At 42.9% G+C, this 66,176-nt stretch overlaps 4 protein-coding genes and 1 pseudogene across 7 annotated transcripts in view; 3 read left to right on the top strand and 2 right to left on the bottom strand.

The window, feature by feature from the left end:
• Positions 1-2,801, bottom strand: part of pter (phosphotriesterase related) — a 7,688-nt gene extending 4,887 nt beyond the window's left edge. The window contains exons 1-2 of one of the 2 annotated variants that reach the window (XM_083781864.1): positions 2,732-2,801; positions 355-699 (exon numbers count right to left, since the gene is read on the bottom strand). In XM_083781864.1, coding sequence (XP_083637990.1) covers positions 355-658 — 304 coding nt within the window. In that variant the 5' untranslated portion in view covers positions 659-699; positions 2,732-2,801. Of the gene's footprint in view, positions 1-354; positions 700-2,682 lie in introns of both variants that reach the window. The other variant, XM_083781865.1, reaches the window with a different exon arrangement.
• Positions 2,802-12,482: 9,681 nt separating this feature from the next.
• On the top strand, positions 12,483-15,353 carry LOC310870614 (glycosylphosphatidylinositol anchor attachment 1 protein-like). 2 transcript variants are annotated; one of them, XM_083781868.1, is made up of 3 exons: positions 12,483-12,619; positions 13,274-13,423; positions 15,021-15,353. In XM_083781868.1, exons 2-3 carry the CDS (start codon positions 13,323-13,325, stop codon positions 15,262-15,264), a joined length of 345 nt encoding a protein of 114 aa, XP_083637994.1. In that variant the 5' UTR covers positions 12,483-12,619; positions 13,274-13,322; the 3' UTR covers positions 15,265-15,353. The 2 variants fall into 2 exon arrangements, with proteins under 2 accessions (XP_083637994.1, XP_083637995.1); XM_083781869.1 differs by lacking the exons at positions 12,483-12,619; positions 13,274-13,423 and adding an exon at positions 13,987-14,061.
• A 6,674-nt stretch (positions 15,354-22,027) lies between these two features.
• Positions 22,028-25,180, top strand: LOC310870520 (semaphorin-4E-like; the record flags this gene model as incomplete). The annotated part of the gene is made up of 3 exons (XM_083781757.1): positions 22,028-22,068; positions 22,887-24,735; positions 25,172-25,180. 3 exons carry the CDS (start codon positions 22,028-22,030, stop codon positions 25,178-25,180), a joined length of 1,899 nt encoding a protein of 632 aa, XP_083637883.1.
• Positions 25,181-39,363: 14,183 nt separating this feature from the next.
• Positions 39,364-46,326, bottom strand: LOC310870518 (putative oxidoreductase ZK1290.5; annotated as a pseudogene). The gene is made up of 6 exons (XR_014571082.1): positions 46,240-46,326; positions 42,135-42,426; positions 41,283-41,374; positions 40,840-41,022; positions 40,617-40,676; positions 39,364-40,158 (listed from the first exon to the last, which is right to left on the bottom strand). The product of XR_014571082.1 is annotated as a putative oxidoreductase ZK1290.5 (transcript).
• A 1,358-nt stretch (positions 46,327-47,684) lies between these two features.
• LOC310870612 (exostosin-like 2) lies at positions 47,685-53,514 on the top strand. The gene is made up of 5 exons (XM_083781866.1): positions 47,685-47,781; positions 48,536-48,966; positions 49,077-49,147; positions 49,656-49,771; positions 52,211-53,514. Exons 1-5 carry the CDS (start codon positions 47,777-47,779, stop codon positions 52,611-52,613), a joined length of 1,026 nt encoding a protein of 341 aa, XP_083637992.1. The 5' UTR covers positions 47,685-47,776; the 3' UTR covers positions 52,614-53,514.
• The last annotated feature ends 12,662 nt before the right edge of the window (positions 53,515-66,176 follow it).

Here is a 66,176-nt window from a genome sequence, read left to right as displayed (position 1 = left end):
TCAGAAACACCGCCATATCTCCTCACTGCTTGCACCAATCGCTCCCACTTTTCACACAGGCATTGACCATAATAATATGGAGGTCTTAACGAAGCCCTTTTTCCAATTTAACAAATTATGAATTAATAATGAATATTTGTGAATTAAAAAAGCGAAAACGCACCCAGGCGCAGTACCCCCCGCGGCCACAAGGGGGGGGGGGGGGGTACTGCGCCCGTCTCACAACGGGTAAGGGCTAGTATAGTAAATGCTGCATTCATGGTCTGGAGAGGGCAATGCCGTGCGGTGCGGGCAGGGCAGGGGCTCAAGCCCCCCCCCTTTGATGGTCTATGTGTGCACGCGCCGTGGTGATACCTGTGGTGGTGTTCTCCACAATAGTGCCCCCTCCGGCCTCCCTGTACGCCAGCAGCTCCTCGCGGACGGCGGCGGTCTCCTGCTGCAGCAGCAGGTTCTCGTGGCTGCAGTAGGGGTTCTGCCTCAGCCAGTGCATGTGCTTCATCTGGAAGGGGCTCTCGGACACGGCTTCCTCGCCCGACGGCGGCGGGAAGAAGCAGCACTCGAAGGTCATGGTCAGGTGCTCGTGGGTCATGGTGCGGCCCAGCTGCTCAGGATCCATCGGACCCAGGACCGTCTGGACCTTCCCACTCAGATCTGACATGACGGTAGTATAATCAATGGGCTCTTGGGATTATTTGCAGCCTGGGAAAAAAAGACAGTACAAAGGAGTTAAACCATTTAGACCCGAGGACGCATCTGTGTCCCCTTAACTTTTTAACCACTTTAGCCATTATTTTAAACTTTATAACTACAGCAGATGCACAAGCTACAAATCTACGAGCATGTAGATCTGCTAAAGAAAATTAAATCGAATGTGTGCAAATCTTTGAATATATATTTTTTCACAGCGAATGTGTTTAACTCAAATATTTGCGTCTGAGGGGTCCCTGGAACAACATATTTTCAGATGGGGGTCCGCGGCCAAATAGCCTTTATCATTTTGGGCATCCTTGACATGATGCCGTGAGTCAACAGTCTGTCTTGAGAGAGTCTCATATGTCAGTGGTGATTAATATGTTACGTTTATTGGAACCAGCCCTAATGAGCAGATAATGTATTCACTTATTGGAAATAACACTTTTGAAGTTTTAACAAAAAGAAATTAAAAAACAATTTAATTAACCACTTTAACCCTAGCTTCTCTATTTTGGGCATGATTTCTGTAAACATTTTCAAAACATTTCGGAAATCTACAAGCTCACAATTGCGTCACATCGCGATACGTTTTGTGTGACCTTGTAGACTGGCTTATCTTAATAGGCCTGGCTAAAATGGTCAATGGTGCATGTTAATTTGGTGTTTTTGCTACCTTATTTGCTACTTTTATACACACACACAAACACACACACTTTTTTAAACTTTGCATAGGCCTATGCTACCAAATAAATGGAAATTAACTGAGTAAAATAAGACCGAAATGTACCTTCTAGTTCAGCACTAGGACCTAACTGAAAAGAACAGGCTAGTTCCTGCAGAGGGAACTTTGGACTGTATAATAACTCATGATCATTCTGAATCTGACAACATTTACTATACATTTGTTTACCTGTCGTCCACTTGTCTTTTTTGAGTGTACTACAACTCATTTATATATAGTGATTTCCTGTCTAGTAACTCGATCCAGCACATTCCACCATGACCTATTGATGAATGAAGACTTGAAAAGGAATATTCAATCAAGCAGCTACTATGCAGGCCTACTGCAACGTCTGTTAATTTCCAATCTGGGTACCCCATTGCCACATTGGTAGTCAATTTCAGACAGTGGCCATTTCGTTAGCTTTTCATTATTAAAGACATGTTTGTAGTTGTATAGGTAGATGGCTGTCATGATTATTATGACAGTCAGTCATGTTTCAGGGCTACTCTATAGGTTCAACTTCAGCCTGTTTTTTTGTAACTGCTACATTTACAAAGCAAACGTGTACTGTACGTACACGTTCAGATTTCAAATATAAAGTGCTCGCCCAAGGTGCCACGGATGTTAGAATTTTCTTGGTTCAGCTATTAGCACCCGTGTAATCCGCGTTGTTTAATGAAAGCAATAAAAGCATTTGTATCCGAGCGCCCCGGCTATTTTTCTCCAAATGGGTGCGTTCGGATATTCACCGTTGCACACCGGGAGAGCACTCGCCTATCAGTTTGTATCGGCAGTGCGGTCGGTGTGCATACATCGAACGCACCCAGTGTATCAGAGTGCAATACACCTCCTAGCCGACAGGGGCGCGTAGTTGAAAGCCTAATGGCGACATTGGCGAAAAAAAATGATAAACTGGCGCTGGGACCAAAATGCTTTTTTATTAAACAATGCGGAATGCACCGGTCCGGTACTAACACCCGTGGCGAGCACTTTATATTTGAAATCTGAACGTTTATGTACACGTTTGCTCTGTAAATGTGGCAGAGCAGTCACAAAAACAGGCTGATGTTGAACCATGACGCTCGCGTACATGTAAACCTGAACCATGGCTATAGTTTGTACTAGGCTACCGCTACTACATTATCATAGCATGCAGTTACAGTAGTCTATGTATGCATAACGGCTGCAGTACAGACGTAGCCACTGGTACACAATTAGCATGCATGTGAGACCCGAAGGAATGCACTACAAAATAATAACCTTACATAACAGTAGTGTAGTGTAGCATCTGAAAATGCTACAAGACTTGCTGACCTGATCGTTATGCACTATGCAGCAGCAGCCCACTTCTTCCAGACTTCCACTACACTACACTCAATGGGAATGTACTGAACAAAAGACAACACAGTACAGTAGGCCTATTAGCAGAGCAACAAGTGGCGGCTGTAGGCAGGAATTATCGCGAGAACAACGATGTAACATTATTTTCATTCAACTGATTCAATCAAGTGTATAATTATAACTTAATTTTCTTTTGATATTCTCAAATGTGATGCTTTGTATGGTCCTGTCAATGTGAACCTCTCTAATATTTTTAAAACATACAACACACACACACACACACACACACACACACACACACACACACACACACACACACACACACACACACACACACAATTAATGTTAATACACCACAGTCAGAAAGGGAAGCAAGGCAATTCTCCCAAATGTAAGTGAGTGCAGAGTCATAATTATGGCTCTGGGTGTAGCTATCCCAGGCCCAGCTATGGGAATTTGTCACATTTTATTTTATTGCTTTTTCGAAAATTGTGTGAATATTATTGTGTACTGTATGTATTTTTGTATTGGATAACATTCTATTTGTATTTTGTATGGTGTAGTCTGTAGTGCCATCTACTGCTCAGTTTATTATGACCTGTTGTAGCAGAGTGGCTCACTCAGAGCCTCTGACTGATGGCCACAAAAGTCTAATATCTCCCCCGGTCCAGAGCGATATCCTAGTCTAGTGGTTAAGATGTTGGACTTTCACGAGGGAGACCTGAGTTCGAATCCTGGCCTTCCTGGGTGTTACTTTGGGGCCGTGACCCGGATCGGGTTTCCCTGTGGAAGGAGGTCAAAAGGGAGGTGAGTGTAGCAGAGTGGCTCAGAGCCTTTGCCTGATCCAGAGGGATATCCCTTTGGTCTAGTGGTTAAGATGTTGGACTTTCCCATGGGAGGCCCGAGTTCGAATCCCGGGCGTTACATAAGGGCATGCGGGTGCAGGTTTTTTGATTGATTGAAATATTTATTAACAGTTTGTAGAATTTACAGTACATTTTAAGCACAAACTCAATACAAAGACTGTTAACTGTGAGTGGACGACCCAATTAAGCATTACACTTGTTTACAACAGGGTCCACATTGTTCAATTCATCAAAACATTTAGAGACATACAAATAGACACTTCTATGTAGCTAAAGAACAGAACAGGAATTCATCATAATAAGGTCTCATGTGATTAGTGTGAGGCAGCATTGATTGCACCTGGGTGAGCTAGGCTCATTCAGAACAAACCGCTCTTTCCATGTCAAAAAGAGTGTCCTTTAAATAAAGAAATATAAGGTAAAAGATTAAGAACGTAACTCCTAAAATAATCGGCAGAAGGCCCACACGGTACGTTACTGTCATTTGGTTTGTTGTAAACAGTCGGTGTTATTGTCATTCCATCATTTGTGAACATGTGAATATGGACATTTCATTGCGTTTATGTAGGCTATGGTGAATGTGGATAATATGGACATTTCATGATTATGGACACTGTCACACTTTAAAAGGACAGCATTCACATTTCATGTTTAATTAATTGTGTTAAAAAATATGATTTATTTTGTGTTACAGTTTTTCATGTTGTCTTGGCCTAAATAAATTGCCTTGAGAGCGTTGTCTTTTCTGCTAGATGAAGAAACTATAGACATACGTTATTGTTTATTGCTGCTGCCCTGGAACCCATCAAGGACATCTGTGGGTTCGTAGATCCTAGCCAAATGCTTTGTACACTGTACAGTCAACAGCATTTGGTGTTTTGGTCTGGACTACTTACTTACACTTTGTGACAAATGCACATTAATGGTTTTCCTTTCTAAACAAAAGGCCGATTGTTACAACTGTGACCGTCATAGTGACCATTGCTCACAATTGTTGAAGAAATTACAGTAGCCTACATCGCTGTCATGTCATATCAGTGGGCAAGCTGATCTCTGTGGTGGTCTTTGCAGGAAGTACTCAGATTTTTTAATTAAGTAAAATAGTAAACTCAAGTAAATGTATTGGCATCAAAATATAGTTAAAGTACCATTTTCTAAATTTGTCAAAATCTTTCGAAAACCTGAATACTAGCCAAAGGACAACTAGGATTATTATTAATGTATTTTTGTAATAATAGGCCAGGCCTACATCTAAATCTGCATTATGAACATACTCAAATCCATACTTAAGTACAGTGCTTGAGTAAATGTACTTCATTACTGTCCAGTGGGACTGCGGGGAGTTTAGTGTATAAACGTCCTATGCCCATAAAAAATCTCCATTTCCTTATTACTTTGACTCAGGGAAAGCTCACACCTGTCACGTGAGGTCATGGGGTCATTATATGAATGCCATTCGCTCCAGGACTCCTCATTAGTGACAGGTTTAGGGGTGTCAGTGTCATTCATCAGCGTGGCTCTGGGCAGATACAACCACGACGGGGCTACTGTGTTGAGAGTGATGACTCAGATAAGCCCTCTCACCCACAAAGACCTGCAGAGAGAACACCTCATCAGCCCATTAAAGAGAAAATCTCAAGACAGGTCAAAGTGACAAGCAGGAGGAAATAAGGCAATATTTTGTAATTTTGACATCTGACCCACTGACATCAACATATCAAAGGGTCTGTCACAGAGCGTTATTCTCAGCCAGGCCAGCCAGGCCATAACCCCTAAAACAATGCCTGAAGAAAAAACTGACAGACAGCTACTATGGTTTGATTGAAATTTGTATTCACAGCTTGTAGAATGGGTACAGACAGTTCAAACGATAGTACAGGTCATTACAAAAACTGCTATGAGGGTAAAACTGTACTAGAACCAACATTTAAAGATGTACAAATTAAAAATCACACCTGTGTGAAGTGAGGGGAGCTAATATATTAACCCATTTTAGGCGGGAACCCCTTTTGGTGTTAGCATGTTATGCTTTAACTATTGAAAAATAGCAGATCTACAAGCTCGTAGCGCGCCACTCGGTGGCGCGCTATGAGCTTGTAGGTCTGCTATTTTTGAAAAATCGAAGAACGACTGACACGGAAACATAGCTTTTTCAGAAAACTGTCAGGATGTAGAAGACATTTTTTGAATCTGATCAAAACAAAATTTATTGTTAATGGGATTTAATGTTTGTGTTAGGGACAAGAATGATGACGTAAATTTTCCCTTCATTGTCAATGGCGTTTGAACTAAAAAAAACAAACATATAAAACCTGTGTATATAGGAGCTAGCGCCCCTCCAAAAAAGGAAATCATCATATACACAGTTAAAGAAAGTTAAATGGGGAAAAGCCTCGAACAAAGCCAACTCGGATCGTGACAACAAACACAATATTTTGGTCCGAACATATAATTACAAAGAAGAAAAACAAAAAAAGTGTTGTAAACTGCCCTTTTTTTCTTCTAATTATTTATTCGGCCCAAAGAATTGTTTGTTGTCATGATTTGTCACGATCCAAGTTGGCTTTGTCCACGGCTTACAGACTTTAAATAAATACTTTTTGAAATGTCTATGGGGAAAAATAATTGGAAATGTTCTTCCGGGCCGACGTTCTTGAGAGATCAGTCTAATCCACATCCTGAAGAATGTTCCCACAAACAGTTAATGGCTCTCTTCTATACTATATTCACCACAGGTAATATAATAACATATACAATAACAATAACCATCACCAGCAGTAATAATATACAATAAAACTATTCATAATCATCACAGGTAATAATATATTATCAAATAAAATATATAGGCTACAGTAATAATAATTCATTCAGTGTCATTGTCAATTCTGCATGTCTCTACTGTGGTCCACCAACTGCTCCCTGTTGACAGGCATTGGCTTAATAAAGGGTTAGTTAATTTTTTTTTGACTTAAAGCTGTAGGAAATACTTTAACATAGTGGTTACAAAGGTATTAATTGATTGCCCGAGTCCTGTGGTGGGAGTTTTGGTCTGGTTCTGGTGAATATTAAGTATTGGTCAGGGCATTTGGGGGCCACAATCTAGCAATTTGTTTTGCATTGTCGACCTATTTCTACCATATAGTGCAACTTTCATTGAACTTTGACCCCTCTGTCACAGGGAAGTGATGGAAGTGTTTTTGTGCTGCTGTCGTAGTGATACTGGACACACAAAACAATGTTCCATGTGACAGAGCCAAGTTGAACCAAAGTCGAGCTAGAAATAGGTCAATAATAGACTACAAAACTATTTGTTTTTAACAACTCACAGTTGGGGGCTCCATCATGGTCCACGGAACTGCGGAGTGGAAGACAAAAGAACTCCGGGGAGTGGCCCCCCCGGATGTTGAGTTAGTGGCAGGCCTTACTGGATGTTGTACAGTGTTGATTACAATAATTCACCACACACACACACACACACACACACACACACACACACACACACACACACACACACACACACACACACTCTAATGTACTCATGGCTTGTTCAGTAACAGGGGTCTCGATGTCTCTCCAGCTTTCTATTAAACATAAAATGCATTTTCAGGTTGCAGGTCAGGATACTCATTTTATCCAATTAGGATAGAGAATGCAGTCAGAATACAGATTAAACAAGAACTGGAACACAAAAAATTAAGCTGATAAATGGCTACTCTCTAAAGAGCTGGAGAGACAGGGAGACCTGAACAAACACTCTATAGTCTATAGCAATGATTACGGCCACTATCAGAATATTCATGAGTTTCAAATGTAGTCCTACGCCTGCCATGTTGGGACCAACACAGATGTTTCAAATTTGTCTGATTGGCATGATAAAACTATGTTCTACAATCAGACAAAAATGATACACCTGTGTTGGTCGCCAACATGGCAGGTGTAAAACTACATTTGAAACCCATGAATAGTGATTTAACCTTTTAACAAAACACTTTTTGTTTTAACCAAAAAAATCACGTACCGTAGGAGTAGCCCTAGGAGTGACCAGAGTCAGGACCAGGTCTGGCAGTGCTCCATAACAGTCTTGTCCCAACCAAGCCTCAATCAACGGTCGACCACCAAGGGCTGGCAGTGCTCCAGCTAACAGACTTGTCCCAACCTATAGTCCCAAGACTCCCAACCAAGCCTCAATCGACGGTCGACCACCAAGGGCTGGCAGTGCTCCAGCTAACAGTCTTGTCCCAACCAAGCCTCAGGTTGACCACCAAGGGCTGGCAGTGCTCCAGCTAACAGTCTTGTCACAACCTAGTCCCAAGACTCCCAACCAAGCCTCAATCGACGGTCGACCACCAAGGGCTGGCAGTGCTCCAGCTAACAGTCTTGTCCCAACCAAGCCTCATCCCGACGGTTGACCACCAAGGGCTGGCAGTGCTCCAGCTAACAGACTTGTCCCAACCAAGCCTCAATCCGACGGTTGACCACCAAGGGCTGGCAGTGCTCCAGCTAACAGACTTGTCCCAACCAAGCCTCATCCTCGACGTCTCTGGCTGGGTGTTTGAATGCTGGTCAGCCATGTCCACACCCTGCTTCCAGAACGTGCCAGACTTGAAGACCTGAACCGCAGCAAGCTGAACGATGCCCTCGGCTGCATGCTGTTCGAAGCCGTGGCGATGTTCATTGCATCGTTCGCTTTCTTTGGAACTCCTTGCATCACCTCCAAAGCTTCCTTAATCTCAACTCCCTCTCCCTCCTCACAGCAGGTCTTTAACAAGTCTTTAAGCAGGAGCTGGTACTTGGTGATCCTCTGTATGGGTTTGATGAGACAGGAGTCCAGAGAACTGGCCCAGCTCAGACCATATTTCTCCTGGATGAGTTTAAAGTAGGCTCCGTGTTCCACTACAAGTTGACTGGAAGCAGGTTTGTTCTTGCAGTAGTCCACGTACAAACCGTCGAACTGATCCGCCCACGCCACAAAGCAACGTCCCACATCCGATGGTAGACGGCAGTTGACCAACTCCTTTAGCCAAACATGGCTGTGGAAGTGGTATATGTCCTGGATGTTACCGAAGATGACGGCTTCCTTGTTGCGGATGCCCGCAGGCTTCTCGTCCACTCCACCGGTCATCTCCCACAGGTAGGTCTCCAGGCATGTACGCAGGTCTCGGATGTAGTCGTGCTCTGTGTTCAACAGCTCATCCATGATGAACTGCATCTTACGGGCAGACTTGGTGCGGTCGTCTGTCGGAGGCTGCTGCAGCAACGGTCCCTTGGTAGCCACTGCAACGGCGTCCTCCTCTGGCTGCTGCTGGAACAAGCTCTCCGTGTCCAAGTTGAAGTCCAACTCGGAATTCCCCAAACCGAACATTGTAAACAACGTCGACTCGAAGTCCTCCATGTGTAACGTGAAGAATGACTCCTGGTTGAAAAACTCAGTCGTTGTAAGTTTAACGTCCTCACAGACGAGCTGACTGATGCGTGTATCCTCCATCATTGCCATCGATCAACTGACTAAAACTGGCTGCGAGCGGGCTTTTATGAGCTGTATTTTTGAAATCATAACTGGCCTGTGATTGGTTTGCCACTCAAGTTCACGTCGCGTCGACTGAGACTCGTTGTGGACACGCTGTGGACACGCTACCGCGCCGCATCCATCCAACGAGATTATCGTTTATGTTCAAAACATCGACAACACTTGTTGTGACGTCGTCGGCGTTTCATACCAGACAGGTAGCCTACAGTCCGTTTAAAAATGATGCCGTTACTGTATTCTGAATTTCTGATGGACATTTATTGAACATGTCCTCTAGCCTGATATGTTGTTTAAATGAACTATTCATTCATTGAGGTGAACGCACAAAGTTTGCTTAGCTAGCTTGTACGTTAGCTAACGTATGTTCTTGTTCATAATGTTGGCCTGGTTTGTACACTGTTGAAAAGGGTCACACACTAACACTAACAATTGTGTTCAGTACGTGCGTTCGTGTCACGCCGTTTAAAAGCAGGGTTCTATAGTTGCAGGGGTTTGGCTGTTTGAAAATAAAACGACAGTTTGTACTAATTTGAGAACCACTGCAGTGCACTATCTACTATAAAGCTGAAGTTTGTCCATGGGTCACTTTGGAGTCTGGAAGTAAATCGCCTTGTTGTTATTGTTTATTTGCAAACCGTTTGTGGTGTGACATCAGACCACCAGAAGGTCGGTCAGCTTATGGCTCTGTTGGGAATGGCACTGACTTCTGTGGTTTTCAAACGTTTTGTGCCCAATGCAACAATTAAGGTGTGTGTGTGTGTGTGTGTGTGTGTGTGTGTGTGTGTGTGTGTGTGTGTGTGTGTGTGTGTGTGTTGAGTTGATTCTACCTGAGAGTAAGCCTTTATGCCCAAAGTCATTAAATACCAGCCGCTCCTCCAGTCCATCATAGAGCTAGGCTACAGGTGCAATCTACTTGTGTTTATCTTTGGCAGTCTAGGACATGTACATACCGGTAGTTTGGTTGTAAGAGGCTTCCAACAACTTGGGATGCCAAAAAAAGCAGCCAAACGGCTTGCAAAATTCTGTGCAATCTCTTCTATCGGTAGCCACCAAATATGGCGACGATGCTACTTGTACCCCTGAGGGGTGTGTGGGTATTTGTCCGGGATTTGCTGATTGCATTCTGTACAGCACCTTGTAAATATTTGTGTTGTATTGTATCCTTATGTGGACATAAATATATGATTAAAGTGTGTGTGTGTGTGTGTGTGTGTGTGTGTGTGTGTGTGTGTGTGGTACCCTGCCTCTTTTCGCTTAACACAGTACTTTAGGAGTGAGTACCTTATCCTAGTACCCTGCCTCTTTTCGCTTAACACAGTACTTTAGGAGTGAGTACCCTATCCTAGTACCCTGCCTCTTTTCGCTTAACACAGTACTTAAGGAGTGATTACCCTATCCTAGTACCCTGCCTCTTTTCGCTTAACACAGTACTTTAGGAGTGAGTACCCTACCCTAGTACCCTGCCTCTTTTCGCTTGACACATTTCTTTAGGAGTGAGTACCCTATCCTAGACTAGTACCCTGCCTCTTTTCGCTTAACACAGTACTTTAGGAGTGAGTACCTACCCTAGTACCCTGCCTCTTTTCGCTTGACACAGTACTTTAGGAGTGAGTACCTACCCTAGTACCCTGCCTCTTTTCGCTTGACACAGTACTTGGGAAGGGCATTCCAGAGGGTAGGGGCGGCCACAGAGAAGGCCCTGTCGCCCCAGGTTTTGAGACTGATCTTCTTGGGGATCACAAGGAGGCCGGCGTCGCCGGTATAGCTCCAGCGAATATGTTGAGCAGAGAGATAGTTCTGGTATTTGTTGTAATGATGGCTGTTGTGCTGTTTTATAGGTCAGGTTTACTTTAGCTATTGAAAAATAGCAGATCTACAAGCTCATAGCGCGGCACTGAGTGCCGCGCTACGAGCTTGTAGGTCTGCTATTTTTGAAAAATTGTGAAAATGTAGTGCAAATCTTTGAATATATATTCTTTAACATTTTGAACTCAAATCTTTGCTTCTGGAGGGGTCCCTGGAACAACATATTTTCAGATGGGGGGTCGGCAGCCAATTACATATAATCTTGGGGGTCCTTGACATGAAAATGTTTGAAAACGACTGACATACGTAGAAACATGGGTTTTTCTGAAAACTGTCAGGATTTAGAAGACATTTGTAGAATCGTTCTCAGGTCTTTGATATGATTGCAGATATTCAGTATTAATGACTTGGATCTGGGATCTGGACTAGTGCTGCACGATTCTTGCTCAAATGTGACTCTCAGTCTCGATCAAGATTCTCACTCGATTCTCATGTTTTCGTCTTTAGTCTGTAGTTGCTGAACATTACTACATTCAAAATGTGGCACCTGGAGTCAACTACTGTGGCTTTAAACAAATCATCAATCAACATCAAATGCTTGACCTAAACCTCTCTTGGCCTAAACCTCTCTGTTGTGTCTGAATGTAGATCGCGACCTTTTTTTTCCGATTAGTTGTGCAGCACTAATCTGGACTGGACCGTGTTTTGTTTTCCACAGGCTCAATAATCTCTTGGAACGCCTCCACCAGTCGCCTCCACCAGTCGGTTACTACATGCCTACTACATGCCTTCGGCCTGCTTGCTCTGATCCTGTTGCTTTGTGTATCCTTTTGGTTAATGTCAATGGTACAATATTTGTACAGCGTCTTGCGTTTTACAACACGCACATCACCCACGCACACACATACAGTACTACTCACTCACCGACAGATGCAATGTACTACCAACCTCATCATTGGGAGGGTGTTTTACTTCACCTTAATTTAAATTGCATTGAATTGAGAGAGAGAGAGGATAGTTGTTTAGAGTTAACACTAGAGAAAGTAGGAATGCTAAAAGTACCAAAACAATGTAATTCATTAGTAAACAATTTCTGAAATGGTAGGCCTACTTTTCATTGGTATTCACATACTCACCTTTTTATCATCATCTAGCATTCTAGCTGACCATTTCATTTCACAACATAATTTGATCACTTTGGAAATTAACTATAAAATATGTGAGTTTGACACACTACACTGATGAAGACAGCATGTTAGCTTAACGATGAAGACATTGATGAAGAATGTTCGCCATGGCGACTCGGTAAACTAGCGAGTATCCGGTATTCATTGGGAGCAGTTAGGTGAGTGTATATCGCTCAAAACTTTGAGATTCAGCCAGACAACCAAACCAGGAACACTCCCAAGCATCTTTTGGTGATATTTGACGTCAATTGGATTGGATGGATTGGATGGATGAATATAGACTTGCACACATTCAGTATAAGCTTGGAAGACTTTGATGCTATTTGTGTTAACATTTGATTTGATAGGTCAAAATAAACAATGATAAAAGTGTGTCAAATCTAAATGTGGGCGCCCTTGACCAATGATACAGGCCTTGGATTTATGGGTTCAACTTGTATCTCCTCCACCAAGAGAAGAAGACGACATCGAGCAGGTTAGACAGACTCCTTTCTCTATCTATCTCTTTGCCTTCTCCTTTTATTTCATGACAAAATAACAAACAAAAGAAGATAATAGATAAGTGTGTGTAAGTGACACAACCTTATTCCAGTGGGGAAAAAAACAGTGTTGATTTTGTCGACAAAAGAATGTTCGCCGACTACCTTTTTTCACAGACAAACTAAATGTAACTAAATGAAAACTAAGCTATGATGACTAAATCTAAGTCTATGTTGACGATTGCATCAACAAATAAAAACTAGGCTAAAATGTTAGGAAGGGACTAGTGGACGAGATCCAGACCAGTATACGTCAAAATATCAGATCTATCTATCATATCTGAGCTTGCAAATTGGCTATTTTCAGCAAGTGTCATTACGACGGCATCAAGACCTGCCAAATACATTTTAGTCGACTAAATCAACTGTAGATTTAGTCAACTAAAATCGTATGATATTTACTCTACTAAACTAAAACACTAAAACATTCCGGGTGACTAAAACTAAATGAAAACTATTCAAGAGACTAAAACAAAAAATCTAAATTTGCTGTCAAAATCTAACAGTCTCTTCTTCTTCCTTTTCTGCCCACTGTGTCACTAGCCCTCCAGTCCGGGGGTGCTGTCTGTGTTGACTCCACTGGTGATCAGCCACCTCACAGGTGCAGCTGTGTACACGCTGCCCATCCATTCTCAGGAGATGGCCGTGGAGCACTTCCCCGTGTCTGAGACGGAGGCTGTGGTGCTGACGTTCATTGCCATCTACACGGCAGGCCTTGCTCTTCCTCACAACACAAACAGGTAGACGCTGATGTTAGCTAACATAGTTTACTCATTCCCCGCCTATTGGGCGAGATTACTTTGTTTTTATTTTTTATTTTTTTCTGTCATCAAAGTTTTCAAATGATGATGATGACTTACACAAAAGAAAAAGACAAGAAAATACAAACAAAAAACAAAACACAACTAGCAGTCAAAAAACTACCCCAAATGGACAACACCCCTCCACATTCTGTTGTTGACAATAGTGATTATATCATCTGTAATGTATTAGAAATACAAATTGTTAATGCAACCATCCTTTAATATACAAATAAAAGTAGTCCCATATTTCATGGAACTTTCCTTTGGGCGAGATGAATTAATGATCACACATCGCCTAGGGAGAGATTGGACGAGATAAGGGTTTATTATAACGTTTAATAAGGATTTTCCATGGCTCTTGGCATCATCGTCGCTATGCAACGCTTCGCTTCCGCGTCGGTGACCTCATGGATCATTTTCCATTCTCCTGTCCCGGGCTAGACGTGATCCAAAAAAACTCTTTGTGTTGGAATTGAGCTCAGATTGAGGTGATCATACAAAACATCCATGTTTTTGGGAGGTCAATAAAACATGATGGCGACCTCTCGAGACCGTTTCAGCTGTTGTGATCTAACGTACGGCCCCTGATAAGCTTCTGTGTTCCTGGAAGTAGGTCAATACTGGTGGTGTCGCTTCAATTACGGACAGTAGGTCAATACTGGTGGTGAAATACGATCAAATACGAACAGTGCAGGCTGAAAAGCGTGGCAGTGCCAAGTTGGCACTGCCAACTAGGCCTTTAAGCAACTAGTCGACTATTCAACTAGTCAACTAGTAAATCCACTAGTCGACCTTGTTGGTACTAGTTGACTAGTTGATAAGAAAATATATATTTTTGTAGGCCTCAAGATCAGCTAGATTATAGTTATAGTCACCAATGTACACCGTTTTTAAATGTACAACTATTATGTAAAACTATATGTAATAAAAGAATATATATTTTTTACATAATAGGTAGGCCTAGTTAAACCACTAGTCGACTAGTAAACTAGGCAACTAGTCAACTAGTAAAAATCACTAGAAGTGACAGCCCTAGCGCCAACCACTAGATGGTGCTGTTGGCTTGGAAACAGTTGAGGTCTTTGAATGGCCTTCTTTGCATTTGCACTTTTTGGTCACACTAAGTTATGCTCCGTTGTACAATGTAATGTAATGTGGCACACTGAAAACATTAATACTCCAGCTTTGCGTCCGCCATGTGTCGCAAGCCAGTAGAACAGCTATTTTAGGCAAGTGAAAAAGGTGTCAATGACTTTTTCCTTTTGTTTGTTTGTGCTGTTGTAACCCTCCACCACCAGGCTCCTGACAGGGCAGGGTACCGAGCAGGGTTGGAAGGTTCCTTTTGGAACCTAAACGATTTGGGACTTTACAAGTTGCCCCACGAGTTGTACATACTATTGAAAACAACCAAGCAGCACTAACAACATGATATAGTACTGTACTACTATATCATGTTGTTAATGCAACTACTAGTACATTATTAGTACATACTAACATGCTTCTTCTTTTCCTCCTGCCTCCTCCCCCCATGCAGGGCTCTGTCAGCCTTCATCATGATCGCCCTCAGCCCCGCCTGCACGCTCCTCTTCTGCGTGTTCTTCTTCCAGGAGTTGCAGGAGACGCCCGTCAGCTTCATGGAGGGCTGGATGCTCTTCCTGTCCGTCATCTCGCAGGGCATCCTGGACAACTGCCTGTACGGCTCTCTGGTCTACCCTCTGGTGTCCTTGATGGTTTACCCCTGCTGGCTGCTCTTCTGGAACATTCTCTTCTGGAAGTAGCTCTAGTAGATTCTTTCTACTCGTACAACATGTGGGGACGATTGTGGACACACAGGCAATGACAGTGTGGGGGGAGGGGGGGGTCTGAATGTCAGTGGACACTACTACTTTGTAGATATTGATTATTACTACACAACATACATTACCCACCCAAAACGTGTGAAACGGGACAGGCATAATGACTACTTTCTACTTTAAGTACATTTTGATCCCAAATACTTTTGAACTTTCACTCAAGTATAATTATGAACCTTTTTGTTTTTGACTTGAGTGCTACCCACAGAGGAGCGTGGAGGATGGAGCAGTGCCTTGCTCAGGGACACGTTGAACCATATGGGACCTTCGGCTTCCCAGGCAGGCTCTCGAACCATTCAGCTATGGCCGCCGAACGTGCTTCGAGGAATGACCAACAGACCCAGGTCAGTGAAGGGTCCTGGACATCACTATATGCTTCAAAGTGAGGCTCTACTAAGTACTCAACCCAGTACTTTAGTCAAAGTATAGATAGGCCTACTCCCGTTGTATGAATGTTGCTCAGTCAAATTTGAAGTGGTGCTTTTAAAAATGCTATTATTGTTTTTATTTTTTCCCCCATCAAACATAAGAATAGTCTATTGTTTGTCTTTAAATGTCTTGATGAATTGAATACACAGGACCTTGATGGGAACAAGCCCTGGGGGATTATTTGGTTTATCCTTTTAGCAATAAAGTATTCAATCAATCAAAACAAGTCACACCAGGGGCCACATATCAGGGCTCACAGAGCAGGAGTGATGTCTGTCATGTGACTTGTGTATTGATCTAAGGTTAAATCACCAGTTCTAGCACTGCATGTTCTAAGACAATGGTAACGGTCTCATCAGCTTCTTATCCGAGTTAATCACACGTTTTACCATTAACTATATGTCGTGTGAATTACTCAGGTGGCTTCAGACCTGTGCAACTCACAGCTGTAGTATGCAGGGCAGGAATTTCAAGGAGGCCACGAAGGCCATGGCTGTCGTTGCCCCTCAGTTTGACCTTGTGCCCATCCATCAAACAGAATGGCATGCCCTGAGGCCACAGTGTCCATACTGCCCCAGCTGACTGCACCACTTTCTCCTCTATGTAGGCACCAGTGTCTCTTTCTTGTCAATATGTATTTCTTGTCGATTCTTATACCCGTCTTTAAACCAATCCAGCAACTGTGACTGGTGCAGGGCTGAGCATTGATCAGACTGTAAATACATAATTTCGTCGCTGTCGAGGATACCTCACAACTCCAATTCTAAGGTTTTAGATTTGTTTTCTCCATAAATCGATGATACTGAACACCCTTTACGTCTCTGTGTTGTTGTGAATATATTTAACCATTAGAAAGTATTAAAAAGCGCTCCTGAAAGAAGCTTGCAACTCCATTTGATCCTCAAACTGTCGGTAGAAACACTTAACTCCACTGCTCTGGAGTAGCAGTTTCTGTGTGTGTGTGTGTGTGTGTGTATCATGAGGACATATCCAATCCATGAGTTTGTGAATGTAACCAAAAATATATGTGTGTGCGTGCGTAGTGTTCCTCTGTCCAGACGAAGCCCACGGGGTCCTGGTCAGAACCAGGAGGAATATCCGGGTCCGGGACTTGTTCGAGCGTCGGGCAGAAAATCTGGAGGCAGAGTGTCAGGAGGAGAGGTGCTCCAATGAGCAGGTCCAGGAGGTGAATGAAGAATACACAGAATCTATGGTACAATGCTGTACAACTAATTAACACTACATAAATATGTAAATCTTGACCCCCAAAGATGCAGCATGTCAATATTTGTTTCCATTATAGGACGAGATGAGATGAGATGATATACTTTATTAATCCCCAAAGGGAAATTGAAGTACAACTGAAGGACAGACCGATTTATTTTTTAATAATCATGTACGACAATGTTTATGAAGTATTATAAGTTGTTATGCTTGATTATAAACGTTTAAAACGGGCGTTATGAAACCTTATGTAAGTGCATTGTAATGCATTAGACTAGAGTCCCAATCTTCTATTATATAAAGTGTCACCAGACTCATGTTTAATCTGTGTCCTATTTCAGAATGTCAGGAGACAAGGATTTTCCTCCAGACATACAGTCGTAGGTAGGAACACACAACACAACACACCTTCAAACAGCATTAATATTATTGTACCATTATTGTTACCTTACTATTATGATGCAGGAAAATAACTAACTTCTGGGGGGATGTGCGTGGTGTGTGCGTGCTTGTGTGACCGTGACCATACATGCACACACACACGCGCATGCGCGCACGCGTGCACACACACAACAATTATTTTAGATAATCACAATGATTTTGCATAATCGTCAATATTTCCATCCATCTTCAACCGCTTATCTGTAGTTTGGTCGTGGGGGCAACAGCTCCACCAGAGTGTTCCAGACTTCCCTCTCCAGAGCAACATTAGTGACTTCCTCCTGGGGGATCCCGAGACTTTCCAAGGCCAATGAGTCGATGTGTTTCCTCCAACTGCGCCTTGGTCTGCCCCGGGGTCTCCCCCCAGTGGGACGTGCCTCGAGGACCTCCCTAGGGAGACACCCGACAGGCATTCGAACCAGATTAATTTAGATTCATATCAAAGTTCCAATGTGCAATGCCAAAAACACAATTCAATCGTTAAATGCAATTATTTGTGCGACAATTATTCGTCAACCTAAATTAGTCATCGTGACAGCCCTATAACTAGAAGTAAGCACAAGAGTCGTAACCTAAAAGGGGACTTCAACTTTGAACTCCAGCAACCTTCTATTCTGTCCCTATAGATTCATCATGCCTCTGACGATACTGGACCTCATGACACTGGCCCTGCTGCTCTTAGTGGCCCTGACCCTGCTGGACATAGTGACCCTAGTGACCCTGCTGGTGAAGGGTCCGTGTAATGTGCCAAAATGTGCTGACCTCATCACATTTATGCTGACCTCATGATCCTCATCACATTTGTGATGACGGCTATGGCCGTTTAAAGCCCAAGGAGTGTTTGTTGTGCAAAACTAATGCTTGGAATGGATTCAGAATCATGAAAACATACTAGTTTGACACGTCACATGCTACTTAAAAGCATAATGAAATTTAGAACATTTTGCCTGTTGTATGGTACCCCAACTTTCAGCAGCTGTCAAAAATTCCCCTAGGGTGGTTGAGTAGAAACCAATGTGGGATATGTTAGTAGATACCTTTACAAACACATTGGTGAAGAAAAGTCTTGGTACGAAATGTATTCCCAGATTTTATTAATATCCCCTGACTATTAGCTTATGTGCTACTTGTGTTTAAGCCTTGAACATCAGACTCTCGACCCTGCTCTTAAAGCAGTATTGAATAAATAGGACAGAATGTGTATTTTATCCCCTTTTTTCTCTCGGGTAATATTTTCATGATATAAAAATAAAACACATTTCAGACATGAAAATACCTTGTAGATGTGTTTATTGTATAGCAGTCGACATTTCTACCACATTAAGAACATGGTTTATGTACAGTATGCACCTGAAATGATCAATGCTATAGACTGGGAAAACTTAGATGCCTAATTTGACATATTAATATTATGAATCAAGTTCAAGACCTGCAGTAGAATACTATGTTGCATTGTATTTTGTATAGCATGTATATTTTGTGAACATTCTACGTACGTGTATGTACCATTATTAATCACATTATATTTCACCTTTTCATTCATATTGTGTCACATTTCCTGACTAAATTGACTACTGACAGCATTGCAAAGAAATACTGTACAGTGGAGCTGTGACTTGGTTGGTGAAACACCAAATACAGAAAGGGATATTGCTGTTGTTAGTTTGGACTCTCTCCTGTGACCAATCCGGTGCTGGTTAAACCACAGGTCAACCGCCACCACGATAGGTTCCAGGGTCACTGAATCACTAAGCCACTCCACCACGGCAAGGTCACAGCAAAAGGAGTGGATGGGCCCTTAAAAGGGCCGGGGGGTACAGGGTCTTGAGCTCTCAGTTTAAATGGGCTAGCCAATGGTCTAGCATCTTTCTCCCTGTCTCAGCTGTCCAGTGGATGTTGTCTCTCCCGGTTTTGAAGTCCCGCTCTTGGAGTTTGGGGAGGTGGTTCTGGGCTGTAATGGTGGCGTTCAGGTCCCACATGATCCTCTTCTCACTCTGCTCCAGGCGCTCAGAGAAGGTGACCAGGGGGACAATGATTTTTGCTGCCGGGAAAGCTGTTTGGGCCGTTGCCACTGCCAATTCCATGGCCTTTTGTGCTGTGGTCATTGTACGCCGGGAACGCTCGTTGATCCCGAACGATAGAACAACTGTTTGGACCTGGGTGTTGGGTTTCACTTTCTTGAGTAGCTCCACAGCATGCTGGAACTTTGCTCCTGGATAACATTCGATCTGCAAGTCGGTCTTTGTGAAAGGTGGGATGTTACTCAAGTTCGAGTCCCCAATGATGAGAGTCTTTTTCTTTGCGTCCAGGTTCCACTTCTCGTTCTTTTGGTTGGTGTTGGGGTGTCTGGTGGGCTTCCATGTACGAGGTGGGATCGGAGTCAGGCACAACCATGGGACTGTTGTTCGGCTCCCATCACCTCCCTCACTCGGTGTGATCTGTGGGGTGGTCCGCTCTGGGTCCCCCTGGTGCCGTCTCCGTCGAGGGGCCCTTTGCGGTAGTGGCAGTAGTCCTGTGAGGTTCTGCGTCAAAGCCGTGGTCCTCTGCGGTGAAGGGGTTTGCAGGTGAGGCCCGCCACAGTATCTCTGAACGGTTTTGGCCAGCCACTCATCCTCCTTGATCCTCCATCTCTCCTCCCTGCACTCCTCCGAGTGGTCGACCACAGCATTGAAACTACCAGAGTAATAACTTTGTGTCACCGCCATCATAATGGATAGGTCTTCTCCTGCTAATGTTGCAGCAACATGCGGTCTTTTTTGGAGCATGATGTAAATTAGCTTGATTTCGTTATTTAAAATATCATAGGCCCAGGCCGTAGCGTAACGGTCTGGGCACCGGACTGGTAATCCAGTCGCAGTGTGCCGCGGGTTCGACTCCCGGACCCGACACGGCCTTTACTGCATGTCATCCCCCCATCTCTCTCCCGTTTCCTGTCAGCCTACTGTCTGTCCCTTCAAAAATCAATAAAAGGCGTAAGCCGCAAAAAAAAAAAATCAAAAAAAAAAAAAAAAAAAAAAATATATCATAGAATTAAAACATACCCAGTTCAAATGTATCAACCGAAGTATGGTATTTATTTTAATGTACCACTGCAAGCACCATGCCGCAACCAAGTTCAACGCCAGTGACAGAAGCAGAACCACAATAAAAAAAAAAACGATAATTATGCACAGCCCTCGGGGCATAGCTTGTATTCCGTTTACAAATTGAATTACACTGTAGGCCTATACCTTTTTGCATACTGTTAGTGTTAATAAAGTATTAAATCAACCAAACAATCGGAGGTAGAACATATCACTTTATTCACTGCCAGGGCATAAGACAGATACAAAATTACGAATATGACATTCTTTAAAAGATGTCGGAGCCTCTGAGGAGGCCGTAATAGCCTATAGGCCTATAAGGCCTATAGGCTATTAGCCTTGGCTTAAAGCCACTGAAGAAAATTAACACACACAACAGGCTTGTTATCAAACGAACTCAGGAAATCACATGGCTATAATAATAATATAAAAATATAACTCGACATAACTGCAGTCTACAAAGTGTCTCACAGTAAAATACAAACGAAATACTGTCTCAATGTGCACATTGTGCAGTTTGTGCACGTTTCTTAGCCTTTGAAAAGCTCGAATACAATCAAGTGAATCAAAATATAAAAGTGCTGTTGGATAGGCTACATTTACAGTCAGAAATGTTTAAATCTAAAACAGAATGCTACATAGTTATGTATGAAATAAAAAATAATAATAGTATCGCTGCAATGCTGCTAACTTTGGGACATTAACTTTAGGCAGGCCTATTATTGCATTTTGCAATAAAAGGCTATAGGCTATTCGTTTTGTCACTTGCATTTTAAACAAAATAAAACAATGCTCATGTCTTGTGCCTATATCTGCCATGCAGTGCCACGGCAGTATCTTTGAGTTCACTTTCAAGAACACGAGTTTAGCCAATGTCTGAGGCTTCAAACTCATGCGGTGATTTCTTGACATCAAACCGGCAGCTGAAAACACCCGTTCTGCGCTCGCAGAGCCACTGGGAATACTGAACACTACTGAAAACTTTAGTCAGGCGTGGAAAGGACTTGGCGTTTGTTTTCCAAAATGCAATGACATCTGTGACATCGTTGGGGTTCGATATTGGGGATGAGAGGTAGCTTTCAACTTCATTTTTCGCATCGCCTCCTCCCGTGTGCTGCGTCTTTGAAAAGAATGATCCAAACATGCGAGGCCTCTTGATGACTTCGGGCGCGTCAGGTGTGGTGGTTGATTCTCCGCCGTCGGGTTGACCTGCTGCCTCTCCTGCAGCGTTTGCTGCGGGCATTTCTTTGGTCATTTCCTCTACTTCTTTGACGAGGAGTTCACGTATTTCTCCAACTTTGTTGCAAACCAACTCATCACGGATTATCCACTCTGTTTTGAAACGAGGATCTAACACTGACGCGAAGAGGAGGTGTTTATCATCGTAGTACATTCTGAAGCGAGTGGACACGTTATTGGACAGTGTTTCCGCGAAAGAAGCTATTCCTAATGGAAGGGCAGCGTTGTTGTTGACGAGAAGGGATTTAAGCTCTCCTACAGAAGGGAGAATCATGCCCAAATTCCCAAGCTCTCGTTGCATGTTGTCTGTGAGGTCAGCCAGCGGTGACAATACTCAAGGTGAGTGAGCCGACGCACGTCATTTAGGGTGAGATTTGCTGCGGTTGTTTTAAGTTTGGTCTGCCACAATGGATCTTTATGGAACAACTTTAGAACAGATTCCACCATGCGCGTCTTTCTTCATGGCAAATTTAGTCACTACACTTCAAAGACACGGTCTGATCTAGCCATGGTTCATGAACGAACGATAAAAACGAACGGCAAGTAAATTAAGAATATAAACACAGACTTGTACAAAAAAAAGAGTACAACAAAAACGAACAATTTCAAGTAGTTTTAAGTATCGGAATAAAGCGTGGGTTTGTTACGACCGCAGCATTGCGCCAACTGTTTACATAATAGACGCGGAAGTAAAGGGGAAGTGACCGCATGTTAAGAGGAATGCTCGACTCCGCCCCTTTCCAGACATTGAGCAACAGTGCTGCCTAGCAACGGTTTGCGCGAAAGCTCTGACGTCAGCCGAATCAACAAACGGGTTGCCAGGCGACATCTCCACTGTCTGTGTCCCTTAATGCCCATATATGGAGATCTATGATGACATTGCTAGGCAACGGTTTGTGTACTGTTGATGCCAGACCAGGTGTGCTGAGTCAGCGTGATGTCAGACAAACCTGCCTGTGTAAAAGGGGAATACATTTTATTATGAATCACTCTGAGAGATACAGCAAGTGAGATACTTATACATACAAAGCCAACGTGAGAGACATCATTTTACACTATGTCTCCCCGGTATGCCTTGAGCATTCTCTATGCCTTGTGCGTTCTTTGTGGATTTCTTCTCCCGTCCTGTAGCGCATTCACCAGTCATGACAGCATTCCACGAAAGACTCTGGCCTACCACCACGGGCTGAAGACGTTCAGAGAGGATGGCGTTTGGAACTACACCACTATGCTCATGAGAGAGGATTTGGGTCTGCTGCTTCTTGGGGCCAGAGATGCCATCTACGCCCTGGATATCGACGACATCACTGACAAGAAGGCTGCAGAATATTGGCCAGTTACCGAAGATGAACGGAAGGTCTGTGCCGACAAGGGACGAGATCGTGAGGTGGAATGCCGTAACTACATTCGGACCCTGCACACACGGGATGACAACAGAATGTATGTGTGCGGGACAAATGCTTTCAATCCCAAATGCGATACCATGACATATTCTGATGGAACGTTGAGTCTGGAGAAAGAGCTGGAGGACGGTAAAGAGAAGTGTCCCTACAATCCTTTCCATACATCATCCTCCCTCATGGATGGAGACGTCCTGTATTCTGCTACATCAACCAACTTCTTGGGCACTGAACAAAGGTTCAGCAGGTTCAGCGGGCCTGCGTTGAAGACTGAGGTCAAGTACTCTTGGCTCAAGGATCCCAAATTCATCTACATGGACCAAAGTGACGGTGAAGGTGACGATGATAAGGTCTACTTGTTCTTCACAGAGGAGGCCGTGGAATATGACAGCAAACCTGTGATATCAAGAGTGGCTCGTGTCTGCAAGGGGGACATGGGAGGAGACAGGATACTGCAGAAGAAATGGACTACGTTCCTGAAGGCTCCTCTGGACTGCTCCGTAGAGGCTGGCAGCCTGCCCTCCCTCGTCCAGGATGTGTTCCTGCTTCGACACCACGACTGGAAGGAGAGCGTCTTCTATGCCGTCTTCACACCTCAGGCGAGATCGTCGCACACGTCTGCGGTGTGTGCATTCAGCACGTCTGATGTCGAAAAGGTGTTCAACGAAGGACGTTTTAAGAAGCCCGTCACTGTGGAAACATCGTGGGAAAGGTGGGTGACGGTGCCGGAGGGTGAGGTGCCCAAACACAGACCAGGAACTTGCACCAAACAATCATTGGACCAGGGAGACCAATCCCAGATGTTCATCAGGGAAAGGCCCATCATGGATGAAACTGTTCGGCCACTCACAGGGGGCCCGCTGGTGGTGAAAGAGGGGCCCTTGATGACACGGATTGTAGTGGATACTGTGTTGGCACTAGACGGAGAGAGATACCCAGTTATGTTCATCGGCACTGAAAACGGCTACATTCAGAAGGCTGTGAACTACGCTGGGGAGATGTTCATTATTGAAGAGATTCAGCTGTATGAGGATCCTAATCCTGTCCGGACTCTACGCCTCTCTTCCAGGAGGGGCCAGCTGTACGCAGGGTCAGAGTTTGGTGCTGTTCAGATGCCACTCAGTGACTGCAGTCGCTATGAGTCCTGTGTGGACTGTGTCCTGGCCAGAGACCCTTACTGTGCTTGGGACACCTCCTCCGACCAGTGCCGCCACGTCTCCAGCTTATCTTCGTCTGACATTGCCATTCAGAGTCTAAAGAAGGGGGACATTTCACAATGTCCTCGCCCAGAAGAGCCAGTCGTGGCAGCTGAAGACATCGCCCTGGTTACAGGGAGCAATATTCTTCTGCCTTGCCAGCCAGACTCCAACTTGGCGCAGGTCCACTGGCATTTGTCGGACCAACCACTGCACTCCGACAGCAAATACGACATCTACAATGGACACCTCGTCATTCTACACGCCTCAGAATCAGATGCTGGCTTGTACACCTGTGACTCCATAGAGCAGGTCAACGAGAGAGTCTACAAGAGGACCATGGCAGTGTATCGACTACAGCCCCACACTGATGGTCGTGCTGCAGTGGGTCTTATAGTTGCCGTGGTTCTGCTGTCTTTGCTGGTTCTATGCCTCGTTGGCATGTTAATGTGGAACCGCTGCAGAGGATATATTGGGAAGCTCCTGAATCCCACTACTCCCACTACAATTTACAATTTACAATGTAGGCATTTAGGCATAACCACTACTCCCTACACATGCAACATTTAATGACACTGCTGTGAAACTGAAGGGAATGAGACTAAGGATGCTTTCCTTTCCTCATGTTTGATTCATGACCTGTTGTGAGCCTTGCAGAACTGTTGTACGACGCAGCACAAATAAGGCATTATGTCAGGACCCATTTTTGATTGCTGACAGCATTGATTTAATTGTATTGTGTTTGTTTTTATTTGTCTTTTGAGTGCTGTACAGGAATCTTATGATAATGTGTAGATTATCCTGTATATCCTGTATATAGCTGGACTGAAAAAAGAAATAAGGATTTGTGTCTGAGCCCATGTTTTTTATGTAGCCTACTGTACATGGTAATTATTTTGTTTATTTTTATAATAAAAATGCTTGTGAGCTGAATTGTTGTGATCTGACTACTTTTACTTTTTAAGAAGCAGAATAGGGAAAAATGGTTGGTGCCTTATGAATTTAGGCTAGTAAGAAATAAGAATTATTGTCTCACTACAATACAATACACTGGGAAAACGCCCTCCTGGCATAGTATTAGCTCTGTTACTTTTTGCCAAATTTAGAACTTCCGATATAGCCTATACTTCCGCATTAGGAGCTGGCAAATATAAGAAATCTGGTTGCCTTCAGAATAAGGTAATAATGTTTTTTAAAACACATACATTTATTTAAAAAATGCATTTATGATATATGTATTTTAAAATGGCTTATACTGGAGTACTTATATGTGCCCTAAAAGGTTGTTACCGATTTAAAATGGCTATTGATTCCCATTAAATTGGGCACTTGGCACATTTTCCTACCCTTGGCTTGCACTGCAGGGCGTCATTTAATAGTCTCTCGACTCGAGACAGACTCTGTTGACTTGCATCAACTAAAGCAAAAGAGGGAGCTGGTGATGGATGATGGATTCTCAGATTGCCTATAAGGCAATTATTATTACAGTGGCTTTATTATAGTGGTTTTCAACCAGTGGTCCATCAGTGGTCCTTGAGGGGGTGCCAGGTCAACTCAAGTCAAGTCAATTTTATTTATAGAGCACATTTAAAAACAGCCAAGGCTGACCAAACTGCTGTACACCAAGAGAAAAACAAGTACCGGTAATTATACACATTGCACAATATAAAATCTCAGTTCACAAAAATATCACATATTGCTCAATACATCATGGTTATAAAAACATCAGAAAACCCAAAGAGTAATGGCAGCAAATACAATTAAGTAAGTGCATCAAATATGATAAAAGTGAGTGCATCAGGTATATAAGGCAGTAAAAAAGGGTCCAGCAAATTTCCAAAGAAGGATTAAAAGTCCTGTGAGGACAGGTGAGTTTTTAGTCTGCTTTTAAAGGTGTCTAGGGAGGGTGCAGATCTGATAATTAGCGGTAGGTTGTTCCACAGATTTGGAGCGGCGACCGAAAAGGCTCGGTCACCTTTTGATTTGAGCTTAGTCTGTGGAACCTTAATGTAGGGTGGTGCCAGCCCATGGTGGGCTTTATAAACAAATTGTAGGATTTTAAAGTTAATTCTAAAGTTAACTGGGAGCCAGTGGAGGGAGGCCAGGACGGGAGTGATGTGCTCCCACCTTCGGGTTCCAGTCAGGAGTCTAGCTGCAGCGTTCTGGACAAGCTGCAGTCTAGAGACACTTTAGAGGCACTTTAGATTCCGGTGTATAATGAATTGCAATAGTCTAAACTGGAGGAAAATGAGGGCATGAATTACTTTCTCCAGGTTGTGGGTGGAGAGGAAGCATTTTATTTTACTGACTTGCCGTAATTGGAAGAAGGCTCCTTTGACAACAGCATTTATTTGTTTATCAAATTTGAGGGCAGAGTCCAGGATTACGCCTACGTTTTTTACTTGAGGTTTATTTGTCAGCGGGGCGAGGGAGGTGGTGATATTATGTGTTGTGTGTGGGAAGCCAAAGAGTATGATTTTTATTGTCGTTTAGCACAAGGAAATTATCTGACATCCAGGATTTAATGTCAGTGAGGCAGTGTAACATGGGATCCAGTGAGTGAGTGAATGAGGTGGTACCCAGCTAAGTGATGGAGAGTTTTGCATTTTGGCCTCCTAAACGGAACAAAACATTAACAGAGTTTGCTTTCAAGCTGCGTTTAAAAACAAAAGACACCGTTTTGGAGGTTCGTCATTGGCATCCAGTGAGTATGTGCACAGTTTTGACCGGGCAAACGGTGCCGGAGATTAGCTGTTGTATCAGAGCCTGTCATGTCGGCCACAGTTACTGATTTACATAATGAACAAAATACCCCATTCATTAGTAAATGATAGTAAACTCATCTGTTCAATACACAGCAACACCCCCTGTTGTTGTGTATTGAAGAGTAGTTAACCTTTCGACTTTTGTGTGAAGTTCAAGGCCTTCTGTCTTGAACCCATTCACATTGTACACACACATTCATTCATACACCGATGGCGGAGAAAAGCATGCAACCTGCTCATTGGGAGCAATTAGGGGTTCAGAGTCTTGCTCAAGGACACTTCGACACTTACTCTGGGGGAGCCCGGGACAGAAATGGGAACGTTCTGGTTCCCAACTGGCAACTCTAGTAGGCCTACCCCTGATATACATATACACGTCTCTCTCTCTCTCACACACACACACACACACACACACACCCCCTTTAAACCATATAACAATATGAATGTACATCTGATGCACAAGCTTGCATATCAGATGCCATCAGATGCCAATATGACATATGACCTCTTCCCCCATCATTCAACCTCTGTTATTTATTAGTCTGACATAAAAGTTAACGGTAGGCTATATACTACTCACATGCTTTATCCTCAGGATGGCGCAACATACAGCGATCCACTGAAGTGACATGAACTTGAAATAACTGGGCTGAATGAGAACAGCAGTTGATACTGTGTATAGTGTACACTGCTTACAATGAATCTAAAATGTACCTATATACTATACCTATACCTATGTACTGTATATATATTCATATTTTATAGAAACAATGCAGTTTGATAGTGAAAGTTAATTATTCTATTGCAATATTTTGGCTATGAAGAGAAAACACTTTTTTATCTCCTCAAGTGGTCCATGGACCACTGGTTGAAAACCACTGCTCTAGTGAGAACATAAATAGAATATGTTTGCAGCTGATGTGGACATGAAACGAAACATGACATATGATGTATAGGCTACATCAACTAAAAACACAATCCCAATTCCCCATACCTTCTCTTTAAATAGAACATTGTTGCCACCTATTGGACATGTGCAGTTACTGCAGCATGAAACCAGTCTTCATACTTCTGTGTTTTTGGAGTTGAAACTTGACTCTATCTTCTGTAGGTGAATGTAACTCACCGATGTTCTGTTGTAATCTTAGCCTATACATGTAACACTTCCAAGCAGAGTTGGACATAATTTGTTTTAGTTTAGGCCTACTAAAGAGCTGGAGAATACTCATTCCTTTGTCAATGTGAACTTCAAACACTATGTAGGGTCTGAATCATGCCCGGTATGATCTGTTGTTCTTGGATCTGGAAACCTTCTCCTTTACAACTTCAGCAATTCTCCAGTGAACCTTTTTTTAACCACCATAACCTTCACACTTGACATTTTTCTGGATCCCTGGATTTGGTTCTATTGTACATCTCTTTCAGGGTGACTCCAAACTGATGAACTACATTCTTACCGTGTCTCTGCGTTCTCTGCATTCTTCCACCAATAAACATATTGAAAATATGGGGGACCAATATTGAACCAATGGAAAGTAGTAATAAGTGCTTTGGGCTTACATTGACAATACGGTATATAAAGTCACACCAACTTTGACGAAGCAGTATTGCTTTGTTTTCAAAATGAAGGTTCTTCATTTCCTGAAAAATGAACATTTTGGAGTTTCCTCCTGACAGCAGAGATATAGTCCATATAGATGACACCATCAGTGCACGGCTGGCGACATGAAGTCTCAGATGCACGCTGGAGCCACACTGTTCCCATGTTGATCCACATGATTAGAATTATTTTGGCACCCTAGTTTGAGGGGTGCTATTCCCTCCGACATCTGGCTTTCGTCATTACATCATGTGGAGGACAAGTCTATGGACTTAACTTATAGGTTTGAGAAACAAGTTAACTACAGTATAGGGTTGAATAGAATTGACCGTTTAATGTGCCGCATGTGGAATGATCAAAATGGTGAATGGGTAAAGAGGCCGTCTGGGAAACCGAAGGTCTCCAGTGCACCCCCTGGATCTGGTCTATGGGCCCCAAGTGTCTGAGCAATTACTGCTCCCCCACATTCTGTATCATGAAAGATGCCTCATGCTCCTATACAGTGGTGGAAAATGTACTCACATGTTTTACCAAGTAAAAGTACCAACCAGATTGTGGAAATAGTTAAAGTAAGAGTCATCAAAATATACTTCAAGTACCAAAAGTAAAAAGTACTCATTATGCAGAAGGTCCCGTTTCACAGGTTTTCAAATGTCAGAGCTACAAGCTCACTTGGCAATTTGAAAATAGCCGAAGTGAGATTGAAGATCTGATCAGAGCTAATAATCAAAATATACAAAGTAGCTATAACTAAAGTTTTCAAACTCCCTCAGCTCTTGTCCAAAAATGAATCAGTTGTTCTGCATACTGCTGGATTTATTGAAACCAATGTTGAACTGGTAACAAACACAATAAAATACAGCACATAATTATAAATTAAAGAAAATACATAAACATTTGTCAAGTGACAGGTGTGCACCTATGTGCCCATCTACCCAACACCAGACAGCCAGAAAAAGGGTTCCGCATTAGCCAAAACAACAGCACTGACGGCCCAACTTTGACATGCATTGAATAACCATAAGAGTAATAACTGAAATTAAATACAAAACAAATTACAGCAGTTACAATTTGCCTCTGAGATGTAGTGGCTGTGTAGTAGAAGTAAAATGAAAGAATAATCTCAAAGTTCACAGGCCAATGTACAAAAATAGCATAACTCTGGTAAGTGCTGTTGGGGATACAGTAGACTCACGTAGCCAGACAACTATTCCACAATCTCCCAATGCTATAAATTTGACCAAAAAACAGAAACGGCTACTGTTGATTTAAACGATCAGAATATCTGACTTTCAACTGAAGACGGACATTTCAAAGGCAGTACAATGTCCAGTCAAGTGAAACTGCATAACTAACAAGTACTGTAGGTTATGACAATAACCTGGTTACAGGGTTCCGTTTGAGAGATACAGCCGGTTTAGGACACAAACTTGAGTCAGATGATTTGCCTCCTTGTGAATAATGCATTCATACAGGGACATCCAGAAAGAAACACTAAACACACAAACAGTATCAGCAGTCCGTTTCTGATCTCAGCGGCTTCCTGGGTTGAGGACAGTTCAAGGATGTTGTTCAGACCAGACGTTCTTCTGAGATACCGTGACGGTCACCTGACAGACAAAACAGGATATGGAAAGGTCAGCAATAAGGCCTGGATTAAACATAACGATATGATACATTTAAGTAACCCTAAGATTCTATACAAGCAAAACTTTGTTACAATAGTAGTTGTGTCTATCAAGTACATGAATTCAAGACGACAAGAGCCTTTGTAAACCTGTTGCTGAATAACTGGTTCTCAATAGCCATGATAGCAAAAATACAGGACTATTGTTTTTACATGAGGGGCCATTCTAATAAAGCCTAAAAAATATATAAAAATCAGACACCGAACTGTCAATTGATAGGACCGTAATTAATAGTATTCTGCCATTTTGACTGCTATGAGCTTATTGTGTACGGTACTCCTTAAACATAAATATAAGGCAGTCATCACTTTACAATGTTGCAGACTACATGATTGCAGGCTGTTACCACTATAGAGGAGACAGTGAAATAACCTTATGCAACATATAAGATCTGAATGTTCTCCTTGCTTCAAGTACAATTTACATTTTCCAACAAGATAAGCAAACCAATATACAGTAAAATAATCCCGTCTACTTTAGTTTTTATTACTGCATTTTAACCCATTTAGACCCGAGGACGATTCTACAAAAAGCCTACCTTCTAAATCCTGACAGAAACGACTGACATAGAAACATGGGCTTTTCAAGGTCATCCAAAAATATATGTAATTGGCTGCCCACCCCCATCTGAAAATATGTTGTTCCTGGGACCCCCCAGAAGCAAAGATTTGAGTAAAGAATGTTCGCTCTGAAATATCTATTCAAAGATTTGTGCCACATTTCACGATTAAAAACAATTAGCAGATCAGTGATGTAAATAAGTTTTCAATGTAATGGGTCCCGGGACCCAGGGGTGGTCTTTTAGGCAGGCTATTTGCATCCCTGGATCTACAAGCTCGTCACCGCGCTACAAGCTTGTAGATCTGCTATTTTTCAATAGCTAAAGTACAACATAATGCTTAAAACAACAAGGGATTCCCGCCCAAAATGGGTTAATGCCAATACGTTTTTTTCTATTCTAGAGAGCTAGAATAACACGTGACCTTGTATTTTGTTTTTTTTACAATTTTCACATACTGTATGAACTTATGTTATTGAATGTTTACCAGATCTTCCATAAGAAACTGCACTTATTACACCCTCTATTCAGTAAATATGAACAGGGATCTGTTATATTGGGTTTTTTGCATTTTGTCTATTAACCACTTACATAATTTTGTCCCACCGACAATTAGCAAAGATCTACAAAATTAAGACATCACATCAACCTGTTGTAAGCCTGTAGATCTTTTGGAAAAATGTTACCTACAGTATAATGACATGTCCAAACTAGGGATGCCAGGTTGAAAGTTGTTAAGTTCATCCCGGTTGTTGTTCAATGCAGCCTACAGAAGTAATAGTAGTGCGTTTTACCAGATGGTTCCAGCACCAAGAGCTTTAGACATGTAGTGAGTCGTCCATGTCTTTGGTGAAGACAGCAACTGCCAGGCCGTCTCTCCACATCCTCCACCAATGTCTTGAACTTCAGAATCTGCATCACTGGACCAAAGACCTGCAGACAGTAGAAGCCGTCAAATACACTCCAATTCTCTCAGAAGTTTAAGAGCCAGTTGCACCACATGAAGTTCAAACTTAACGTAGTCATAGCGTAACCCATTTAGATCCAAGGCCGTGTCTGTGTCGCCTTTAACCACTATTTTAAACTTTAGCTGTTGAAAAATAGCAGATCTACAAGCTCATAGCACAGCACCGCGCTATGAGCTTGTAGATCTGCTATTTTTGGAAAACGCACAGAGGTTGTGGTTCATATACTGGCTCAATACATTTCACCAGTCATGCCTCAAATCATTCAGTGCATAATCAATACTAGTAGTTCGACCTGACATTTAATTTTAGTTTGATTCTCAACCTTTTAAATTTCCAGTTTGATGAGCATTCAGCCACGGACCCCCCATTTTATACGACCTTTATTGATCAGTTCTCAATCTACACTGACATTTTTAATTGAACTAATTTAGTGTGGCCGGCTCTTTTCATTAACCCAATAGCGCCCGAGCCTGATTCTACAAATCCCTTCTAAATCAGTAGTTCTCAAATTGATATGCATTTGGCCGCAGACCACAAATCAAGATTATTCAAAAATGTTCACAAATAGCAGATATGAGCTTGTACATCTGCTGATATCCAATGCAATAATCTTTTGACAGGTTTTAATGGTTTAACAGTGCACAGGAAGGATAGAGAAAAAGACATGAAACTACTTGAGAAAGGCAGTGTGTGGGTGGGGGTGATTTACCTGGGGTCCCTGCTCAGTGTGCCTGGTCTCCCACCACACCTCCTAGCATGCTCCACGGTGGTATCTCGGACACATGGTGATTTCTGTAACACAGGTTTGTTCTATCTACGGATTGTCCTTAGTTGATCTCTTACCGTTTGAGCTGTCCGGCATGTAACTGCATGACCTCTCTGGGTAAGAAATACATAAGCTCCTCCGCCACGTCAAGGCGTCAATCCATGGAAGGAGACCAATTTAGTCATCGCCAATTCCCAATTGCCCCAAGTGTCCTTGAGTCCCTGTTGCTGGCAGCACCACCCCCACAGCTGGGGAGGTATAAACTACTGTGTGAATCCTCCCATACACACTTGCAAGTAGCTTCTGCAGTGCAGCAAAAGGGACGGTCACTTGATCCATGCCAGATTAAGTTCCCACCCGTAAACACGGCCAATTGTGTTTGATGGAGCACCAGGCCAAGTTGGAGGCACCGCAATTAATGCTGCAGTGGTGGGCGAGTACTTTACCTCTTACCACACCCAGACGCCCCATAGACAGACGTTGCAAGACGCAACCTAGAGCCTGGCCGCGCAAGACGCCAAGGCCAGTGACCATCACAGGGTTGAAGGGCACCTCAAGCTAGCCCGCCAGACACGAGGCCAACTGACTGGTGACGATCAGCACGCAGGACTCCCGTCAGTAGAAACCTGTGGACAAACTAGACATAGTTAGTGCAGAAAACAGACAGGCACGACATTACTTTTTTTTGTTGATGCAATACTGGTCAGAATACTGCTCCATTCTGCTGCTCTGTGGAGAGAGGGGGTTTTATTTATTAGTTTTCTTTGCGACTATTATTACTTGATGTTAAAAGTTAAACCCTATAGAGTAGAGAGACAGTGTCAAGTTTCTCTGTGAGGCCTAGCACATGTGGAGGAACAAGATCTATGCCTCCAAGATCCACTTCCTGCTGAAAGGCACCAAACCAACCTGTACCAGAGGTCCTTAAGAGCCGCTTGTCGTCTAGGAAAGGTCACTTACCTGGTCGATCCTCTCATGAAGTACTACTAAAAGCATTCCGTATTAATCCACACAATTCTATAAGTGTAAGGTATGAAATAAAAATGTCTCAACTTAGCTGCATGTCCAGAGATAGACGGCTCCTTGATCAACTTGATGCACCCCCGTAGGAAAGGAAAGACCCTGTGCATGCAGCTGCTACAATGACCAGCGCACCCCAGGTCTGTCTGAGTTACAGTCTTAGACCCGTCTTGCTTCGAGGAGGGCCTCTGTCGATGCGACCAATACCATCGACATCGGTCTTCCTCTTCACCCCCCCCTCTTCAGTCACTTCTGGCCCGTCACTAAAGACTATACGCCTCCTTACCGTTTCAGGGAAGCTACAGAACACGGACAGCTGCATCTGTCCATCTGACCTATAGACAGTCACTCTCCACTGCCTTTGGACTGGCCTTCCGCCCAGCTCCCATGTGGCGGAGACACCAGAGATGACTCTGCCCAGCTGCTGACCGTTCACCTCCACGAGGTCATAACGGCTGCCACAGCGGGCGTTCCAACACCTGAAGGGGGGCGTTAGGGTTTCAGGGTGGGACGGAGTCACCAGGGAACCAGAGAACTCCTGGAAGAGAACGTTGCTCTGCGTAGTCACCACGGCTTGTGGTGGCGTGGGAGGGCGGACTAGCACCCACGTCTTAGTACTGGGGACATAGCGCTTACAGAGACACCGGGCGACTTTACGGATAAAAGCTGGTCTCCACTGCTTTCTACGACGGTCATACCAAGGAAGCACCGGCCTCCACTCATTAGTACGCTGGTCAAAGTAGCATGCACAGGGTCTCTCCTCAACAACGGGTGTGACATCCTTCGGGGGTCTGAGCAGCTGCTTCTCAACTACTACTAGTGAGGAAACGTCACTTACCTTGTTGAACTGGCGGAACAGTTCAGGGACGCACGCTGTGATGATGGCGAAGTCGTCAGCGGTCAGGGCACGGTTCACCAGGTTGTCCACGCGGACGTCTACCTCCCTTCTGGAAGGAGCCCTGAACTTACCTGCACGTCCAGAGACAGCCGGCTCGTTGATCAACCTGATGCGATACTGCTCCATTCTGTGGAGAGAGAGAGAGAGAGAGGTTCTCCTTTGTGCCTGTGGAGAGAGAGAGAGAACTGAGAGAGGTGTGCAGCTGTGCCTGTGGGGGGAGAGAGACAGAGGTCCTCTGTGCCTGTGGAGAGAGAGTACTGAGACAGAGAGAGTACTGAGAGAGCTGAGAGTTGTACAAGGCTGATACACCTGTGAAATTAATGTCAACTAAAAAAAACAGATCTAACAATGAGTATTATTTATGTTAGGTCTGGTCTTTAAGATGCAGTGACTGATTTGAATGACTGCAGCTATGTCGTTATAGTTTGATTCAAAATGTAATGGCCGAGACACAATTTGAGTTAACTTTTAAATGTAGCTAACTTAAGTTTGAAACACAGTACAACGGAAATAATTAAGACGGGAACCTGACGGTGCAAAAAAACAATTGAAGCTAGGCTACAACGGCTACAGACAGCCTAAATGCTTTCAAACGTTTATGAAAAAATACAGACGTTATCGACGCAACGACGATACAACCCAAATGCTTACAAATGTAACACACAAATACAGACGTTATCGACGACGATACAGACAGACAAAATGCTTACAAACGTATTTGAAAAAACACAACTTACATAAGTTATCTACGTACGCAGCGATACCGACAGGCGGCAACGGTAACAGACCGTTCCCGCTTCCCCGGCCCTTACCCCAAGCACAAAACTCACTGTTGAAGAGAAAACGCAACAATATTAGCACGATGCAAGATAAACACTGGTTCCTTTCGTGGTTGTCGATGTATCCTACTGTGTGATGGTGGTCGGCAAGTGATGTCTGTGGCTGTTGAGCAGGTGGTGGCACTGGTAACTGGTAATGGTGCTGTTAAGCAGGTTGGTAGATGCGACTGTCTCTGTTTAGGATTCAATGCATCTGAGGTTCAGACCGTGGGACTCGGCTTTTTATCTGCAGCCCGCCCCCAACGTGTGCTCGTTCCTGTCATTGATTGGTTGACTGTTGGGCTGTCGCTGCTCATGATTGGTCGGTTTAAATGTCAACTGACTTCTCACCAGGCGTCGGGGGGATTTCCACCAGGGTGCGTTCGGAAATATCGCACGAGTGTGCTCCGGTGCGGTTTTTCCGAACGCGCCCGAAGTAACACATTGGTTTCGTCACTTTCGTGTGTTTATTTTTGGATTTTTGCTATTGTTATTATTTTTGTTTAAATTCAATTGACACATATGTTACGTTTAGAGGAGAAAATATGAGTCGTTGATTGTTGAACTTGAACCACCACTGCATGCCACTGCAGATCAATGAAATTATTTATTTACATCAGCCTCGTAGCGTGGTGTGGTGTGGTGTGTGAGACGTGACATGGCAGTGTTACGGTGAAATTGGTGACCTGACGAAATATGTGATCATCTTGTGGACTTCTTGTCTTTGACACATGGCCTAAATACCACTAGGTTAGACTGCTATAAGTGCTAATAAACAAACAGCAATGATTTACGTATGGAATGGACACTGACGTTATATGATATGATGTGTTATATGACCTATTTCAGCAGGTCACCAATTTCACGGTAACATCGCCATGCTGGAATGACCGAGCGGCGGAGATTTTGGGTATTGTAATTTGTAATACAGCGTTTACATGACATCACGGTGTCAGATCACGTTCAAGACATTTAGCAACCGTTCTGTAACTTCTGTACTATCTGTAGCTACTGTCATGTCGGCCACTCTTACTGATTTACATAATGAACCGAATACCGGATTAATTATGTAAATGTGGCCCACATGACAGCACTCTATTGATAGTAAACTCATCTGTTCAATACACAGTAACACCCCCTGTTGTTGTGTATTGAATAGATTGAATAGAGTAGTTAACCTTTCGACTTTTGTGTCGAAGACTAAAGTTCAAAGCCTTCTGTCTTGAACTTGACCATAGGAAACCTGAGGTGGTTCAGGGGAGTCCCTGCAAAATGTGTTTAGCCAGTACTTTAACCACTTTAACCCTACTCACGTCTATTTGAAAATAATAGATCAATAAGTTATGGGTAAGGATGGGTAAAATGCAGAGGACAAATTTCACCTATGTACCTTAGCACAGAGCCTTAGATATATAGTCTATGCAAACTGCGTTCACTTCATGGGGCCAGTCCAATGGTGGCTCTTCTACATAGACTTCTATTGAGAATGGGGACAACCAACTGGGACAAGTCCTGGACCGGAAGTAGGCAGATATGCATTGGACTCAGCCCAGCTTTAATGATCTTAAATCCCTTTATTTTAGATTGTTTTGTAGTAATAGTACAACATAAACATTAAAGATACTTTAATTGTTACTGTACAATACTTTAAAACAGTTGTCATGTTGCACACATAATGCTTAAAATAGCTCTTATTTGCACCGCCCTCGTTGAAAACAATTGTAACAAACAACAGTTGTATTTCCAACTCCAGCTTGTCTCAGTTCAGGCTGCATGAACAGTGCTCGGTTTCTGCCCCCTCAATATCGTAACTCTTCTATTAGATGGCTCTGCTGTAGCCTATATATAAATCTTAAATGGTGCATTTATATAGAGCCTATATCCAAGGCGCTTTACATAGATTACATTCACCCATTCACACACACATTCATACACCGATGGCGGATGAAAACATGCAAGGCACCAACCTGCTCATTGGGACCAATTAGGGGTTCAGAGTCTTGCTCAAGGACACTTCGACTGTCGAAGCCCGGGATCGAAATGGTTCCCAGTTCGATCCCGGGCTCCCCCAGAGTCTCTGGGGGAGCCCGGGATCGAACTGGGCTCCCCCAGAGTCTCTGGGGGAGCCCGGGATCGAACTGGGAACCATTTCAGTTCCCAACCGGCAACTCTAGTACCCCTTGAGCCACTGTCACCCCTAAAATCCTTACATTGGCTACCAGTATCCCAGAGAATTGATTTTAAAATGTTGTTACTTGTCTGTTCATATTATGAACCATCTAGAACCCTCAGGTCATCTGGGGCTGGCCTACTAATTGTTCACCCCATAGTTGGAACAAAACATGGGGAAGCAAGCACTATTATGCACCACAAAACTGGAATAATATTCCAGGTTACATTAGGAAATCCCTGTTTTTTAGTCTAATTTAATTTTTGTTCGAATTCATATGCTCCTTTATCTTTGTTCATTTTTTAAGTGTTCGCACTCTGTATTTGTTTTTATTCTGTAAAGCACTTTGAATTGCCTTGTGAATGAAAGGTGCTTTATAAATAAAATTGCCTTGCCTTGCCTATATACATGTACACGTCACACACACACTTACTTGCTTATGGCAGTCCGTCGATGTCGACGATGACGTTGCTCCAAATAGGATTTGTGATTATTGTTGTGTCTGTCGTCTGTGCATAGCCAGGTGGCTGTGCAGACCGACGTGCGATCCGCAGACTTTGTCACAGGAGGGGCAGAGGAAGGCAGCAGTGGTGGACCTTTGGCACGTTGGTGCCTCTGTGCATGCAGCTGTAGTAGGTAGGCCTACATAATGTATGTGTACTTATGCTCACACAGACACACACACACACACACACACACACACACACACACACACACACACACACACACACACACTACACCCTTCAAACCATATAACAATATGAATGTACATCTGATATTCACAAGCTTGCGTATCTATGCCATCAGATGCCAAGAATATGCCCGCTTCCCCCAATATTAATCTTCATCATTCATCTTCATCAAAGTCTGACATATTAATGGTACTACTCACATGCTACTCACACGCTCCATACGGTGATCCACTGAAGTGACATGAACTTGAAATAACTGGGCTGAATGAGAACAGGAGTTGATACTGTACACTGCTTAGAATGAATAAAAAATTTACCTTCTCATACTTCATATTCATATTTTATAGATACAAAGTCACGAAGGAGCCGGGCCCGGACAGGAGTCAACCCACTGAGCCTAGTCCTTCCCAGTCCCGGCAGAGTAGTTCGGGAGCAGCGGACTGTGTGGCCCTGTCTTTCTCTAATGGGACTGATGGTGGGTAGCTACTGGGACATATAAGGGTCATCTGAGTGAGGGGTGTTGCGAGACTCGAAACCCTGATGACCTTGGGATAGGCCTATATACATGAGGATACGTCCCAGGTGCATCCATGCAATGGTTTTTGTTCAGATATTATATTATATTCCTATAGTATTTCTTCAACAGTGTGCCTCCAACGGATATATAAGTATATGTAAACACAAGGGTACAATATAACAACAATATAATATTTCAAATCTTTGTATGCTCTTAAGGCACCTACACACCCTCCGCCAACCTAGGCCCCATATATGGGGGACATGGGGAGAGCAACTTTATGCCTCAGTGTCCAAGTTGCTCCTTTACACCTGACAGGGGGGAGTTTCCCTGGTTGGACGTAGCGTGTGGAAGGAACACATTATTCCAACCAGTTCCTTTCCCCTCCATCAGACGCCCCGGCTGGCCAGGGGGAGGCAGTTTAGAGACCAGGATTACTGCACGTTTTTTGTGAGGGTACCTACCCTAGGGGACACAGGGAGAACATGCAAACTCCACACAGAAAGGTCCTTTCTGCCTTTATTGATAGAAGTACAGTAGGTAGACAGGAAACGGGGAGAAAGATGGGGGAGAAAGACAGCGAAGTTCGTCGGGATTGGGACTCAAACCCGCAACACACTCATGCTGGATTACCATCCTAGGTGCCTGGACCGCTAAGCCGGTGACTAAACTGAGTGACTCTCTTATGACAGTGAGGGAGTCTGTAGTGTAGGTTGTCACTTGACTTGGGGAGTTGGGGTATTGGTATTGTTACACCCATATCTGTCAACACCGCCTTGTCTTTCATGTGGCTGATAGCTGATCATTGTGCCTAACAAATAGGCTACTGGCAAATACTCTGTCTTTAAAATAATATTTCATTTTATTCAGTTTTGCTCTCAAAGATTTAAAGCACTTGTGGTATAAACTCACATTTTCTAACTAAGGCAGTTAAAACCAATTTTGGGCAGGAAACCCTTTTGGTGTGTTAAGCATTATGTTGTACTTTTGCTGTTGAAAAATAGCAGATCTACAAGCTCATAGTGCTCACAACATATTTTCAGATGGGGGTCAGCAGTCAATTACATAATAATCTTGGAGGCCCTTGACATGAAAATGTTTGAGAATGACTGACATAGAAACATGGGTTTTTCAGAAAACGGTCAGGATTTAGAAGGCATTTGTAGAATCGTCCTCAGGTCTTAAAGGCACTGACGATCTATGAGATTGTTACACAAATGTGTTGGATCACGTGTGTGTTTGCTCTTTCCAGAGTGGATCACTTGTCTTAGATGAATGAGTTTCATGTCGCAGTGGAGTCTCCTGATGCTGTCCATATCCTCAGGAGAGAGCAAGAAATCAAAGACCTGTTGAAACACCAAAATTATTAACAACATAGCATAAAAGGTGGAACACTGGTCCAAAGTATGAATCCATCTCATGACTATGACATTGATTCAATAATGTATACTGTAGTATGTCTATAGCAGAAATGCGTAGATATCTATTGTCCTTGGCTCCTGACATCATTTCCCATTGCTACTATGTTTTCTGAACTATGAATTTCACATTAGAAGGACCTGCAGCCATCTCCTTACAATTGAGTTTTTAACTGCTGACTGGGACAGAGTCAGCAACCATATTAGTTGGTGGTTGAGATCGATCAAGTAAGTTATTCGGCGAGATGATGTAGGCAAAGTATGTTTAAATCGAGGTATAATGTGATAGTGCTGCACGATTCTTGCTCAAATGTTACCGACTTCCCTCATTTGAGGCTAAAGTGATGGTGGGGTCAACAAACAGCAAGTGCTTATGTTGAACTCACTTGACAATTCTCTTGTACTCTCTCCTTCTTGGTAGATTTGGGTATTGTGACAACACCATTCTATAATGGAAAAATAGTTTAAACACGTTAATACATAATAATGCATGCATACTACATAGTTTAAGGCAATAATAATCGAAAGAGTGGTTAACCTTGGGGATAATGTGCTTTTATGGCCTGTACAGACCAGACTAGATTGTCAATATTACGACATGATTAATACCTGTATGCTCCAGCGTATGCAGATTTGAGCAGGGGTGTGTTGGTACTTTCGTGCAAGCTGTAGAACAGTGGGATGGTTAAGGGCCTGTCCCTTGGCCAGGGGGCAGTACCCTTCAAACACTATGCCCTCCTGACGACAGTACTCCGCCAGATGATTGGGCTGCTGGAACGGATGAAACTCTACCTGATTGGGTGAGGGTGGGTGTTGTACCCCAGAGGTTAAATGTTGAATGCAGCTCTTTAGAAACAACTGTTCATTCATCTCAGAATGGACCCCTAGAGGAAATCCAATATCTAATATTCTTAGTCAATTGTTTCATGTGTTGCACTAGGACCATAGTATACCAGTGTTTTTGCATGTCCTAAGACACATTTGGATCCATTAGCAGCAGCACACCCTTATAGATTTTGGTCTAAGGTTGGTTAGCTAGCTGGAATACTCACTTGGTTTACATGTGGTACTACACTACAGTCATCCTTTAACTGTTGCAGGTGGTGGACCAGGAAGTTGCTTACACCAATAGCCCGACACACCCCTACAGAAGCAAAATACACAGGCCATTTTAGAGAGGCTTTATTCATTTGTAAATTGACACAGGAGTAGTGCATAGCAAAGAGATGCATTCCAAAGCCAAAGGAAATACTTAGAAACTTCCTTTTTTGACTAGGGTCCCCCAGGTGTCTATCCTTGGCCCCCTCTTGTTTCCCCCTCTACACCAAACCTCTTCGCCGAAAATAGCTGACCTACAAGCTCACATAGTTAGAGAAAATTAGCAAAATGTGTGGCAAATCTGCAAAGAAAATGCTTACATTATTAAGTAGCATGTGACGTGTCAAACTAGGGGGTTATCATGATGCTGAATCCATTCCAAGCATTAGTTTAGCACGAAAACACTCCGTGGGCTAAATTCGGCCATAGCCACTTGCCCAAATGTGCCCAAATGTGCTGACCTCATCACATTTGTGATGACTGCTATGGCCATTTTTAGGTAAAGAAGTGTTTTTTGTGCAAAACTAATGCTTGCAATGGATACGGATCGATGTAATGTGAAAGCATTGAATACAGTTGAATGAAGTGTTGTGTACTTGGGTGCAGAAGAATCAAGGCCAATGAGAATCATGGCCATGCGGGACCAGGCAATCGTATTCGGGAACAGTTTGAATCAAACGGACTCAGTGTGAATCTGCCCTTAAAGGCAGGCCTTAGACCTTTTGTGAACCATGCATTCTGACCTCTTATTAGTGTAAAATGTCAATAAGCGTTGCAATTATTGAATGAATCCCAATGTTTCTCACCCTCTTCATAGAGCTCCTCCAGGGCTCTCCACGTCTCAGCTCTCACCTCCCTGTTAGAGCGACCAATCTGTCTGGCATCTGGTCAGGTACAAATCTGAGTGGTAAGGAGTTCATACAATTACAAAGGGGCATTTTGAGAGTAAGAAGATAGGGATAATGTGGTTTACCAGGTTTACCAGAGTTTACTGGTGAGCCACAGCTCACTTCGTGGAATCCCACTTTCTCTGATAGCTTCACCTAGCTGTGTCTCGCAGCCATAACGCTTTGTTGTGTCAATTAGTCCAGTACCTGCCTGTAGACCCTATCGCAATTTGGTGTTGGGGGAATTTCTCACTTGAACTGAGTCAATGGGTCCCTAGACATGAAAGATCAATGAGGTGCTTGTCCGCCATAGTGCCACGAATGGCGCAATGGCCACATCAAAAATGGCCGCCATCGGCTATGATGAAAATCCAACCTTTTTGTTTTTTAGTGTTTAAGCACATGTAATACATTCATTTTGACTAATTGTGGTGTGTGGAATTCATTTCTGATATTGTTTTGATGATTTGGGGTGATTTTGACCTTGAAAGGTCATAGTCAAGGTCATTTTGCTATTCCACAGACCTTGGCCATAACTTGTCCATTTTTAGGAGTAAGAACAGGAACAATTAGTCTATTTCAACTAAATCTGACTCTTAAAATTAATTTCTGATATTGTTTTGACCATTAGGGATCATCCTGTCATTGAATTATTGATGTTAATGTCATTTTTCAATAATTCGATTATGATTCTTTAGTCGCTTTTACTATATATTTTCATGATTTGTTTTCTTTACATAAACAAAATACATGGGCATGAGAAAAACAACAACAGCACCATATGTGCTGTGTGAATAAGCCCATTGTACAAAAGACTCTGTCCATGGCCCAAATGAGCCAATTCATTGCTATGGCAACCCCATAGTGGAGGCAAGTCAATATATCATAAGAATCGTTCACTTGATGGTACAAGCACCAAATTTGGTACACAAGTGCTTCAGAACCTACTCTCTCAGAAAAGTACGTTGTCCACTTGAAAAAACTAAATGGCCACCATTTTTCAAGATGGCCGCCAAATGAAAAGGGCCTTTTGTGGCAGTTCTGGACAACCGTGGGTCCGACCAACTCGAGACCGGGCACTGCACTCCCTGTGTGTGTGTGGAACGTGTGTGTCGAATTCGGTGAAGTCAGTGGGGCAAACGGTTCTCGGGTTACATGGATTACAGATGTACAGACACACACAGACTTGAATATATGTCAATGGGCAATGCCCATTGGGGTTTTTTTTAGATGATGGGTAAGAAGAGAGAGATGTGATGTCAGGTGGTGTGGGCTAAGAAGTGGTCAGGGCTAAGATAAAGTATATGAGATGTACAGTAAGTGCAAAGAGAGATGGTGAGGGAGGGAGAAAATTATTTGTACCAATTGACCAAACAGTAGACAGTAGTGTAACAGGTTAAGGTGAGTATAGAGATGGAAATGTTCTAGCAAGTGAAGCCAGTGTATTGAGAATATGGGACATATGTGTCAGGAGTTATTTGCCGTACGGTTGGAAACGGTGGCACTGATGAAAAGGAGGCACAGCTGGAGGTGGCAGAATTAAGGATGCTATGCTTCTCATTAGGAGTGAAAAGGAAGGACTAAATTAGAGGATCAGCCCAGGTTAGAAGGTTTGGGGATAAAGCAAGAGAGGTGAGGTTGAGATGGTTTAGACATGTGAAAAGGAGGGATGAGGGTACATTGGGAGAAGGATGCTGAAGATGTAGCTGCCAGGTAAGAGGATGGCCAAAGACGAGGTTTAAGGATGCTGTGAGAGATGACATGAAGGTGGCAGGTCACAGAGGAAGATGTAGAAAACAAAACCAAAAGGGGTCCTCCCCTTTTCCCTGTGCGTGCACACACACACACACACACACACACACACACACACGGTACTCTACAGTACACTACAGTATGTTACAGTACAGTATGGTAAAGTACAGTAACGTGCGGTACGGCATGGTACAGTATGATACCATAAGGTATGGTACAGTACAGTATGATGCCGTACAGTACAGTAAGGTACAGTATGATACCATACAGTAAGGTACAGTATGGTACCATGCAGTACGGTACAGTACAGTACAGTACAGTATGATACCATACAGTAAGGTACAGTATGGTACAGTATGGTACCATGCAGTACGGTACAGTACAGTACAGTATTGTACAGTATGATACCATACAGTAAGGTACGGTACGGTATGGTATCATACTGTACCTTACTGTACTGTACGGCATCATACTGTACTGTACCATACCTTATGGTATCATACTGTACCATGCCGTACCGCACGTTACTGTACTTTACCATACTGTACTGTAACATACTGTAGTGTACTGTACAGTACCGTGTGTGTGTGTGTGTGTGCACGCACAGGGAAAAGGGGAGGACCCCTTTTGGTTTTGTTTTCTACATCTTCCTCTGTGACCTGCCACCTTCATGTCATCTCTCACAGCATCCTTAAACCTCGTCTTTGGCCATCCTCTTACCTGGCAGCTACATCTTCAGCATCCTTCTCCCAATGTACCCTCATCCCTCCTTTTCACATGTCTAAACCATCTCAACCTCACCTCTCTTGCTTTATCCCCAAACCTTCTAACCTGGGCTGATCCTCTAATTTAGTCATTTCTGATCAAGTCCTTCCTTTTCACTCCTAATGAGAAGCATAGCATCCTTAATTCTGCCACCTCCAGCTGTGCCTCCTTTTCATCAGTGCCACCGTTTCCAACCGTACGGCAAATAACTCCTGACACATATGTCCCATATTCTCAATACACTGGCTTCACTTGCTAGAACATTTCCATCTCTATACTCACCTTAACCTGTTACACTACTGTCTACTGTTTGGTCAATTGGTACAAATAATTTTCTCCCTCCCTCACCATCTCTCTTTGCACTTACTGTACATCTCATATACTTTATCTTAGCCCTGACCACTTCTTAGCCCACACCACCTGACATCACATCTCTCTCTCCTTACCCATCATCTAAAAAAAACCCCAATGGGCATTGCCCATTGACATATATTCAAGTCTGTGTGTGTCTGTACATCTGTAATACCATGTAACCCGAGAACCGTTTGCCCCACTGACTTCACCGAATTCGACACACACGTTCCACACACACACAGGGAGTGCAGTGCCCGGTCTCGAGTTGGTCGGACCCACGGTTGTCCAGAACTGCCACAAAAGGCCCTTTTCATTTGGCGGCCATCTTGAAAAATGGTGGCCATTTAGTTTTTTCAAGTGGACAACGTACTTTTCTGAGAGAGTAGGTTCTGAAGCACTTGTGTACCAAATTTGGTGCTTGTACCATCAAGTGAACGATTCTTATGATATATTGACTTACCTCCACTATGGGGTTGCCATAGCAATGAATTGGCTCATTTGGGCCATGGACAGAGTCTTTTGTAAAATGGGCTTATTCACACAGCACATATGGTGCTGTTGTTGTTTTTCTCATGCCCATGTATTTTGTTTATGTAAAGAAAACACATCATGAAAATATATAGTAAAAGCGACTAAAGAATCATAATCGAATTATTGAAAAATGACATTAACATCAATAATTCAATGACAGGATGATCCCTAATGGTCAAAACAATATCAGAAATTAATTTTAAGAGTCAGATTTAGTTGAAATAGACTAATTGTTCCTGTTCTTACTCCTAAAAATGGACAAGTTATGGCCAAGGTCTGTGGAATAGCAAAATGACCTTGACTATGACCTTTCAAGGTCAAAATCACCCCAAATCATCAAAACAATATCAGAAATGAATTCCACACACCACAATTAGTCAAAATGAATGTATTACATGTGCTTAAACACTAAAAAACAAAAAGGTTGGATTTTCAATATAGCCGATGGCGGCCATTTTTTATGTGGCCATTGCGCCATTCGTGGCACTATGGCGGACAAGCACCTCATTGATCTTTCATGTCTAGGGACCCATTGACTCAGTTCAAGTGAGAAATTCCCCCAACACCAAATTGCGATAGGGTCTACAGGCAGGTACTGGACTAAATGTGCCGTACAGCGTACACCACACTCGCGGATTGCATACACAACAGCATCATGGGCGTATCCACCATGATGGGATGTTCCTTTGAAGAGATCAAGGACAAACATTTCACAAAAATCTGAAATCATCAGTGGTGGAAAAAGTACTCAATTGTAAAAAACAAAAAAACAAAAAGTACAAAAGTATTGGGCATCAAAATGTACTTAAAATGCCAAAAGTAGAAAGTACTCAATATGCAGAATGTCCCAATTCAAGTTTTCAAATGTATAAAACCCTAGTAATAATAGCAGATGTACAAGCTCAAATGCATCGCCATGCGACGCATTGTGAGCTTGTAAATCGGCTATTTTCAAATGTCCGATATGTATTGGGCTGAACTTAAGTGTTCAATGTATGTTTTGTAATAATAATCAAAGTAACTAGTAACTAAAGTTATCAAGTAAATGTAGTGGAGTTGGAGTAAAAGTACAATATTTGCCTTTGAGGTGTGGTCTTAAATATAGTCCTAGGCCTAAATTAGACCTAGAATGCCTGTGATCATTTAATTATACTTCGTATAAATTTACGAAGTATAATGAAATGATCACAGGCATTCTAGGTCTAGGCCTAAATGTACTTTCCACCACTGGAAATCATACATTGCATATAACATAATGAGCCTTATCGTTCATTGAGTTTAAAGCTAATTTCCCTTACAGTTATGTTTAGTTAATGAGTTATTATTATGAATTTTTTTCTTTTGCCTGTTTGAGTAATTACTAGTAATTAAGTAAGTGGATGAGGAATAGACCATTTTTGCACCCAGCAACACCACTTGTAATTTCACTGAAGAATATAGAATATAAGTGCTGGCTAAAGTTTTCAAGTAAAGGCAGGAAGACAAAGCAAAGCAAGTGCAAAGTCGTAGTCCAAAAACTTGATCACACACACATGCATGATGCACCAAAACAAAAGAAGGAAAAAATTGGAAAAAGACAATTAACATCAGATCAATCATGTGCAATGAATTCATGTTGTATGTTTCACAAACTGCTGCAGTTTGTTAATAAACTGACAGGGATGTGCAGAAGATGCAGCAGCTGTATATTGCATAGGTCAAACGCACCTAATCACTGCAGCCCTGTGTTTTGATCTGGGACCTGGGTAACTTGTAAAATGCAGTTTCCGCTTCCTATCAACTACATTCGGGATCAATTCACTTAGCAGGTTTCAGATCCGGGCATCCGGCTTAGAGCATATATGGAAATGACACCTGTGCGTTTGTGTTCAAATGACCGGATACAGTCAGTGGGCTAAAACCGGATCTGAGCACTGAGACGCAAATAGAAACACTTTCGGACTGTACTAGCAGGTTGCTATGGTAATGTATCTGTAGCTAGCCCGCTCTGAGCTAGCCTAGCAAACATGGCAGCTACTTGAGGCTGACTGCGAACTCCTGTTTGTTTGTTGACAGCTGGTCGTGGAACTCTTTTCTTCAAAGTTCTTTGATGTGTCAACACATGGTGGCGGGGCGTGAAAATTAAGAGGTTTAATTGCTCTACCAGCTGTGAGCATAAAATGAGGTAACGTTCCATTTTCTCCATGTTTTAAGAAGTTATACCTCGTTGTTTGTCAATGGTTAATTACTTCATGTAGGCTATGTATACTTCATGTATAGCACACTTGGTCAACTAGAATGGCTTTTAAATATGCTTTATAAACACATTTTATTTAATTTTTATTTCTTACAAAGAGAAATATGTAATTGTTTAATGCTACTTTTTAAAGAAGAGTTGAGAGAGAAGTAGCTTAAGGATTAGCCCCTCTCGGAACCCCCTGGGTTAGCCCCAAAATGTCAGAAACTTCAGTACCATTGGGTTCTGACTTGTAGGGCTACTTAAGGATTGTCGTGAGCTCATAGATAGCTTAAAAGTGGTTAAATTATAGCAGCTGTCACTGCATGCTCAATTAAACACGTCCTTTACGTGACATGATTGAAAAGTAAGTGTGCAATAGTAGCTATTGATATATAATTGGCTGCTGACCCCCCCATCTGAAAAGAGTTTGTGCCAGGGACCCCCAGAAGATTAAAAAAAAAAGAAAATGATTAAAGAAAAAGAAAATAGCAGATGTACAAACAAAGTTGGTAAAATGATTGTGATGCTACATTAAATACTTTTGCGTCAAACCCCCTGGACACCCATGGGGGTCCCCGTACCCCACTTTGAGAACCAAAGGTGATGATGGTCAACAGGTGATGGAGTTCAATGAACCGTGAGAGAAGGCAAAAGTAGCATAACGTAACTTAAATGTTGCATCCGTCTCTTCTTGCTACAGGGTCCTTAGCAGCTTTATGGGTCTCTGGCGGCCGTATCTAGTTTGGCCAATACTGCTCCTCCTGCTCCTTGTCTGTGCGGCCTTGACCGCTCTATTGCCACCCGCTGAAGACATGGGAGTTCTGCACAGAGCATCGCCTGGCAAGTCCAACTTCGCACAAAGGAGGACAAAAGAGGAGGAGGAAGGAGAGGGATTCACTATCGTCATCCAAACGTATAATCGCACGGATATTCTGCTCAGACTTCTGAACCATTACCAGGGAGTACCCCGCCTTCGGAGGATAATCATAGTTTGGAATAACGTTGGGGAACAAACCCCCCAGAAGCTTTGGGACTCGCTGGGGCCCCATCCTGTCCCAGTGGTCTTCAAGGAGCAGAGCGTCAATCACATGCGCAACAGACTGCAGCCTTTCACTGAAATTGATACAGATGGTCAGTATTTTATTTCAACTGATTGTGTGTTGTCTGTCATGGATGGACTGTTTTACTCTGAAAGAGGAATATCTTCCTCTAACATATATGCCTTGTTTCCAACACCTTAGCTCTGTTGATGCTTGATGATGATACCTTGGTCAGCGTTCCCGACATCAGTTTTGCTTTCTCTGTTTGGAAGGTAATGCCATCAGCTTTGATGTAGCTGTTGAAACTATTTATCATCCCATGTATCTGGATTCCATTGCTTTTCTATCTTATCTGATAAATGCACCATGTCTCTGTCTGTCTGTGTGTAATCCACGTAACTTGAGAACCATTCGCCCCACCGACTTCAAATTCAACACACACGTTCCACACCACCACAGGGGGTGCATTGCCCGCATTGCCCACCCAGACATAATATCTGGGTGGCATTTCCAACTTGCATCGTTCCAATTAGGCCACCGCTGTACAGGCTCTACTCTAGTATAGATTAATGTGCATTAGACATTGACATGATGCAACATTTGTCATACATAGACGGAATGTGTGTGTGTGTGTGTGTGTGTGTGTGTGTGTGTGTGTGTGTGTGTGTGTGTGTGTGTGTGTGTGTGTGTGTGTGTGTGTGTGTGTGTGTGTGTGTGTGTGTGTGTGTGTGTGTGTGTGTAAAACTGCTACAATATTTAATGCCTTATTTTGTCCCACAGCAATTTCCGGATCAAATTGTTGGTTTTGTCCCTCGAAAACATGTCTGCATGGCGCGTGGAGTGTATAGCTATGGTAGCTTTGAGCTGCAGGATCCAGAAATGGGTGGAGGGGACAGGTATGTCATCCTTCAACTACTTTTCAACCTTTTGTGGGCAATGTAATTTTAGGCCAAAAATAGCAGCAGTCTTTTTTCTTTTTCTTTCTTGAGACACTTTCTATTTCTATTTCTTCATGTTACCAGGGAGTAAACGGATTCTATTTTTAAACTGATCTGCCAGGTTAACCTGAACAAACTTGGGAAAACTCCCTTCCTCTTCCTTGTTCATCTGATTTATTAACAATTATGCAAGGTTAAATCACCATTTACTTTTCTTTCTTTGTTTTAAAGAGTTGCAATTACTGTATGCACATTCACATTTTCACACAATATCAATAAACCCATCTCTTCTCATACATATTCATCACAAATCACAATGCATCTTATTTTCCTTCATATTCCACATTCCCATGCCATGTCTGTTTACATTGCTCAGCATCAATAAACTGGAATCTCAGAAAGTGCATTTGCCACCTGGTGGTGGAATGTGGAATAGGTCCATTCCTACAACAGACTCCCTGCTCATTCTCAAGACACAATGGGCTCGATTCACCAACAATAAATACGCCAGAGTGTAACGGTGGCGGAAACGGATATCGTATTTATCCGTCCGATCAAGCTACGTTGAGATGACGTGTTATTCAGAGAAGCTGGTGTAATCACTTCATTTGTGCGGATCGCTGAGTGTATCCTTTCCGCATTTTTCCCAAGTGATTCGCCTGGTGTCGCCTGGTTAGTTGGAACATCCACGCCCATTCTACACCATATAAGGCAACGGGAAATCTCGAAATACGTCATAGCCGGCACAGAGGATTCCCAAACTTTAAATTCTATACAACAGCGCGATGAGCTTGTAGAGTAGTTAATTTTGACAGGAGGTTCTCTGCACGGACAGATCTTCAAGCAAACAGCGCGAGTTATATGTATATAATTATAAACGAAACTTGCCAACTTGGCACACATTGCTTCACTCCTTGTTAAATGTCAGAACGTTAATAAGTTATGTTACAGTTACTTTCACATAATGAGAAAGAAGTTAATTTGTACTGTTCACCACACGACCAAATGCTATATTACAACTCGGCAATGATAAGCCCTTACTGATGAATGCACTGCAGGGTTATAAAAAAAAGAAAGAACACTCGCCTGCAGAAGTAAAATAGATATCCGATACTTTTTTTTATCAGAGCTGCATTGATTCATGTGGGGAATAGATTAATATCATCTCACTGTCATCTGTCTGAATGCCATGTGGAGAATGGATTTGTTCTGATCATGGACACGTATAGCATATAGCTATTTAAAAGTTAAAACTGACTGGCCAAATTGCACGCGCTGATGCCATAATGTGGATTTATATGGCGAATTAGCCCTCGTGACTGCTGTCTGTCAGACCGTCTATATAGACCATAGAATGCCAGTCGGGCCGGGCCGTGTTCTGTCCTAGCCGGGCTCACCGCGCCGTTATATTAATTTTCCAATGTAAATTTCACCCAGATTGGACTCGGTTCAGCGGCAGCATGCTGCTGTCCGCCACACACACACACACACACACACACACACACACACACACACACACTGACTCACTAACTAAACAACACTAACACACACTAAACAACGCTGGATTCGTACAGTGCCAGATTCGAATGCAGATAAGTGTAGCCAGGCCTATGTTCTTATTATAATTGTGAGTTAGTTTTTTAACATGCAGTGAGTCCGCGAGAGCCGATCTACTGTACAGGCTCACAACGCGTTGCACTGCGAGTAGAAAGCTGTCAAGTGAGAAGCACAATCGCGCATGCTAGAAATATCCTAATAAATAAATAAAAAGGTGCCGGCTTGCAGGGGCAGTTTCTGCATGGGACTCTAGGCTAACTTGCATAGAATGCATGCATTAGGCATACAAGTGCATACAAGTGCACTCGGCTTTTTATATATATAATATATAAAATATATTTTTTTTAATGTGCTGACCAATGTTGGGGGGACATGCCTACATATTTTATCTGAGATTTGGGAACTATTTATTGATTCAGCATGAAGACTAAAGCCTTCTGAATAAATCCGTAAATTCCTCCGCCACCTAAAGAGGTCCCGTAGGATTTGGCGGAGTTTCCGACCAACGTACGTGAGCGTCAAGTTCACGGCCATTTCCATGAATTCCAAATAAATGTGGGAAATCCACGTAAATGCCTTTCCGCCCACGTCACGTAATGTTATGAGCGTAAGCGCCGTTGTGAATTTGGACCAATAAGACTATTCAAAATACAAGAAAACATTTATAATAAAACAAAAATGTGACTACACATTTGGGTACGTCACATTTACTCTTCTATTACTTTGATTACGGAATTGATCACTATATATTTTAATCAGATTTTTGCCGTATTTACACACTAGCATGTATTTGTTTTGGTTGTCGGAGGTCCACAGTTTAACCTATACTTTCCACTGCAGGTACTCCATGGTGCTGATTGGTGCGGCTTTCTTCCACCGCCACTACCTGCAACTGTTCCAGGACCAGCCTCAAGCAGTACATAAGCTGATTGATGACACGGAGAATTGCGACGACATTGCCATGAACTTTGCCGTGGCAATGCATTTGGGGAAACAGTTGAGGTTGTCGAGCATCGGCAGACCCTCGGGGGTCTTCGTCAAGCCCGTGGACCTACGCAACCTGGAGAAAGACGCCAGCAGCGGGTACCTCGGTATGTGGCGTCGCCCCGAACACCTCCTTCAGAGGTCCTACTGTCTGAACAGGCTGGCACAGATCTACGGCTCCATGCCACTCTGCTTCTCCAACCTGATGCTCTGCCAGTTTGGCTTCCCCAGCTATGGAAACCACAAGAGCAAGGGTTGAAGGGGAGAAGTTCCTATGGCAACCACAAGGGCAAGGGCTGAGGAGCAGGAGTGGATGGATACAGTGGGATTCAATTCACTGACTGCCTGCCATAGATGGAATGAAGTCAATTGCAAGTAGAGTTCAGGTGGGTCTATGGCGATGTGTGACTTACTATTTGAAAGGGCTGGGGGTTTAGATTCATACATAACCTGATGCAGTGGTTTAGTGGTCTCTACATGATGACCTATGGCCCTCGTTAAATGTATTTTTATTTCTTTTCATGTATTTGACCATCAAAGTATTAATTTGAGTCACACTTGGCTTGATAACTTATCAGCTAAAGAAAAGACAAATGAGTCGTTTCCTTATAAACCAAAGTATTTCAACAGAGGCAACCTCGCTGCAGATACATTTTTGAATGAGTAAAGCATACGTCATTATTAGCATATTCTCTTCACATTTCTCAATCTGTCCCATTCATAATGCAACGGAGCCCTTCCGGCCGTGGAGGACCTTCTTACTCTTGAATACCAACACAGATGGTGCTTTTCCTTCTTTTTTTTTCATAAATAACGCTTTAGCCTGATGAGGCAAACATGTTATTTTTGTATTATTGCCAAAGCTGCCTTTACCTTAGTGTTTACAACTGGAGTACCTTGTTATGCACTTACTTTAAAAGCCAGCAGATGTCAGTCTCATCTGCAGCTCAGTAGCATTGCTGTACAGACATGAATGGTGCTGTCTAGAATTTTATAGAAATATGTCTGTTTTAGAAGGCCGCACAGGGTCACTTCTCACTTTAAACTATGTTGATAGACAAATCATATTTAGCCTTAAAATCTGATTCTGTGTAATAGTGATACAATGTCTTATCAGTATCTACAATTCCAACACAATCTATTATATTATCTGTCTCTATTTGTTTCCCTTTTCCCCGTCCAGTTTCAATAGATCTGTAATGACAACTATTGTTTTTTTGCTGTGTGAAACTGTGAATGTGCAGAGATCAAATATTGCTGAACAATAAATTCTGTTGATCTTCAATCTAGATCTAGACTCTCAAGTCAGTCTCTAAACGCTTTGCTCTCTTCTGTTCTTTACCCATTCTGACCTGAGATCAGATTCTAAAAATGTCTTCTACATCCTGACCGTTTTCTGAAAAAGCTATGTTTCTATGTCAGTCGTTCTTCGATTTTTCAAAAATAGCAGACCTACAAGCTCGTAGCACGCCACTCGGTGGTGCGCTATGAGCTTGTAGATCTGCTATTTTTCAATGGCTAAAGCATAACATAATGCTAATAACAAAATTATGCTGATTTGAAATCTGTGGACATGAAGGTGGACATGAAGCTGGGGAGAAGCCGAGGTATCAGTTCGATCTGAAGGCATTGACTGTATTGCAACAACTGAAACATATCCTAATCCTTCTGCTACTGAAAACAATACAGTGTCAGGTTTCAGATTACATACATGTATACATAGTACATACAGACATTACATTACTGTACCTTTAATTCACCCATCCTAATTACGTCACCATCAACATCTAGTATATATACCTCCGAGCATACCCATAAAAAATCCATCCGACCACAGTATAGTACTTTCAACTCACAACTTACATACATGTATCCATACATAGGTTACCTGTTACCCAACCAATATTGAAACATATCGTAATTACGTCACCATTGATAGCCAGTTATAACCTGACTTTAGTATTTCATTTCAATGTTTTACAGAGTGGCTGAGATTTGAAAGTTTGTAGCGGTCGACGGTAGGCACTCGACAGAGTGCAGTTCTAGTTTTCTTCTTTTGCTCTCAGTAACTCCCATACGTAAAATAAACCCTTTTTTAAGGCTGTATCTTCTGACAAGTTGCCCATGGCATAACTTCCCCATGGCAACTTGTCCATGGCAAACTCACCTTCCCATCATGCACCTGTGCACAGTGTGAAGCTCAGCAGCGCCACTTTGTCACCTGTTGGTACACCAAACAGACATACATACATACATACAGGATAGAGATGTCATACTGACATATACTGATTATCTGGTTTTATGTTGATTCCTTTATTTTTATTTTTATATATATATATTTTTTTATCCCACGATTTTGTAACCCATTTTTCACCCCTGTGTCAATCATCTAATGTGATCCTGGGCTCTACACACCCTCCACCAACCTAGTCCCCATATATGGGGGACAAGGGGAGAGCAATGGACTTGAACTCATGCTTCCTTCATGCCTGAGTGTCCAAGTTGCTCCTTTACACCTGACAGGGGGGAGTTTCCCTGGTTGGACGTAGCGCGTGGAAGGAACACGTTATTCCAACCAGTTCCTTTCCCCTCCATCAGGCGCCCCGGCTGGCCAGGGGGAGGCAGTTTAGTGACCAGGATTACTGCATGTTTTTTGTGAGGGTACCTACCCTAGGGGACACGGGGAGAACATGCAAACTCCACACAATGTTGATTCCTTTTGATGTTGATTTTGTGTGCAGGCACACTTCTTTATTATTTAATTTTGAGTTGCCGTGTTTTGGAAGCCAGTCTATAGTGGCAGTGGCAGCAGACCAGCATTGATTAATCTAATTAGAGAAGTAAGTTGAACAGGTGCAGGGCATGAGCTAATCATGACTGAATGAATGAATTGCAGGCTGCCATTGGTGCTGGCTGGAAGTCCCTCCCTATTTAAGGGCCGCTGTTGAAGACTGAACCAGTTTGGCCCCAGACACGGTTGATGACACACAGAGCAAGGACAGAGGAGAGAGGACCTGGATTGAGAAGGAGCCAAATGGACACCCCACTGGAAAGGGAAGTAAAAACCCTCATGCACAAGCCACTTTAATCTGCCATCTTGGATTATTTAAGTATTGAAACCCCCCTTCTTTGAACATTGAATTGAATTGGATATCCCACTGCTCTGCTGCTCTGACACCCCTCCAGCAACTCTACATCTGACCTCAAAGTTCAAACCTCCATATATGGAGCTGACCTGTTCTGACATTCCATAATATTGATCCTACCCCACCTGTCCTTCCTCTTCAATGTCTCCTTTTGACTGATACCTGTCCATTCAAACTCTAGACAGGCCCACTCCAAAGTTATTAGTTAAGTTCTCAACAGGCCCAAAACCCTTTACACTGTCAAGACACTGCCCCTGCTGCCACCCTTAGATCTCCATATATGGAGCTGACCTGTTCTGATATTCCATTATGTTGATCTGACCTCATCAAACCCTGTACACTCAAGACACGATCCATAAACGGCCAGTACAGAATTAATTCCATGTGTTGATCTGATGCCAAAGCCAAGCGCCAGGCACTCACCCAGTAGTCTGCCGTCACCCAGGCGGATGCGTGCACGCAACCTCGCCCTAAAGGGCTTCTCGCCCTCAGACACAGGGGCCACACATTGTTGTTCATTGGAGTGGCTGCACCACTCAAAAAGGCTGATATGGTTTCTGCCTCGCATTCGGTACAGAGTGACGTAGAGGGGGGCGCTGTGACTGGCCAGTCGCTGTGATTGACAGCCTACACCTAAACCTAACCCTAACCTTAACCTCAGTAAAACTATAGCCTACCTAAACCTAACCCTAACCTCAGTAAAACTATACCTAAACCTAACCCTAACCTCAGTAAAACTATACCTAAACCTAACCTCAGTAAAGTATACCTAAACCTAACCTCAGTAAAACTAACACAGTGGCTGGGGGGCGTTTCCAAGAACCCGAAAGCGAGGCAGATACCTTGTTGGCCTCAAAAAGAGGAGTCCACAGAAATTGTGGATAGGAACTGTTCATTATATTAGCAGCTGGTGCCCTCTGCAGGCAGCACGGAAGAACTCTATGCTGACGTTTTGAGGTAAACCTTATGAGACAGTGGTGAATGAGCAGATGAATGTCTCATTTCATGTTTTCAAATGTATAGAGGTCTTTTGGAAATGGCACATCTACAAACTCACAATGCGTCGCGATGAGCTTGTAGATCAGCTATTTCCAAATGGCTGAAATGTTTATAGGGCTGGAGTGGTTACTGTGTGTTTTGTTATAACAATCCACATTTACAAAGTAACTATAGTAAATTAAAGCTGTCAAATAAATGTAATGGAGTAAAGGTACAATATTTGGATCTGGAGATGTAGTGTAGTAGAAGTATAAATTCCTCAAAATTGTACTTAAGTAAATGTACTTAGTTACTTTACACCACTCATTTAGAGATTGTGGTATTAGCTTTGGTAGTGTTTGAGTGTAAACATTATGAGAGGATCATATTGGTCAGGATTACCTGTTGACATGGTGGCACCCAATATAGCCTCTGTAAAATACATTACACTTGTAGGTATAACGGTTACAAACGCATTGCAACATCTTTTACATATTCTGTTTACAGAGTAGTAAATGCAATATTCAGCTCATATAGTTTTGAAACTGTAAAGGGCACGTATGGTATTGATAGAAGTATCATTTATTTTATATGTTTTATTTTGTGTTTGAGTTACCGTAAATGAGAGATAGTCCGCCAGCCGGGGTTGTGAAGTGGGACATTTTTATTGGCCTAAAATCTTGTCTACATACATACCTACATTCATTAAATCCACTTGCCGACCGGCTGTCAGCATTGAGCAATTTTTTTCATAGAGGTTTTATACAGGGTATGTGACCATACCATTAACATCCTATATAAGGCAAAAAATAACACAATTGCATTATGCTTCATGTAGCATGTGACATGTCAAACTAGTGGGTTTTCATGATTCTAAATCCATTCCAAGCATTAGTTAATGCTTGGAATGGTAAATTAACTCGTTGGGCTAAAAACGGCCATAGCCACTTGCCCAAATGTTCCCAAAATGTGCTGACCTCATCACATTTGTGATGACCTGATTTCCTTGGTATAAAATGCTTGTATAATTAGAGATTCATCTTGTACCATTTGGATACCTCTCTCTTTCTTTCTCTTTGCAACTGTAACGCTCTCTGAATCAGAACTAAAAATCCAACTTGAGTGATGTACTCAAATTCTTTCAGGGTTTCAACCTCTATCTTTCATAGGGTTAAATGTTTTCATATCTTGGTTAAAGGTTTTTAAAGTGAACTTTAAGGTTAATTGACTCAGGTTGGGTTTCTGCTATTGGCTAACAAAGCCATCATTTTACTTCGGTCAGGTATGACTCTATATTTCGTATTCTTTATTGATATGTTTTTTTTATTTCATTGTCTCCACCAGGCCGAAGGCATGGGGAGAGAGTATGTTTTGCACTCCGTCCGTCCGTCCGTCCGTCCGTGTGTGTGTGTGTGTGTGTGTGTGTGTGTGTGTGTGTGTCCGTCCGTTAGCAGCTAATCTCGGCCACCGTTAACCCGGTCGATGCCAAATTTTGCACACACACTCCCTGGATGCCAACGATGAACCTCTGCCCCAAACCTTCCAGAACGGCCTGTTATAGCGCCACCAGGAGGCCGCTTTGTGCAAAACAAGTTTTTGCACACCACACCTACAGATTTTGTCCAAACATCACGCAAATTGGTACACAGTCTCTCTAGAGCCATTCAACCAAACCGGTCTTTCAGATTTCTCACACTCCATCCTGATTGGTTAAGATTGGCTTCCAAAGTTCACAGGAGTGCTCAGTTTCAAACAAAATGCTGCAAATCATGAACACATCACGTGATTTCCGTGAAATTGTGCACCCACATTCCCACTAGGCCGAGGACAAAATGCCACATGAACAATTTCAACTCAACCTCAAGGTGGCGCTATAACTGGCCGAAAAGTGTTTTTACCTCTAACTGCACGGATCTGTGGATAACCTGGTGGAGACCTGTGCCCAGAAGGGCACTTTTTCTAGTTTTATATATATATTTACATTTCACAAGGATTAGCCTACCAAGTCATGGTCCTTATGTGAAAATGGCCAGTACCCTTTCTTGTTTTGTTTATTTATTTATTTATTCCAAAGAATCCATGTGTTTAGGCCTACACTCATCATTGAAGCCTGGCCTGTTTCGTTTTTAAACAAAACAACAAAATATGGTAATCATAGGAGTCAATAGACAGCTCTGTGGATGTTGTCGTTGATGTGATTTGATTAAGGAGAGAGTGAGAAAAACTTGCAAAATGCAAACACCAACTTTTGAAACTGCAGCCTCATGTGCTACTGCTTACATACACCGTTTCCAACTGTAAATGGATGCATTATTAAATTAATCATTAAAGGACAACTTTAGTTTTTTTCAAGGTTCATGTTTTAGGTTGTTATTAGAGAAAGTAAAAGATGAGTGTTCATATTTTTTTCATCTGCTGCTTTCTTTCGTTTTAGGGATTTTAGCTGTTTTTGACAGGGGGCGGGGGCATTCAAGCATGGGGCTAAATATGTATTTTTTTTACCAAGTTTTATGGTGAATTATTTTTGTATTATTTACTATAGTCCTACTAGACCCCAGGAAATTGGCTAGAAGATCACAGGATCTACTGAATGTGAATGTAGCCTACTGGGGGGGAAGGCTTATACTGTTTGTATAGGCTCAATATGTCAGTTTGTCACATTCAACAGATCCTGTTATCTTTTGTGGCCAGATGTAATTTCTTGGGGTTTATTAGGACTATAGTAAATAATAAAAAAATAAATCGCCATAATATTTTGTAAAAAGATACATATTTAGCCCCATGCTCGAATGCCCCCGCCCCCTATCAGAAACTGCTAAAATCCCAAAAACGAAAGAAAGCAGCAAATGAAAGAAAATGACTTTCTCTAATAACAACCTAAAACATGAACCTTGGTTGAAAAAAACTAAAGTTGTCCTTTAAGATTACCGTATGCATGGATGCAGAAATGAACACCTACGCTTTGTGACTATACAATCACATGGCATGTTAGATTAAATAGCTTTAATCTAAGCCATACAAAACATTTTATTTGAGTAGTTTAAAGCTTTACCATTGGGCATTCAGGGTGAGGCTGGTCTCATTATTTTTGTGCTCTCATATTCTTTCTAAATCAGGCTATAGTTTATTGGGTTGTTGGACATGGATTTATGTATACATGTGCAACTTGGTGTGAGCTGGATAATTGGAAATGGTTTGCCTTGGGTTGAAATGAGGATAGATGATTCAGTATATAAACATAATGAATGATGATTATATTCATAATATCCTTAACCCTATTTTTGAGGGGCGCTATAGGCCCTCCTATGTCCAGCTTTGAGGGTTTGTGTAAACGCAAACATTGTCCTAACACAATCATTGAATGCCATTGACAATGTGTATGATGATGATGATAAGACCTCCCCTCACTTCACAAGGTGTTATTTTTATTAGTATTACTGTAGTAGTAGTAGTAGTAGTAGTATAGTAGTAGTTATGTAGTATTAGTAGTACAAGTATTCATATTGGTTTTAGTGTTATTATGCATGATCGGGTGTGATAGTATACGTTTGAATGCCTCACTGTAAATAATTATGTTGAACATGCTTTCTGTGCTGACACACATTTTTAAATCCAAATCCAAAGGTACCAATGTGTGGTGACATTCCTTTCCCCTGCATCATAACAAATCAATGACATGCCACAGTCTTTGCCACAGCAACACACACACACAGACATGACAACTCCTTCAAGTTGCCCTACATACATAATATAAACCGCCAATGGCACAGATGCCTCAGACTTGAGCGATCAGCAGCACTCTCACATGCACGGTTACCTTCACAAGACACAAGAAGACACCAACTTGACCATGGATGGAAGACATCTCCTTCTGTTCTCTGCGCTCCTTGTGGGATTGTGCATCCTCACATGTGCCGTGCCAACGCCAAAGCTACCGACGCCCTTTTGCAAGATTGTCTGGTAAGACTTTCATTTGTATTGATTCTTGATTATTGATTGTTGATTATAGGCCTACAAAGTCTTTGGATAACGACGTGTAAAATGCCATTCTGTTATTTCCTTCCCTGTATAGGCTGGTTGGAGTCCCTTGCCCTCATGTAAACATGGCCATACTGACTGCAATTAAGGCCAAAGAGGAATATACGGTAAGGAACTTTGTTTCATGGGAAACTTAGGAGCAGTACAAACCTATTTTCACGGTCAAGAGATACCAGCTGCCCTGTAGCGAATCTTCTGATGCTGCTGTGATTTGCTTGGAAAGAAGTTAACATCAACTCTAAAGAATGTCTTAAGTAGCATATTTAAGTGACAGAAAACGGCAGTTTACAATACTTCGTATTAATAATACTCAAACAATAATTTGACTATAATATTCTCTGTTCTTCATTCAGCTTGGGGCGGTGACCCCTGCTTACATTGAGGCCAACCACACTTCATTCGTTGATGGTTCGATTGAGATCCTCAACTTCACCATGAAAAACACGACAATGGGTCTGGGCTGCCGTGTTAGTGTAAGTCTAATTGTTTTGTATGTTATATTGTGTTTGCCTTAACTACTCCCAGTCAATTCTGTTCATTTTGATAAGATCCCAAATCACAGGATCATGTAGAAATCACATTCCTTTAAATTTACCTTAAAATTAGACGTGTAAAATGTCTGTCTCCCTTTTGATGTTGTTCAGGGTATTTCCATTGCTACTACCTGGTTCAGCCTTCTTGACAACGGCACCAACTACTGCAACCTCTTCGATATCATTCGAGGTATATTTCAAGCTCACCATGTTCAAGTCTTGTCACAGATTTTGCTTTCACTGGATGGCTATCGGTTACTAAACAAAATGAACAGCTGTTCATAACTTACATAGCAAATATCATCTATTATGAACATAATTGTCTTTGCAAAGGACATATTGTGGATATCTGAAATTGTTGAAGATTATATCACATACTGTATAGGCCAGTGGTTCCCAAACTTTTTCAGGTCAAGGACCCCCAAATTGACACTAATGAGCCCGCGGACCCCCATTTGAAAAAGACATGCCAGGGACCCCTCATAAGAGAAGAGTTTTACGGCTCTGGCTAGTGATTCTCACCACGTTTAATTTCAAGGACCCCCATTTTGACATGCATTAGTCTACGGACCCCCATTTAATGGTATTTCTATCTGAGAATTTATATTGTAAAATCAATGTTATTTTAACTCTGAGAGATACAGACCTATAATCCATTTGGTCCCAAACTATCATTTAGCTGGGGACCCCTGGAACTCCCTCAGGTACCCTTAGGGCAGGGGTTCCCAACCTTTTTTGGACCAGGTACCCCTTTTGCGGTAGATATTTTTCCAGGTACCCCCTCATCCTCGTAACACAGATAACAATATATTTACAACCACAAGCTGTGTTTCCTGCAGGAAAAAGCTTTGGCATGGTGCTGGGCGCAGGCCGCAGGGGGGCCTTCTTGCGTCGAACATTTTGATTAATTAATTAATTTGATTCAATAATTAATGAATAAATTAAGATTGATTTGTATTATTGCTCTTGTATTGCTATTGGAGACACTGGGGGGACACTGGGCAGGCACTGGGGAGGCACTGGGGAGGCACTGGGGAGACACTGGGGAGACACTCGGGAGGCACTCAGGGAGGCACTGGGGAGGCACTGGGGGGACACTGGGCAGGCACTGGGGAGGCACTGGGGAGACACTGGGGAGACACTCGGGAGGCACTCAGGGAGGCACTGGGGAGGCACTCGGGGGGGACACTGGGGAGGCACTCAGGGGGACACTGGGGAGGCACTGAGTGGACACTGGGGAGGCACTGGGAAGGCACTGAGGGGACACTGGGGAGGCACTGAGGGGACACTGGGGAGGCACTGGGAAGGCACTGGGGAGGCACTGGGGAGACACTGGGGAGACACTGGGGAGCATGGGGAGGCACTCAGGGGGACACTGGGTAGGCACTGGGGAGGCACTCGGCTGGTCACTGGGGAGGCACTCAGGGGGACACTGGGGAGGCACTGGGAAGGCACTGGAGACACTGGGGAGACACTGGGGAGGCACTGGGGAGACACTGGGGAGACACTGGGGAGCATGGGGAGGCACTCAGGGGGACACTGGGGAGACACTGGGGAGCATGGGGAGGCACTCAGGGGGACACTGGGGAGGCACTGAGGGGACACTGGGGAGGCACTGGGGAGACACTGGGGAGGCACTGGGGAGGCACTGGGGAGACACTGGGGAGGCACTCAGGGGGACACTGGGGAGGCACTGGGGGGACACTGGGGAGGCACTCAGGGGGACACTGGGGAGGCACTGGGGAGGCACTGAGGGGACACTGCAGGAGGCACTGGGAAGGCACTGGGGAGAAACTGCAGCCACTGGGGAGACATTGGGGAGCCACTGGGCAGACACTGGGGAGGCACTGGGCAGACACTGCAGGGAAGACACTGGGGTGGCACTTGGGGAGGCACTGGGGAGGTACTGGACATTTCATATCACACACACACACCATGATTCACAAGCCCCCTCAAAAAAAAAAAAAAAACGTTTTTTTTTTTTTTTTTTTTTTGAGGGGGCTTGGGTACCCCCTGGCTATGCGTCGCGTACCCCTAGGGGTCCGCGGACCCCACGTTGGGAACCGCTGCCTTAGGGGTCCCCGGACCCCACTTTGGGAACCACTGGTATAGGCTATATTTTTCAGTCCTCGCGTAGCAGCAATTTTGACCATTTCATTCCTGCTTTCTTTCCTCTTTCCTCGTCCTGTGGTATAGCTGATTACGTACTGTAGTAGTGACCTATTTAGCTTTCTTCACACTGATGTGACTGATGCAATAAGCCCATGTCTGACTGTGAAAGCTAAAGATTAAAATGCTCATATGGGTTTTTGTCCGTGTAAAGTTCCTCATTACTGTGTTTTCCCTGAATGTATACAGATGGGGGACTCGACAAGGCTCCGGGCTTCATCGAGTACACCAATGAGTGGCTCTGCCTTGGATTTCACCTCGCCACCTGCAAGTTCTTTTAATGCAGTGACTTGCAGTCGAAGCACTGCCGGATTTCGACGTTTCTTCATGTCTTCTGCATCATTGGTTCTCAAACTTGTCAAGGACCCCAAAATGAATATGTATTTGGCCCGCAGACCTTCATCTGAAAAAATATGATATATATATAGCCTATATATAGTTTCTTATAATAGCCGGTTGGTCTGCAAAGCTCACAACATCAGCGTGCCGCATTGTGACACGCTGTGAGCTTGTAGATCTGCTATTATATTCACATAGCAAGTGTATGTAGGTTTAAAGTGGTTAAACAGATGCTATATTAAAAGTTTGTTGGGAACCCCCTACAATCCCCTCAAGGTCCACTGGGGGTCTCCTCCTGACCCCACTTTGAGAACCACTGTTATACATATAATAACATTGATGGTTACTTTAATAATTAAATGTCATTATCATTTTCATGTTCTTAATTTATACTTTAAACTGATGTTTTAAGCAATTATAGAATTAAATATATTTTGTATGCTTAATAAAAAAAAAAGTTTTGTCATTTATCTGACGTCAAAGTAATCTCAATACAATTAACATATTTATATATATATACTAGTATGTGTGTGTGTGTGTGTGTGTGTGTGTGTGTGTGCGTATACATGTACACACACGCAGTATATAGTGCAATGTGGAATGTATGCTACTTTGTGGACATTCTCAGCATTTATTTATTTATCTACCCATGTTACCTATCAGCCTCTATATGTTGTACAATGTACATTCTATATATTAAATATGTTTTATTATGAAGTGTCTTTTTTTTCTTCTTTATTTGCATTTGTATGCTTTATTTCAGACGGGTCAGTGAAGAGACGAGAAACCGTGATCAGGGAGAGAGAGAGCAGAGACGGGTTTGACCTGCTCAAAAGTATAGCATAATGTGCACTAACTCATTGCTTCTCAAAGTGCGGTCCGGGGACCCCCAGGGGTCCTTGAGGGGGTACCAAGGGGTCCCCAGCAAAAGTAGTTAATATACAGTAGCATGACCATCATTTTAACCACTTTATCCTTTTAATACGTTGGCAATTCGAAAATCTCACATCTGGCCTGGGCCGGCCTAGCGGTCCACCTAGGCTGCTAATCCAGTTTGACAGCATGTCGTCGGTTCAACTCCCGCTCCCGACAACCTTTGCTGCGTGTCACTCCCCATCTCTCTGCCCCCTGCATTTCCTGTCGGCTTACTTTGTTACGATGAAATGAAGGCAGAAAAAAAAGCACATCTACAATCTAGCAGCACGTCACATTGAGGTATGCTGCCAAATATCAATTTAGGGGTCCTTGACTTGAAAAGGCACAACCGACCAACCAGGAAGTGGGAACCCACCATTTGTAAATTATTTCCTTTTTTCTTTTTTTGTCTGCCTTGTCTTTTCTGCCTTTATTGATAGTATCAAGTGGTTCAAGGTGTTTACTTTATTGTCACACAGATGTACAGCATTGTGAAAAACTTTAGTTGGGTGATGCTCCACAATACACATAAGTAAAACAGTAAATAAATAATACTAAGTCTAAAAGTTTAAAAGAACTCTGATCAGTATACAAGGCCATAATACCATGGAAATGTTCAATGTTCATTTATGCTTGTTAAGCAGTCTTAGGGCCGATTCATACTCCTATTTTACCGCTGTTTCGGCGCTGTAGAGCCGACTTTAGGACGGTACCCGCCCCCCCGAACCTCAAATGACGTCACATTGTAGGCACTACAGAGCCGAACCGACTTTTATTCGGCTCTAAAATGGGAGTATGAATCGGCCCTTAGATAGACAAAGTCAAAGTCGTACGATTAGTCACATGTTACCGCAGTGACATATGTTCTCTGCATTTGACCTATCTCTTGGGGAGCGGTGAGCCGCAGCGTGTGCCGCGCTCGGGAATCATTAGTTGATTTGACCCCCAATCCAACCCATTGATGCTGAGTGCCAAGCAGGGAGGCATTGGGTCCCATTTTTACAAGTCTTTAATTGGTATGACCCGGCCCGGGGATCGAACCCCCGACCTCCCAGTTTCAGGGCGGACACTCTAACCACAAGGCCATTACAGGAAAGAGGGAGAGAGAGTCAGGCCAGAGCCTATTATAATATAGGCCTGCTGGCCAAGTGGTCCAGGCACATGCCACATATTATGTGGCATGTGCCTGGACCACTTGCCCAGCAGGCGCCCCTGTAAATTATTTCCTAAATACTACTGTTATTCAGTTGTTGCACTGAACTCAACCTATAGCCCTAAATTACAAGCTATCAAGCAACAAACCCAATCCATCATGATTGTTGTAGTATACAACATGATATGATCTGAGACTGCCTATGCTGTGTACTTGTACGTGAATACAAATGTACTAGATATGTATTGTGTACTGCCTTAACTGTAACATTTATTCACTTTATAGTTAGCTCCTGGAGTGGAGACATTTACAGCAAGGTCAGCGTGCTGCAGGCAGCTAGATTGTGACCGGTCTGTCAGAACCAGACGAGGGTCCAGTACTTATAGGATAAGCAACAACGATTGCTAGACAATCATAATCACAAGCAACGAATCAAAGGGCTTTACTTTTCCAGGTGGGCATGCTCTTTAATAATTTATAGCAAGATTTTGTTGATGTCATGGACCCCCACATGAATGAATACATTCCTTTTTGGTGAAATTTTGGTTTAT

The sequence above is a fragment of the Protomyctophum parallelum genome (genome assembly GCF_964188405.1).
Source record: "Protomyctophum parallelum genome assembly, chromosome: 14".
NCBI classification, from domain to species: domain Eukaryota; kingdom Metazoa; phylum Chordata; class Actinopteri; order Myctophiformes; family Myctophidae; genus Protomyctophum; species Protomyctophum parallelum.
Note: the sequence above shows the minus strand (reverse complement) of the source record. Positions and strands in the feature narration are given on the sequence as shown.

What these genes read in the sequence shown, in the direction of transcription:
- LOC310870614 (XM_083781868.1), top strand. Translation starts at nt 13,323, where the DNA reads ATGGCCGTGGAGCACTTCCCCGTGTCTGAGACGGAGGCTGTGGTGCTG. An exon ending in CTTCCTCACAACACAAACAG is followed by an intron (nt 13,424 to 15,020) that starts GTAGACGCTGAT and finishes CCCCCCATGCAG; the next exon opens with GGCTCTGTCAGCCTTCATCA.
- LOC310870612 (XM_083781866.1), top strand. An exon ending in CACTGAAATTGATACAGATG is followed by an intron (nt 48,967 to 49,076) that starts GTCAGTATTTTA and finishes CCAACACCTTAG; the next exon opens with CTCTGTTGATGCTTGATGAT. An exon ending in TTGCTTTCTCTGTTTGGAAG is followed by an intron (nt 49,148 to 49,655) that starts GTAATGCCATCA and finishes TTTGTCCCACAG; the next exon opens with CAATTTCCGGATCAAATTGT.